This window comes from Lycium ferocissimum, chromosome 6 (genome assembly GCF_029784015.1).
Source record: "Lycium ferocissimum isolate CSIRO_LF1 chromosome 6, AGI_CSIRO_Lferr_CH_V1, whole genome shotgun sequence".
NCBI lineage: Eukaryota > Viridiplantae > Streptophyta > Magnoliopsida > Solanales > Solanaceae > Lycium > Lycium ferocissimum.
This window is the reverse complement of record NC_081347.1, coordinates 30,076,556-30,135,195: the sequence shown is the minus strand read 5'-3', so window position 1 is coordinate 30,135,195 and position 58,640 is coordinate 30,076,556. Positions and strand designations below refer to the sequence as shown.

At 38.7% G+C, this 58,640-nt stretch overlaps 1 protein-coding gene across 1 annotated transcript; it reads left to right on the top strand.

Moving 5' to 3' along the window:
• Nucleotides 1-12,437: 12,437 nt before the first annotated feature.
• Nucleotides 12,438-20,104, top strand: LOC132059608 (ethylene-responsive transcription factor RAP2-7-like). Its single transcript, XM_059452263.1, has 9 exons — nucleotides 12,438-13,313; nucleotides 14,310-14,335; nucleotides 14,437-14,467; nucleotides 14,563-14,650; nucleotides 14,746-14,891; nucleotides 15,256-15,356; nucleotides 15,458-15,567; nucleotides 15,905-16,000; nucleotides 19,508-20,104. Exons 1-9 carry the CDS (start codon nucleotides 12,835-12,837, stop codon nucleotides 19,751-19,753), a joined length of 1,323 nt encoding a protein of 440 aa, XP_059308246.1. The 5' UTR covers nucleotides 12,438-12,834; the 3' UTR covers nucleotides 19,754-20,104.
• The last annotated feature ends 38,536 nt before the right edge of the window (nucleotides 20,105-58,640 follow it).

Sequence of the window (58,640 nt, the reverse complement as noted above, 5' to 3'; positions counted from 1 at the left end):
TTTTTGTTTTTTTTTTATTTTGCAAAAAATTCCTTTTTCCCACTGGGCTTCCCATGATTTTGGTTTTTTCCCCGCTTTTAATAGGGGAAATAAACCCCCCCGGGGGTTTTTTTTTCCTTGGTTTTCGGGAAATTTTTCTTCCCCCTTTTTTATTTTTGGGGTTTTAAAATTTCTTCTTTTTTTTTTTTCCCTTTTTTTTGGATTTTGGTTTTCAACGTTTTCGAAATGTTTGTTTTTTTTTGGGTTTTTGGGGGCCCTTGTAAAAAAAGTATATATTTTTGGTTTCCCAAAAAAAATTTTTGTATATATAAAAGCAAACTTTTGAAAGTGTTTGGTCCTTTCAGCCCCTATCATTTCCGGTTAAAAGGGGCCCCCCCCTGCCTAGTAAAAAAAATTTTAAAACCCGTCCCCCAAGGAAAAGGGCAATTAACTTCCTTTCCTTAAAATGCCCGGGATCTTTTTGCAAAAAAAATCCCCAAATGGGGAAAAAAAAAGGGCCCATAATATGTCCCAAAAGATCACTAAGTTCAACCAAAACTCTCACTTAGAAAATTTAGCAATAACTCTCGAGTTTGAAGAACTCAAGAACAAGACGCAAATGATCCGCGTATGTCTCCGCCTCGGACCCGAATATACCAGATATCATCGATGAATACGATCACAAATAAATCTAGGAAGGGCCTGAACACATTGTTCATCAAATCCATAAATACTTCCGGTGCATTAGTTAGCCCAAACGACATTACCTGGAACTCAAAATAGCCGTATCTAGTTCAAGGAAATTTGTCTTGAATATCTTTCTCCCTAACTACTTTGATGATACCCGGATCTCAAATCTATCTTTGAAAACCATTTGGCGCTTTGTAATTGATCAAATAAGTCGTCAATCCTTAGGAGTGGATATTTGTTCTTGATAGTCACTTTATTCAGTGGCCGATAGTCAATGCACATTCGCAAGGAGCCATCTTTCTTTCGGGCAAACAACACGGGTGCTCCCCACGGGGAAGAACTAGGCCGAATAACGCCTTTCTCAAGCAAGTCCTTTAATTGCTCCTTCAACTCTTTCAACTCTGTGGGAGCCATTCTGTAAAGAGGAATAGATATGGGCTTTGTATTCGGTAGCACATCTATAGCGAAATCAATCTCCCGCTCTGGAGGGAGGCCTGGAAGCTCCTCCGGGAATACATTTGGGAACTCATTCACTACTGAGACAGACTGAAGAGTTGGCGATTCAGCTTTTACAGCATGGACCCGAACTACATGGTAAATACAACCATTTGTGATCATTTTCCTTACCTTGAGATATGAAATAAACCTACCTTTCAGGGACGCTGTATTTCATTTTCATTCTAAAATCGGTTCTCCCGAAAACTGGAAGCGAACAATTTTCATCCTACAATCAACATTGGCATAGCAAGAAGCCAACCAATCCATGCCCATGATAACATCAAAGTCCACCATATTTAACTCATGTAAATCAACCATAGTACAATGGTCACAAATCACAACTACACAATTTCTATATACTCGACTATTATTACCGGTTCCAAGGTGTAGATACCTCAAAAGGTTTAATTGACTCCGGTTTGACCCCAAACCGACCCGCAATATATGGAGTAACATATGACAATGTGGAGCCCGAATCTATCAAAGCATATACATCATGAGAGAATACCGATAATATACCTGTGACGACATCGGGGGAAGACTCAAGATCCTGGTGTCCAGCCAAAGCATAAATACGGTGTTAAGGACTGCTAGAACTGGGGGCTCTCCCTCTGCCTCTACCATGGCTAGCGGGTGCATGTGAACCTGGCCCCTAGGGCGTATAGAGGATGAAGACCCAGTTGCCGACCCTAAAGGCGGAGCCCTACCCCTGCTACCAACCGAGGGGCAATCACGCATGATATGGCCTGGCCGACCGCACGCATAGAAAACCTCTGAACCTAGTAGACACTGGCCCCAATGCAACTTCCCGCACTGGGAACATCGTGGCACGGGTGGCCTTGCCTGACCCGAATAACCTCTGTACTAAGAACCTGAAGCCCTGAAACTCTGACTCAGCCCGAAATAAGTAGATCTATCCAATCTCTGGCCTGTGAACCGTAGAGGGGCACTAGTCATAGAATGGCCTGAATGCCTAGGAAACTGCTGTCTTTGCCCGCCTCTAAACTCACTCGTCGGACCCGAAAATCTAGCCCTCTTGCTATACCCTTTATCATGCTCACACTCACTTCTTTGCTATTGTTGGCTTTCCTCCAAATTCTGGGCATGGGCTTGAATGCGTGAAATATCCATGTTGTCGTAATGAACGCAGTCAAGCACCTATTGTTACATCTCAATTTTTTTTTCATTGATGCACCGTGAATAGACTAACGAAGGGCACGAAGTATACGATGTTTTGATAAGTAAGAAATAGCATTTGATGATCCTAATTGAGATTTCAAAGACATTCGAGGTAAGAGAAGAAAGTTACCAAGAAAGGGCAAGGTATACATTATGTATCCGAAAGGATTTACGAGTACTGAGTTAATGATGACTTAATGATGTTTTAGAGAAGAGTTATAATGTCCCTTAGATTGGTAACGAGGTGCTAAACAAGTGTTAAGAAGGTTCCATAAGGATTGGAGATCAAACGAGTCGACGAGAAAGAGTTCGGAAAAAGCTGGGCATTATACGGCCCAACATGCGCGTATGTTAGGCCGTATATTCGCCCAAATTGGCGGCCTTCCGGACCAAAAGTACGGCCAAACATACGGTTCATATAAATTATACGGACCATATGTTGGTCCGTGAAACCAAAGCGGGACAGATTGTGAATTATTAAAAAGGGAACCAAGTTCATTTCATTTCATTTTCATCTTCACTCCCCTTCTCTCAAAAACTCTCTAGAACATTTCTCCACACCTCTCCCACAAGAATTCAAGAGATACAAATGATCAACTTCATCAAACCAAGAGAATCTAGTGTAAGAAACTCATTAAAGCTCATTTAAGACAAGAAATCCAAGTGGAAGTAGAATTAGGGTTTTACTCAAGTGAAGTGTTTCCACCCAAAGTCCATTCCTATACCATCTAAGGTAAGTTTTTTGATCTTTTCATATTGTTTAAAATATTGAGAGGTTGAAAGACTCCGATTGTAGAAGGAGATAGAAAATGGATCATGAATGTGGGAATAGTATCATTTTTGAGTAGTAGTTTGGAACGAGTCATGATTCTTGATATGTTGTGATTATAATTATGCTATAAATGGCGTTAAGAACATGGGATAGACATTGTATATGAGTGAATGTAATAGTGTGTCATGACCATGGATATGGATGATTTGAAGTGAATTGGGAAATATGGATAAAGTAGGTGAATAAAGACTCTTGCTTATGATGTTGTGAATGCTATTATAGATGTTTGGGAGTTGATATATGATATGGAGGAAGTTGTATAAACAAAGGAGATCTTTGCCCAATTTTCTCTAGCTTTAGTCAAGTATGCTAAGCTATCGATTATCTAATGTTAGTATAACTCTAATGAAGGTAGAAACGTGAGCATTGAAGGAGAACGTTCAAGTGATAGAATAGCTGAACGAAAAAGTATGTAAGGCTAACCCTTCTTTCAATAAGGCATGGTTCCTTGGCCATATATCTATTCTTTCATGAGCCTATGATGACCTCTAAATGATTCTATCTTTAAAGCAATTAAAGCACATGATTCTCGTTATGTTTATGATTCTACTAAATTCCTTATACGATGGGTGATCCTCTAAGGATAGATGTAATAAAACGACGTTAGTAATGATGTCAAAGATGCTTATGAGCTCTTATGTATATGTGTCTATGTATGACTATTATGTAACACCGAGCTTATATGGCCGGGTATGATATGTATCCCGCGCACACCTTACCGATTGGGTACGGATAACCCTGAGCCTTGGTAGGGCCAGGTATGTATAATCACCGAGCCTTGCCATAGCCGGGTATGTGAAACACCGATCCTTCATGGTCGAGTATGCTATGAATACGACTATGGATACGAATATGAATATGAATATGGATATGAAATGTAAATAAATACGGATGCGAATACGGATACGGATATAGACGTATGTACACAATCACGCATTAGAAATGGAAGGTCCCTATGAAAAGCAAGTAAGTGTTTACGACGATGGTTCTACTACCTCTCATCTTATGCTATTTCTTATGTCGTCTATTATGCTTCTCTAATGATGTTGATTATGCTTTACATACTCAGTACATTCTTCGTACTGACGTTCTTTTATTTGTAGACATTGTGTCATGCCCGCAGGTGGCCAGGGAGACAGGCTTGATCCATAGCTTTATTACTCAGGGACTACGTAGCGGGGTTCCATTTCATTCGAAGCTACAGCTTTTGGTATCTATTCTTTTGTGTATATACTTATGGGCTTGGCGGGGTCCTGTCCCGCCTATATGATATGACATACTCTTCTTAGAGGCTCGTAGACATGTGTATATGGTTAGATGTATTTGGCCTTGTCGGCTTATATTTTGGATATCATTTTGTTAGCCTCGTCGGCGTATGTACATTGATATGGGCATAGTTGTTGATGGTGATATAAATGTATTGTTGTCCAATGGGATTAGTATGAATAATGGATAAAAAGTATGATTTAGCTATGTGTCTCACCTAGATGTAAATGTGAATGTACGATAAGAGGTGCCCGAGTGGGTTAGCACCGGGTACCCGTCACGGCCCTCTAGTTGGGTCGTGACACCTATCCATCAAATGTGGCACTAGGCCTCTCACAAATCGGTGCACTCGGTCACCCATATCCGCTACCATGGACGGAGCGTACCTAGCCAAGGAATTGAAGCGGAGACTATACTCTAAGGCAGTCATACTTCTTTGCCTAAGATTCAAGAATTTATCGGCTCTAGCTCGCCGAACCTCTGGAGGCAAGTAATGTCGGAGGAAGGCATCCACAAATTCTTGCCATACCGGGGGAGGTGCATTGACTCCCCGTGAAGCCATCCAAACCGTGTACCAATGAACCGCGACATCCTGGAGTCTATAGGATGCTAACTCTACCAATTCAATGTCTGAAGCATGCATTAACCGAAGTGTCCTCAACATCCCATCAATAAAATTCTAAGGATCCTCATCCGACTTTGACTCGAAGAATTCCGGAGGATTTAAGCTAATAAAATCACGGGCCCTTGCACTAACAGCCCTATCACCTTGCCAACCACCTTGCCGGCGAGTCCGAGCGCAACTAAGCGAGTAAGCAAATGAATGGCCTCTTTCAAATCTTGGCCGAAGTCGGTGGAGGGAGTCAGGGGTGAGGGCGGGGCGAGGCTTCCTCATGCTCCCGAGATAGGCACCGAGAGGAGGGACCGAGATTGAGGCGCATTCGGAACTCACCTTTCTCTATATGCGATTTGGCGGTACTTTCGACTCGTTTTTCGCCTTTGTCTTGCCCTTTTGGTACAGCGTAGCCTTTTCTTTTTACAAGCATTTCTGAAATACATAATACACGGTTAAGGAAAGAGAAATCCTTATATTATGGCTCTATCGCACGATCTTATGAAGAAAGAAGGTCATTCATTCCTAAAATGCCCGCAACCTCCTATTTATAAGTGTGGCGCGCAATACACCCATAAACAAGACTCTACTGGACACGGCTCGTAGACACACCCAAGGACAGAACTGTTCTGATACCACTTTTGTCACGACCCGACCGGGAGGGCGGCATGACGGGCACCGGTGCTAGCCCGCCGGGCACCTCTTATCGTACATTCACATTCGTCTAGGTGAGCCACATAGCTTATTCATAATTTCTATACACCCATAATATTAATCTCGTTGGGCAGCAACACATTTATGTCATCATCGACAACAATGCCCATATCCATATACACAAGCCGACGAGGCTATCAAAATGATATATAAAATATGAGCCGACAAGGCTGCAAGGCATCTAACCATACACAACTGTCTACGAGCCTTTAAGAAGAGTATGTATCATCATATAGGCGAGACAGGACCCCGCCATGCCCATATGTATGTACATAAAAGAATAATACCCAAAGGCTGTAGCTCCGGATGAGACGGAGCTCCTCTATGCAGTCCCTGGATAAGAAATCTATGGATCAAGCCCGTCTCCCTGTCCACCAGCGGGCATGACGCAGCGTCCACAAACAAAAGGACGTCAGTATGAATAATGTACTGAGTATGTAAAGCATAATCAACATTATAATAGGAGCATAAGAAATAGCGTAAGAAGTAGCATAAGATGGGAGAATCCGGAGGTAATAGAGCCATTTGTTCCTCTATTGGCCATCATCATATTTACTTACTTGTCTTACATAGAGGCCTTCCATTTCCAATGCTTACTCATGCATATATACATACATATACATATTCGTATTCGTATTTATACCGTACCCGACCACAAAGGTTCGGTGATTCACATACCCGGCCATGACAAGGCTCGGTGATTATACATACCTGGCCCTACCAAGGCTCAGTGTTATCCGTACCCAACTGTAGAGGTGCGCGCGTGATAGGTATCATACCCTGCCCTATAAGCTCGGTGTTCCATAATAGTCATACATACTTAGACAGGTATACATAAAATTCCATAAGTATCATCAACATCATTGCCATCATCGTTTTCGTTACATCTATCCTTGGAGGATCAACTATCATATAAAGGAGGTACTAGAATCGTGAAAGTATCGAGAATCGTGAGCTTTTATAATCTTAGAGATAGAGTCATTTGGAAGACATTATGGAACTCATGAAAATATATATATATATATATATATATATATATATATATATATATATATATATATATATAACACAAAGGAACCATGCCTTAATGAAAGAAGGGTTAGCCTTACATACCTCTTTGTCTTCTTAACTACTTAACGTTCACCGTCGAAGCTTGAACAGTCTACATTAGAAGGATTCATACAATGGTTAAGCCTTAATGATACTCTTAAATTCAAACTAGAATAATTCATGATCTAATGAAAATTGGTTGGCATTTCCCCTATTTCGTCAACTTCCATCATTTTACAAAACAACTCCTAAACATCCATAATAACACCCACAATATCATAATCAAATGATCACATTCCATTAAGCCTTCAAAATTCATCCTTATTTTCAACTTATACTCATAACTTTCACACTCAACCTTAGCATATTTCCATACAATGCTTCCTCATCACTATTACTACATTCCATAACAAGATTATATCCATATTATACTAAGGATCATGACTCAAGTTAGCTTAGTACTCAAAAACATCATAAAAGTTACATTTAACCCTCATTTTCTACTTTCTTCTTCTACCCAAGTTCTTCAACAACGAAGCATCCATGATGACATGAAATAATCATGAAAACTAACCTTTTATCTCATGGGAATGAGCTTTGGAGTAGCTATCAACTTATGTGAAACCCCTAGCCGCAATACCTAAGAATTCTTTGTAGCCTACTAATCCTAGCAAGACTTCTAACACATGGGTACCTTGATTCTTGCCTCTTGATCTTTGTTTTCTCTTGGATTGGGATGGAATAGGCTTGGAGAAGGGTTTTGAGCTCTCAAGACTTGTGGAAGATGAAAAAATGAAATAAATGAACAAAGGCCATCTATTTACAAAAAACATAAAAATTCAGCCCGATGGACTTATACGGACCACTTATACGGTCCGTATAATATTATACAATCCATATAAGTGGACCGTATAACACCACCATGGGAAAGTCCCTTTCTGAAATAGGTCAAGTTATACGGACCGTATAAGTGGTCGTATAAAACCTCCAAGAAAATGACCCTTTCTGTGAAGGTCATGTTATACGGACCCTCCTTATACGGACCGTATAAAGTTATACGGACTGTATAAGTGGTCGTATAACTCCCAGTTATGCGAAACTTTCTCGCGTTGATTCGTTTGACTTCCAATCCTCGTGGAACCTTCCTGGCACTTCCATAATACTTCATTAACCATACAATAGGCCCTATAACAGCCCCTCAAGACATCACAAAATAGTTATTAGCTAAATGATAGCGAAAACCCTTTCGAACACGACTTACATTTCACTTCCTTCAATAAACTAAATTTCACATGTTCATACAACTTCAAAATCTTATGGTAAGCACTTTAAGCTATCTAATACTCTCCTTAATCTCATAAGAACTTCATGTTCACCTTAAGCTCGCATTGGTCTACTTTCAAGGCAATAAATCTGGAAATTTCCGAGGTGTAACATGATGTGCATGAAATTGTAGCAAGGCTGAGAGATTCAACAACTAACAAGAACATATACAGGGACATTGGTTCGCATTGCTGCACTCCTCTGGGTGGAACAGTATTTCCAAACTGATTACCACCATAATTAATTTGGTAATACAACATAGTAACCATGTGAAGGACTTCACCTAGTCACCATTAAATCCCAACTTAAGCATTATATTTTCTAATGAAATCCCACTCTACCTTGCACCCAATCACCATCAAATCTCAACTTGAGCATTATATTTCTAAGGAAATTCCACTCTACCCTGTCATACGTTTTGCTCATATCGGTCTAAGCCAACTTTCTCTTGAGTCTTCTGCTTTAATAATGCATAATTTCAGAATAAGAACAAGTGAGAAAAAAATAATAATGCATAATTTCAGATTCGATCATAGCATTCTCTGTGATATATCGCTTGGGAATAAAAGCACTTTGAGCTTCTAAGATTATGGCCTGCCTGCAATGCTTCATACGATTTGCTAATACCTTACTTGTTATACAATGAATAACATTACATAATGAGATAGATCGCAAATCAGAGTACAATGCATTATAAGCGAAAAATAAATGAGATACAATTGGAGTTTTAGGTGTGATCTTTGTCCCATGTAGATGACCCTGAGGCGCATGAAATTGTAGCAAGGCTGATAGATTCGGCAACTAACAAGAACAGATACGGGGACATTGGATCGCAATGCCGCACTCCTCTGGTTTGAACAATATTTCCAAACTGATTACCACCATAATTAATTTGGTAATACAACATAGTAACCATGTGAAGGACTTTTCGCACCCAATCACCATCAAATTCCAACTTAAGCATTATATTTCTAAGGAAATCCCACTCTACCCCGCACCCAGTCACCATCAAATCTCAACTTGAGCATTATATTTCTAAGGAAATTCCACTCTACCCGGTCATACGTTTTGCTCATATAAGTCTTTAAAGAGGCAAAGCCAACTTTCTCTTGAGTCTTCTGCTTTAATAATGCATAATTTCAGAATAAGAACAAGTGAGAAAAAAATAATAATGCATAATTTCAAAGTCGATCATAGCATTCTCTGTGATATATTGCTTGGGAATAAAAGCACTTTGAGCTTCTGAGATTATGGCCTGCCTGCAATGCTTTATACCATTTTCTAATACCTTACTTGTTATGCAATGAATAACATTACATAACGAGATGGATCGCAAATCAGAGTATAATGCATTATAAGCTAAAATAAATAAGATACAATTGGAGTTTTAGGTGTGATCTTTGTCCCATGTAGATGACCCTGACGTGCATGAAATTGTAGCAAGGCTAAGAGATTCAGCAACTAACAAGAACATATATGGGGACATTGGATAGCATTGCTGCACTCCTCTGGGTGGAACAATATTTCCAAACTGATTGCCACCCTAATTAATTTGGTAATACAACTCGTGAAAGACTTTTCGCACCCAGTCACCATCAAATCCCAACTTAAGCATTATATTTCTAAGGAAATCCCACTCTACCCCGCACCCAGTCACCATCAAATCTCAACTTAAGCATTATATTTCTAAGGAAATCCCACTCTACCCTGTCTTACGTTTTGCTCATATCGGTCTTTAAAGTGGCAAAGCCAACTTTCTCTTGAGTCTTCCGCTTTAATAATGCATAATTTCGGAATAAAAACAAGTGAGAAAAAAGTAATAATGCATAATTTCAAAGTTGATCATAGCATCCTCTGTGATATATCGCTTGGGAATAAAAGCACTTTGAGCTTCTGAGATTATTGCCTGCCTGCAATGCTTCATACGATTTGCTAATATCTTACTTGTTATACAATGAATAACATTACATAACGGGATAGGTCGCAAATCAGAGTACAATGCATCATCAACAAAAAATAAATGAGATACAATTGGAGTTTTAGGTGTGATCTTTGTCCCATGGAGATGACCTTGACGTGCATGAAATTGTAGCAAGGCTGAGAGATTCAGCAACTAACAAGAACAGATATGGGGACATTGGATAGCATTGCTGCACTCCTCTGGGTGGAACAATATTTCCAAATTGATTACCACCATAATTAATTTGGTAATACAACGTAGTAACCATGTGAAGGACTTTTCGCACCCAGTCACCATCAAATCCCAACTTAAGCATTATATTTCTAAGGAAATCCCACTCTACCCTGTCATACGTTTTGCTCATATCGGTCTTTAAAGCGGCTAAACCAACTTTCTCTTGAGTCTTCCGCTTTAATAATACATAATTTCGGAATAAGAACAAGTGAGAAAAAAATAATAATGCATAATATCAAAGTCGATCATAGCATTCTCTGTGATATATCACTTGGATAAAAGCACTTTGAGCTACTGAGATTATGGCCTACCCACAATGCTTCATACGATTTGCTAATACCTTACTTGTTATGTAATGAATAACATTACAGAATGAGATAGGTCGCAAATTAGAGACTAACTCAGGATTTTTCTTCTTTGGTATTAAAATAATATTTGTCAAATTACCTCGTGACGCTGGCAAATTATCATTCACACAACGGAGAACCACTTTTGAGACTTCGTTTCCAACTATATGCCAGAAATGTCGAAAGAACCCAGGATTCAAATAATCAGGGCCTGGTGCTTTAAATCAATTTTTTTTCTTAAAATGTGATATGTCATGCCAATTAGGAGAAAAGAAGGATTTTATGTATCTAGTATTTATTGAGGAATAGTGATAGTTAAGTGGTATTCTAATCCTAAAAGAAACATAAGTGATATTAGTAGGCAATTCTCAAAGCATGAGTGACCTTTTAGCGAATTTACTCCTAATCCCTACATAACAAATTTCTGTATTATTAATACCTGCATAACTCTAACGAGCAACCAAACAACTCCCAAGTGTTAACAATAATTGACAAGCTTGCAACAAATTTAATGATTAAACCTGGTAGATTTGTAGCTAAATGATGAACTTACACTTGGCATGAATATTTGGGTTTCTCCAATTTTTAGTTAAGATTTCTTCATTCTTCACTAAAAATTTCAAAGTTGAGTTATTGAAATTGGAGAAAATTTCTATTAAGAAGCATTACTATCAAACACACTCGCAAGTATACACAACTAGTAAATAAAAAAATAGTTAATAGCAATTCCGAGAACTTGTATTAACTATTAACTAAATTGACCTATTTTTAATTTATCGCGTCAAGAAAAAGAATCAAGTTGATTTGTTGTAAATTATTACTACGAAAAATTGGTGAAATAATTAAAGAAGGTTTCTTAGAACGATTTGGATAACGATGGAGATAATATTCATTGAAAGAGCTGGAATTAGTTACAAACCGCGTCGCTCATCAGTCGTTGAATTAGTCGTACCTAATAATTTTTTGGCTAATCCATAGCTAAATTTGTTTTATAAAAAAGTGAAAAGGGAAGTCTTGTTATCTTTAAAATAAAGAATATTGAATATAAATTTTTGTCCAATGCGATAATAACTAAAAAAAGTTCTCATTTAAACATCGCCGCGTAAACTAAATGGGAGGGAGTATTATTTTCCAATTCCTTTCCTTCTCTTTTGTCATCAAATGGTGAAAATAGGTAGGTTAGGTTCTTAGGGAGATAACAATAAATAATATGTTGGACTTTCCTATAATAGAAAAATACTAGGAAAATTGTGGGTTCCTTCGGATAATTTGGTCACCACTTACCTGAAAAAGTGATTGCATTTTATACCTTTGGTTTAAGTTTACTTACCGCACACCCTCCACTATACGTTTCTCTCAACTTTCTTTTGAAATTTTTTAAAAATACTTTTCGAAAATTTTCTAAAGAACGTAGCTACAATTAACTGTATCAGCAAACGAGCTGTATCAACTGAAAATTGCGCGAAAAAGTTGTATCAAAACATACTGTATTAGCGTTGATAGCTACGTTTTATAAATACAATAGCTACGGTTCGTAATTTTTTAATATTATAGCTACATTTTATAAATACAGTTTAAATATTTGCACATAGCGTAATTTTTGCTTTTTCTTTACATTTGTATTTTCCTTCGTCTTCATTCTATCCAATCCACTTGTCCTTCATTACCTAACACACAAGCTGCACAACGCCCACGCCCCCTCTCCTACCCCACCCCCTTTCTCGTCCTTTATCAACTTGTGATTCTCTCTCACTCTCTCTGTCATTGCATCTTTCCATCTTCTTCTTCCTCCAATAGAAAACCCCTTTTGACAATCATTACTTTAACCACCAACATTATTAGTAATGATCTCTTCCTTTCTCTCAGTCTCTTCAAGAAATGTAAAATCCTCATCTGGACAGTTTTAATTACACGAAACACAACTCTCTGTCTTTAAAAAATATATACATGCAGAAAGACACATCCAGTCAGCTTTCTTGCTCTAGAAATTCGTGTATTTTTTTCTACATATAAAAACTTTCTTTCTCCCTCATCATCATGCGACTGGACTTCCTTTAAGAAAAAAAATATCTATTTGTCTGTCTGTCTCTGTGTTGAGGATATTTTGATAGAGAAAAGTAAAGGGTGTGTATTTGTAAGGGAAGAAGAGATGTTGGATCTGAATGTATCAGCAGTTTCAGTGAACTCAAATTGCGATGAAAGTGACCCCCACAACAACAACAACACCCTTTTCTTGAATGATGATTCTGGTGCATCCAACACAGCTTCCTCCTCCATCGAAGACTCCAACAGCTCATCCCATCATCACCATTCTCTTTCAACACTTAATTTCTCCATACTGAAAAGCGATCGTGCTGACATGGAGATTGAAGTAGATGAGAATAGTGGTGATAACAATATGCTGACGAGGCAGCTCTTTCGGGAATCGCAGGGACCGAAGAATATTCATCAGGGTCAATGGCTGAACTTGTCTGTGCCGGAGTCCGGTGGAGGGGCAGAAATGGGAATTTACAAACCGCCGGTGAATCAGCCAGTGAAGAAAAGCAGACGTGGGCCCAGGTCACGTAGCTCACAGTATCGTGGTGTTACATTTTATCGGCGAACTGGAAGATGGGAATCCCACATCTGGTACGTCTACAATCTACATATTCACCTTGGAACTTGGAAGTATTCACTAAACATATTAATTAGTTGATAGATTAAGATAAAAGTACATAACTGATTAATTATAATTAAGTGATAAAAACCCATCTCATATAGTCGTAGCTTTGGTCAATGTAAGTGGGCGTTTGGACATAAGAATTGTATATTTGGAGAAAAGTATTCTCTCTCAATTTATGTGATATTTGTTGACTTGACACAAAGTTTTAAGGAGAAGAGGAAGATATTTTATATTTGTGGCCTCAAATAAACCTTATACATTTATGTAGATATAAATCATTTCATTGAGGTTAAAATGAGAATTTTAAAGTTTAAATTGTTTTTCTTTTTGGGACAGACTAAAAAGAAAAGTGTGGTACATAAAATGAGATAGAAGGAGTAATACTGAATTTGTTTTAAGGTTGAAAATGATATTTGGACATGAATACACATTGAAGCTATTTTTGGATTTTGGAGTAAAAAAAGTGAAAACAGTTTTTAGAGTTTTTCGAATTTCGAAAAACTTTAAATTCTAGAAAATTGTGACAATTCTATGTCCAAACAGTTTTCCGGAATAATATTCCGAGAAAAAAAATAAAAACTATCAATGGCCAAATGGGCCCTTAAGTATTTTCGGTGCTGGCACATACATATCTAACTACAGGCCTATGCATATAGTGATGCGTGCGAGTCCTTGTTTTCTGCTCATCCATGTGAGTGTGCATGTAATTTATGCACGGGATTAGTCAAAATTTGTAAAGTAGCATAAAAATAGACCATAGCTTCCAACCATCTTGATATAGTAAGGTACAAAAAGTGAAGCATAAAGTCCAACTTGATCTGATGTACCTCAGTATTTATTTGTTTTTCTAAAAATCTATTGAAATGCTTAATTTTATGCTAAGATGAAGCGTATATGTTCTTTGTGGTATTCTCGTTATCTCTTTACATAATTGTTCATTGTGTTTTACATTCTATGTGCAGGGATTGTGGGAAACAAGTGTATTTGGGTAAGCATCTATTGATGCTTAAAGTCAATTGAAGACAGTTTTGCATTTTGTTACTAGTTTGTATAAAGGATTAAACCATTCATCGTTTGTTCATTTTTCAGGAGGATTTGATACAGCTCACGTTGCAGCTATGTAAGATTTTATTCTCCGACCTGCAGCTAGCAATCAATTTTGTTATGTTTCATCTTTTTGAACTAGATCTAAATGTTTTCTTTTGAATAATTTAGGGCGTATGATCGAGCTGCAATTAAGTTTCGGGGAGTTGATGCTGACATCAATTTCAATATAACTGATTATGAAGAAGATATGAAGCAGGTAGAATAACGTGGTGGAATGCTACTAATAATTCTGGATATCATTAGAAAAAGTACTTAATTTTGAATATTGGCCTCTAATAAATTGATCTGTAGATGAAGAACTTGTCAAAAGAAGAATTTGTTCATATCCTCCGTCGACAAAGTACTGGATTCTCTAGGGGAAGTTCAAAATACAGAGGTGTAACCTTGCACAAATGTGGTCGCTGGGAGGCTCGGATGGGTCAATTCCTTGGGAAAACGTAAGGATATCCCAAAACTAGCGGTTTCATAATATCGTTGTATGTATTATGCTTTTATAATTTGTTTGTAGTGAAGCTTTATACCCGGTGGTTAAGTTGCTTTTTGTTTCAAATTTCTTGTCTAGATCACAAACTCATGGCGGTAGTTAATTATATTGGAAAGGTGATAGGTCTCTAGTTTGGATATAGGTCTCTAGTTTGGATATTGCTCCTATAAGATTACAGTGCTTGGTTGCTGGTATATATATCTTGGGTTATTCGACAGCGAAGTCGAAGCTGCAAGGTCCTTGTGATCATGAATACATACCCTTTTGAGACTGAATGTCTCCCCTTTAGTAATCTCACTTTCTCATTTGTGGTGCAGGGCTTATGACAAAGCAGCCATCAAATGTAATGGAAGGGAAGCAGTTACCAACTTTGAGCCTAGCATGTATGAACGGGAAATAAAGGAGGATAATAAAGATGGTGATATATCCATCTAACCTTATCTTTTATACATCTTTCTTGCAACTGGTGACATTGTGGAAACCTGCAGAATATAATAAGTTATCTGAACATGGATGTAGGTAGTGGTGAGAATCTTGATCTGAACCTCTGGATTTCTCCACCTTTGGAGGGGCTAAAGCGCGATGAAATTGGTAGAAATGTGCACTTCAATTTTGGAAAAAGATTCGAGGTATTTTCTAATGCAAATACTTAAACAACCTGCAGTTTCAGTGTGACCTCCAGTATCGCATATTGTGTTCTCTCTCTCTCTCTCTCGTATTTGGATTAGAGACTTTCAAGGACTTTATAGCTTATCTATTTTCTCCTTAGAACATTCTCCGTGGCTTGAGCCTTTTGGCACTCTGCAAAATACTTTTGAATATACATCAACCAGTCTACTTCACATGTTTTAATTAGTTCTATGTTCACTCTATAGCATGACTTTTACATTCTCTTTCTTTTTTGTCAAATCTTCTTCATTTTTCTTTTTAATTTTTTGATTAACTCTTCTTTTGTCAATCTTACAGATTGAAAGCTCCTCTACTGTTCCACAAGGTCCACCAACAGCGTCTAAGCTTTCCATATTGACTGGCATGTATCCTGGTTTTTCTCCCCACAGTACGGTAAGTATCGTGTTGTACTCGGACATATAGGTGAATTCTATGTTATAATGTCAAGTTTAACCATTTACATGAAATAACAGACCAGGCAATGCTGATTGTCTTTTGCCGTCTGCTAAATTAAAACTTTGAAAGAATGGAGAAGCAGTGTTGTTAACTTACCACTTGTATAATAATAGAAATGTACTCCACTAGCGGTAACAATGGCACTTGTTCTCAATTTTTACTAACAAGCGTTTGTAGCTATCTATAGCAGCAAGTGAAGTGTAAATAAAAGTCTGATTATTTCACAAGTGCCATTGTTACCGCTAATGGAGTACACTTTTAATGGCCTCTTTCCAAAACAAAGCATCTATTGACCTCATTGCTTCATCATAAGTTTTAGGGTCTCTCTCCATTAAGTAGATAGACACTAATTCATCATTTAAAATATCAATATCACAATTCTCAGTCAAGAAAGCAGTAATAAAATCAGGACCAAAACTAATCTCAATTCTACGGCTTTTACTTCTTCTAAGTTTAATTTCATGCTCATTATCAACAACATTAGAAGAAGGCACAAAATGAGAATTAACAGACATAGATGTAGAAGCATTATTTTGCACATCACTAGACACATTGTTTTTCAAAGGAAAAACATGCTCAAAAAATTCTGTATCTCTAGATTCATAACTAGAATAGTCATTCAAAGACATAAATCTATAAGCAGTACTATTTTCAGAATAACCAGTAAAAACAGTGTCAAAAGTCTTAGATCCTACATTTACCCGTTTGAAATCAGGCAGATCAACCTTAGCCAAACACCCCCACACTTTCAGAAATTTCAAGCTAGGGGAAAACCCTTTCCACAACTCATTTGGAGTCTTGTCTAACTTTTTATGAGGGGCTCTATTAAGAATATAACATGCAGACAAAATAGCTTCCCCCCACATGTTTTCAAACAAACTTGAACTTAAAAGCATAGAATTCATCATTTCCTTAAGGGTTCGGTTTTTGCGTTCAACTACATAGAATTCATCATTTCCTTAAGGGTTTGGTTTTTGCGTTCAACTACACCATTTTGTTGGGGAGTATAGGGAGCACTAACCACATGTATAATACCATTTTTCTCACAAAAAGCCTCTAGAGTATTAGTACTATATTCACCGCCCCTATCAGATCTAAGTCTCTTGATTTTCCTATCTAATTGATTTTCCTATCTAATTGATTTTCCACATCTGCTTTGAATTTCAAAAGCATGCTTTTAGCCTCATCTTTAGACTTAAGAAGATATACCCTCCAGAAAAGTCATCAACAAAAGTAATGTAATACTTCTTTCCGCCTTTACTAACAATATTCTTGAAATAAGCTAAGTCTAAATGTACTAGTTCAAGCAATTCTGTCTTTCTACTAGCAACAAATTTAAATGGTTTCTTAGCATTTTTTGCTTTTACACATACAGGGCACTTAGAAAATTCATCAACTTTTATCACAGGGATTAATTCCATTTTTCTAAGTCTTTAAATAGAAGCAATTTTAACATGACCCAAGCCACCATGTCATAAATCAATAGACTCAGCAATATAAGCAGAACTGGAAAAATTTGCATCATTGATAATCTCTTGAACAATGTTCAGTACAAATAAACCCCCACTAAGACACCCCTTCCCAACAAAGTCTCCTCCACGAGAAATAATTATTTTATAGTTTAAGGGCTGCTTTGCTGAGAAGTGCTCTAGAAACTAAGTTTCTGCGAAGGGAGGGTACTCTCAAAACATTGTTCAAGGCTTTGTTTTTCTAGATGTTAAGAGAATTTTTCCTTTACCCATAACCATGTAGACACACTCGCCGTCTAAATGTACTAGTTCAAGCAATTATGTCTTTCTACTAGCAACAGGTTTAAATGGTTTCTTAGCATTTTTTGCTTCTACACATATAGGGCACTTAGAAAATTCATCAACTTTTATCGCGTAGGATTAATTCCATTTTTCTAAGTCTTTAAATAGAAACAATTTTAACATGACCCAAGCCACCATGTCATAAATCAATAGACTCAGCAATATAAGCAGAACTGGAAACATTTCAATAGACTCACCAATATAAGCAGAACTGGAAACATTTGCATCATTGATAATCTCTTGAACAATGTTCAGTGCAAATAAACCCCCACTAAGACACCCCTTCCCAACAAAATCTCCTCCACGAGAAATAATTATTTTATAGTTTAAGGCCTGCTTTCTTTGAGAAGTGCTCTAGAAACTAAGTTTCTACGAAGGGAGGGTACTTTCAAAACATTGTTCAAGGCTTTGTTTTTCCAGATGTTAAGTAGACTTTTTCCTTTACCCATAACCATGTAGACACACTCGCCATCAGTGGACTCTTCAAAGTTATGGAGCAACTCCTTATTAGCACAGAGATGCCTTGAAGCACCTGTGTCCAGCACCCAATCAGTCTTGTTAGACACCAGATTCACCTCAACGACCACAACAACAATAACTTTTCCTTTACCCATAACCATGTAGACACACTGGCCATTAGTGGACTCTTCAAAGTTATGGAACAACTGTGTCCAGCACCCAATCAGTCTTGTTAGACACCAGATTCACCTCAACGACCACAACAACAATAACTTTTCCTTTACCCATAACCATGTAGACACACTGGCCATTAGCGGACTCTTCAAAGTTATGGAACAACTCCTTATTAGCATAGAGATGCCTTGAAGCACCTGTGTCCAGCACCCAATCAGTCTTTTTAGCCACCAGATTCACCTCAACGACCACAACAACAATAACTTCATTCCCCTTAGCAAGATTTGCTTGGTCAGCACCTTGTCCTCCCTATGCTGGATCAACCTTAGCCATCTCTTGTTCTAGCCCATTTACTAACCCAACAACACACAATTCAATATAAGGAGGAAGGAAAGACTTTCCACCACCTATGAGGGACATTTGCACTTCATATAGGAGAAAAGATAAGTAAGAAAAAGAACCCACAAAGAAACTTTGGCTTCGCATTACCAATAAAGAATTGACTAGAATAGCAATACATAACTCTCACAGCACACATTATCTTACCATCCCCCTAACCACCCAACAACATTTCCTCTTTAAATTCACCATTCCACCAGCATAAAATTTCAAAGCTGCTCTAGCCCGGACATAGCTAATAGTCATATTTATTTTATTATGGTCAGAAGCTTTGAGGGCACTGTGTAATCCTCCCTTTTTTTTTTTTTTTTTTTTTGAGGAAGTACCAACTATCACATGACTATCTCCATTAAAATCAAATCCATGACAATCATCTTCAGAACTGAATCAAGAATATTTTTTCTGTTAAGGGGTTACGCCGTATAGATGATTGAAATGGATTTGATTTTTATGGAGATAACCACGTGTTATTTCTAGTTCAGTATTGCAATTTTTCTGCTGGAGATACTTCGAATGAATATTTGTTTCATCATGCTTTCATATAACAATTGCTTTTTTTATTTGAACCAAACATGATGGATATATTTCTTATTGTTAACAGGAAGGAGCAATGACGAAGGCTGAAGCAGCAAGTTCGTCTCCAGGATTCCCAAATTGGGCTTGGAAAATACATAGCCAGGGTGTGGTCACTCCAGTGCCAGTGTTTTCTTCTACTGCAGCATCATCAGGATTCTCTACCGCTACCACTCTGTATCAAAATTCCCTCCTACCGCCAAGCAACCAACTACGTCTCCCCACAAACTCAACTTTGCAACAACACCCTCCAGTGACCCTTAACATCAGTTAAAGAGGGACTGCGACGACCACCTAAAGAAGTCGAATTACATCATCAGTCAAGTGGCAGATAGATAAAGGCTGTCACTGAACTGTGAGATTCTATTTCCGTTGTGTGCATCATACCTATAGCAGCAACAAGTGTAGATTGTATAGCACATGATGATGTATAGGATGGTATAATAAAACTTAAAAGACTTGCTACAATATAGCTACATTAAACTTGACCGTTCTCTCCTAGAGAGTGTTTCTTAACCAGACAGTATTCTGTTTGTAAAAACAAAATTCTGAAAGGACTTGTGCTGTTAGAATTTTGCCTTGATCTGATCAGATTTTAGTTTGGATATGAGACTTGAACAGTAAACCAACGACTCCATTATTTTTGTCTCCTTCTAATATAAACTGCAACTTTACCATGCAAATTGGATATTTGCTCCTACTCCTATCTGTCACACCCCTTTTTTTCCCCAAAAAATTAAATTAATTTATATTTACTTTATTGAAAAGGGTTTTTCCAATTAAAGTGACGTTTTGAAAAGAAATTATTTTATTTATTTACAGAGTCACCACTTGGAATTGAGTTTTGGTGTTCCAAGTCAAGTATTGAATCCCTAATCAAAAGAAAATGACTCTTTATTTTTTGTCTGCGAAAACAATGGTCCAGGTAAGGAATTTTGTTTACCGGGGAGAAGGTATTAGGCATTACCCAAGTCCCGTGGTTCTAGCACGGTCTCTTTTATAGACTAATATTCGGCTTAAATTAATCTTGGATAAAATCATGCTTGCCTGAACTCTTAACTGCGTTTGCCCAATTTATTCGATTGAAAATGTGACTTATATTTTCCAGCCTAGGAGCGTAACCGCTCAAAAATCCATTTTATTTATAAGAATCGACCAAGGGGCGTATCTGCACACATGGTCAACATATATCGAACACACCTAAATCTAAATAAAGCTAAAGTAAACTCAGACTTACATATTCTCGATCAAATCAGTGGAGAGGTGAAATAATATGTTCGAACAAGTCAAGAAGATTAAATTAAACTAGCTATTTGAAGTACTGTTAAATTACATGAAACTTCTTGTTAAAACCTTTATAATCCTCTAGGAAAAAAACAATCTATTAAATTCAATAACTAAACAAACTATACACTTACGTAACATACTTCATTTTATTGCATGGAAACAAATATCATGTAGGAAAATTTTAAACAGAATATGCATAATGCACAATATACATGCTTTCATTTTTTATTGATCCAAACCATAGCTCTCTTTGACAGAAAAGTATAACAACATTAGAACTTAATTAATGTTTTTCACATTAGTTCAGGCGAAATTCATTGACTGTTTGCAATTTTGAGCTCAAGTTTTGTTAGAAAAGAATAATGGGGCAAGAACAACGAATTGTGTACCTTTCGATTGCAGCGGAAATAGTTAAACTTACCACCAAAACAATTGCCCAAAGTCGATTTCGTCTCTCTTGGAAACATAGTTCTATTCACGAACTAAATGTCACACTAATCTTTTGTGTGTATTAGAGTTTACAAGGAAGAATGAGAATATTTGTGCTAATTTCTCATAGAGAAGAAAGAAAGAAATGTTAGTTTCTTATGGAGAAGTCAGAAAGTTGTGGTTTACCTGTAAACCACATTTTATTAACCGTAAAGTGAAAACTTCCCTTATCCCTTTGGTAACTTCTCTCATCTCTATCTCTTCTAAATGTGTAATGGGTCGGGTTAGTCGACATGGGTGACCTGTGACCCAAGTTCCATATCCAACATCTCCCACTTCGCACATGGTGGACTAGACTCAAACCAGTACCATGTTAATAACACACTTCATCATATAGACAAATAGTTCGTGCGACCTGCGAGCATCAAGAGCTATACCTATTAAGGTTTTACAAGATCTCCACATAGGAATCCAATCACATTTGTAAAGAATTCACTACTAACATGAGGATCTTATTACTCGCCATACCCTAGACATCATTCGCTATTTCAGTAGCTAATTATCCGATCCCTCAGTCTCGTAAGAGGTGAACTCGAATTCATGTTTAACTTTATATCCACAATTACACTTGACACCCTTACGGTAAGTGTAATGGCCGGCCTATGAACATAAGTTAAATTAATAAGTTTAATGGTCATCCCTTTCTACTCGAATCTATATGTTCCAAATCAACTGCTTTCCTAGACATGCACTGCATTGACGAATCACTCATGGCTATTAATAACATGCTAAAGTAGCAACACTGATTGAAACCTCAAGAAACAATCAAAGGTCAAAGGGTATTCCATTGAAAAGTTAATGTAACTTTTCGGGGTCTCACACAATGAAGAAGCAAGGATCTATTCTTCCATTAACCCATTGGTCACTTAGCACACGTGGTATGAAACACGTGCTACGGTGTTCTCACATTCTAGTAGTGTGTGTGCCTCATTCATTTACTCATTTGATACCGTACAGATCTAGACATCTCCAAATATTTAACCCGAGCTTCTCTCTTCAATGATCCTCAAATCCATCTTCTTAGAGAAACTCATATCTGGCTTACAAAACAAGTCATAACATGATGGTAGAACTCATCTCTTCACGTTTCTCGACGTAAGAGGCGATTGCTCATGTTAGAGAGCCAATCTTGCAACTTGTTCGACACACTGTATCAATAAAATTGCATCATCACATGCGTATAAGAGATGAACATAAGTTCAAGAGTCAAATGTTGATGAAAATATTATAACAACCAAGTCATTTTACAATACAGAAATATAATCATATCCTACACAAACCTAGGGCCATAACATGTTTCTGAAACAGGTCTCTAGATATCGCCTTTGTAAAAGGATCAACTATCATTTCTCGCATAGGTATGTATTGTAAAGTTACTTCTCCACTTGCTATTGTGTCTCTTACAAAGTTGTACTTGATGTCAATGTATTTGGTTTTGCTGTGATACTTAGGATCCTTTGTGTATGCAATAGCCGCTTGACTATCTCAATGTAAAATCATTGATCCATGAGAATTCTTGCTACGCCCAAATGCTCAAAGAATCTTTTTAACCAAATAGCTTCTTTTATTGCAGATGCACAAGCCACGAACTTAGCTTCCATAGTTGAAAGAGCCTTGCAAGTTTGCTTCTTACTTTTCCATGAAATAGCACCACTATTAAGTAAGAAAGCACAGCCAGCTGCCGATTTTCTATCGTTTTGGTCACCACCCCAATCAGCATCTGTATACCCTCTTAAGTGTAAATCATTTTCACTATAACATAGTGAATAATCAGCAGTTCATTTCAGATATCGAAAGATCCTCTTCACAGCTTTCCAATGATCTCTTCCAGGATTGGACTGATACTTGCTAACCAGACCTATGACATAACAAATGTCCGGACGAGTACATATCATAGCGGACATCAAGCTCCCGAAAGCACTAGAATATGGAACACGGGACATGTCTTCTTTTTATTTTTCAGTATCTGGACACATTTCAAGGCTTAAAGTCTCACCTCTTGCTATAGGAGTATCCATGGGTTTACAACTATTCATTCGGAAGCGTTCCAAAATTTTCTTTATATAAGTTTCTTGAGATAGACTCAAAAATTTCTTGGAACGATCTCTTTGGATCTTAACACCCAATATGTAGTCTACTTCACCCATGTCTTTCATGTCAAATGACTTTGAAAGCCATGACTAGATAGTTTTGAGATACTCCAAATTATTTCCCGCTAATAAAATATCATCCACGTAAAGGGAAATAATTACAAACATTCCATCAGAATTCTTCACATAGATGCAATGGTTTTCATCGATCACGGTGAAATCATATGATATCACCTCTTTGTGAAATCTCAAATATCACTTCCTTGAAGACTGCTTCAGGCCATGAATAGATCTTTTTAATTTGCAGGTTTTCTTTTCTTGGTCTTTAACGATGAAACCTACAGGTTGTTCTATGTAAATTTCCTCGTTGAGTTCTCTACTGAGAAAAGATGTCTTTATGTCCATTTGGTGTAACTTTAGATCCAAACGTGCAACAATAGCCAAAAGTAAGCGAATTGAGGTAAACTTCACAACTGGTGAAAAGGTTTCCTCATAATCTATTCCAGCTTGTTGGGTAAAACCTTTTGCGACCAATCGTGTCTTGTATCTTTCTATTGACCTGTCCGCTTTGTGTTTAACTTTGAGAACCCGTTTGTTCCCAATAGCTCTACACCCAGAAGGAAGGTCAACCAGATCCCAGATTTTGTTGGTTCTCATGGACTCCAGTTCTTCTTTCATTGCTTTCATCTATTCATCTTTTCCACGGCTTGCCAAAGCCTCAGTAACAGAATTAGGCTCATCTAATTCTGTGGAAGACACCAAGAAAACATAATCCTCAATCTCGTATGATTGTTTAGGTTTACATTTTCTAGTACTCTTACGCAATTGAAGTTCACATTCCTCAATAGGATTTTGGGATTCAAAACTCCCACTTGGATCAGGAACCAATCCTTGATCTATTCGACTATCAAACATGTCTGAAGACATTGTCTGATCATCTGAATTCAACATTTCGTAAAGAGACTCTCCTTCCTTTATTTCGCCCTTTTTTGGAAAATCATTTTCTAGAAATGTGACATCTCGTGATTTAATTTCAGTTAGACTTCCATCTTCTAATTCAGCAATGAACACATACCCTTTGGAGTGTTCAGATTATCTTATAAAGATACATTTTTCCCTTTAGAATCAATATTCCAAACTTACCAAAACAATCTTTTACATATGCAGCACAACCCCAAGGTCGTAGATCATTCAGGTTTTGTTTATGACCAGTTCGTAGCTCATAGGGAGTGGAAGTAACTAACTTAGAAGGCACTTTATTCAATATGTAAGCTGCAGTGAACAATGCATCTCCCCAGAAGGGGGCAGGTAAATTTGCCTACGCCATCATGGATCTTGTCATGTCCAATAATGTTCTATTCCTCCTTTCTGCTACACCATTCTGTTGAGGTGTGTAAGGAGTAGTTAACTATCTCATAATGGCTTTTTCATTACATAATTCTCCAAACTGTTTTGATAAATATTCACGGCCTTTATCGGTTCTTAAAGTCTTTATACTTTTATCTAATTGATTCTCAACTTCATTCATATATCTTCTAAAGCATTCAAGTGCTTGCATTTGTGAGAAATCAAATAGACATAACCGAAGCGCTTGAAATCATCAATAAATGTAATAACATACAAAGCACCAGACCTTGCCCTTACATTCATTGGACCACAGATATCAGAATGGATTAATTGCAATGGGGAATCTGCTCTCTTAGCCTTCCCAAATGTCACGACCCAACTGGAGGGCCATGACGGGCACCCGGTGCTAACCCACCCGGGTGCTTCTTATCGTACATTCACATTTTACATCTAGGTGAGCCACATAGCTTAGTCATAATTTCTATCCATCATTTATACTAATCTCATTGGGCGACAATACATTCATAACATCATTAACAACTATGCCCATATCAATGTACATAAGCCGACGACGCTATCAAAATGATATACAAAATATAAGCCGACAAGGCTAAGGATATCTAATCATACACAACTGTCTACGAGCCTCTAAGAAGAGTATGTCACCCGCCTTACCCATAGGTATGTACACAAAAGAATAATACCAAAAGCTGTAGCTCCGGATGAAATGGAGCTCCTCTATACAGCCCCTGAACAAGATATCTATGGATCAAGCCTGTCTCCCTGTCCACCTGCGGGCATGACGTAGCGTCCACAAACAAAAGGACATCAGTACGAATAATGTACTGAGTATGTAAAATATAATCAACATCATAATAACAGCATAAGTGACAGCATAAGAAATAGCATAGGATGGGAGAAGCGGGAGGTAGTAGAGCCATTATTATAATTACTTACTTGTCTTTCATAGGGACCTTCCATTTCTAATGCGTGTTTGTGTACATACATATATGCGTATTCCTATATCCATATCCGTATCCATATCCATATCCATATTCATATTTATACCCATAGCATACTCGACCATGAAGGTTCGGTGGTTTCACGATAGATATCATACCCGGCCATGTGAGCTCGGTGCTCTTAGTAGTCATACTTTAATATATAAATATATATATATATATATATATATATATATATATATACACATATATAGAAGCACATACACGTTCTCAACATTATCATCGTCATCATCATTTTCATTATATCCTTCCTTAGAGAATCAACTATCATAGGATGGGACCAATGGTATCATGAGATTTATCAAGAATCATGACCCTTAGCGATTTTAGGAATGTAGTCATTTGGAAGACGCTATAGAACTCATATGAAGGTATTTAGCAATGGGATCATGCCTTAATGAAAGAAGGGTTAGCCTTACATACCTCTTCGTCTTCTTAACTATCTAACGTTCACCGTTGAAGCTTGAATAATCTACATTTATCTAACGTTCACCGTTGAAACTTGAATAATCTACATTTAGAAGGATTCATACCATGGTATGCCTTAATGATACTCTTCAGTTCAAACTAGGATAATTCATGTTCTAATGAAAATTGGGCAGCATTTCCCCTATTTCGTCAACTTCCACTATATCACAAAACAACTCCCAAACATCCATAATACTATTACAATATCATAATCAAGTACTCACATTACATTAAGCCTCCAAAATTCATCCTTATGTTCAATTTATGCCAACAACTTCACACCCATTTTAGCACATTTTCATATAATGCTTCTTCATCACCATTATTACCTCCCATAACATGATTATATCCATATCATACTAAGAATCATGACTCAATTTAGTTTACTACTCATAAACATCATAAAAGCTACATTTAGAACTCATCTTCTACTTTCTCCTTCTACCCAAGTTGTTCAACAACTAAACATTCTTGATAACATGTAATAAGTATGAAAACTAACCTTTTTATCTCATAAGAATGAGCTTTGGAGCAAGCTATCAACTTATATGAAAACCTAGCTTCAATATCCAAAGAATTCTTGGAGTCTACTAACCCTAGCAAGACTTCTAACACATGGGTATCTTGATTCTTACCTCTTGATATTTAATCTCCCTTGGATTTTGGCTTAGATTAGTTTATGGAGTTGAAGAGAGGGTTTTTTTACAGAGCTTTTGGATCTGATTTGGTAAAATAAAATGTCCAAATGAAGTGGAACGAAATATATAAAGCGGAACTTAAAATCTTGTCGGGCAATTCTGCGACCATTTTGACGGGCCGTCAAAATTCCTACGGACCGTCAAAATGGTCCGTAGAACTGCCCAGTCAAATATGGTTCACTGTAACCATTTTACGCTGGGCTGGTACAATTTGACGGGTCGCAGAAATTGCTGCGGGGCGTCAAAATTTCTGCGGGCCGTCAAATGGTCCGTCAAAATTTTCTGCTCAGACAGTCTGTCTTGAAACACCCATAACGTTTTACTTCGATGTCACATTGACGAACGGTTTGTTGCGTTGGAAACTAGACTCGATGAAATTCAATTTAGATAAAAGAAACACACCAAAACTCCTCATATTCTAGGAGATATACCTCCCCCAATTGGGACCAAAATCCTGTCCGAAAATTTTGCCAAGTTTTCCCAAAGTTCCAACAAACTCCATTCCTTAGTTTACTTGCCCTCAAATCCTTCCATAACTTATTTCATGGGTTTAAACCCCCGTAACCATAATATGGGATAATATATAATCTCATATATCCTAAGGTAACTCCAGTTTTCAGGATTAGGACAACTAACACCTAACGAATCTCAACGGATGAAACCACGAGGTGTAACACCAAATGGGTTATGTATAATCTTTTTGGCAAGACAATTTTCACAAGTTGACATTTCAATTTTGGAGAAAGGACCTAAATGCACTTCCTTTGCCAATCTATTCATACGGTCTTACCCTATGTGACCTAATCTTGCATGCCATGTAATAACATCAATATCACTGTTGCTAAAATAACATGTCAGTACATAACGGTCAACATAATAGTCATAAGTTGAAGGATTACAATCTAAAACGATAAAACCATCATAACGAAGTCCAAAACCATACAAAACATTGTCTTGAGTAGTCCTAACACCATTGCGACTAAACTTTAAATTGAAACCAAGATGTAGAAGAACAGACACAGATACTAAGTTACGTCAGATCTCTGAAGTATATAGGACATCAAGCAACATCAAAGATCGGCCACCACGCAAGTCCATTTTGCAAGTGCCTATCCCTTTGACTTCAAGCTTTGGATTATTTCCTTTATATATCCACCTTGATCTAGGCGAGACTCGACGAAACTCTACAAATGCTTCTTGATCATGACTTACATGGTCGGTGGCCCCTGAGTCTACAATCCACACAGGATAAGATTCAGTTAGTAAAATAGTGCTGGAAACATATGTAGCACTTAGAGATGTGTTTTGAAATGCTAGCTTTTTCGGCTCGGGACACTCATGAGCAAAATGCCTTAGAACATGGCAGTTGTAGCATTTCATCTTACTTTTGTCTTTCTTCTTAAAAACCGTCTTCCCTTCTTGGGTTTGGCTTGTTCCTTTTCTTGGAAGGTCCTTCTCCGGTCTCGTTACCCTTCCCGTCATTTTTCCAATTCTTCTTGCATTAGATACAGTTTTAGCAGCACCAAGCCGCTCGTCTTCAAGCTCGACATGACGGGCAATATCAGAAAAAGTTTCGATGCTATCATTATGAGTTAAGTTAACCTTCAATTGTTCCTAACTATTGGGAAGAGACCGGATTACTGCCTGAACCTGCTGCTCATCAGAGAGAACATGACCATCATTTTTGAGTTGAGCAATCATGTTAGACATCACCCGAAGGTGTTGTTTGATATTGTGATCATAAAGCTTCTTGCAAGTGTCAAATCTGATAGTCAGCTGTCTAAGGCGGGTTACAGTAGTACCCCCATAAGTCTCTTGTAAGTGTGCCCACGTCACATGAGCAGTAGATTATTCCTCACATTCGTGAATGAGATCATCAACAATAGAACTCACAATAATTCCATGAGCAGTGGAATCTTTCTTTTTTCACGCATTGTAAGCTTCGAGATCTCTTCAGTGTTGAGCAGTGTTACCCTCTTCTGGGTGAACCAAAACATGGTTAATACCTCTTACATAGCATCTTGCTCTTCCAGTACATACCATATCTTACAACTCGAGATGTCGTAATTCTAACCGTTAAGTTTCTCACCCTTGTTTAGATCAGCACTGATGCTCTTAGATGCCATATCTGTTAAATGAGACATTTAAGTAGGTTTTTTACTCATCAATATTTACTTTAACAAATTTATGCATGTGATATTCACACTCAAGCAAATTAATTCCCATAAATAACTTCACATTCAGTGTAAAATCGAAAGGTCACAAAGTTTCTGATCATTATCTACATTCTAAACGTTAATAAAAATGGAAAAAAAAAATCTTTGTGTGAATATTATTGTAATGACTTTCAATTAAGTCTCAATCCGTTTAAAATAAATAAATAAACGGGATCAATAGAAAGTTAAACAACATAATTTCATATATTGAAAAAAAAAAATTCACAATGCAAATTACAAGTTCATAGGGACATGTCTGTCCCACGTGGCTTCAAGTATTCGAACATACAATTCAAAATGTTGAATTGGCCAAACCTCGTGATAAATATTTATTAAAGTACTACCCTAAGGTTCTCGAAAAGAATCTACTAAAATTGGAACAGCATCCCAATCCGTGATTACAATAAAATTAGCAAGTTCATCTCGTTTCAACCGAAAAAGTTCAATATGTTCAGGCACTGAAGCATTAGGAGACATCTTAAAAACCTTAAACTCTTTGAATTTCTTCTCTCCTTCCCTTCATATAGCCCTTTGATCCCTTAGTAGATTTTGCGTCGCCCTCGGGACCTTATTCCTTATGACTTCACATCCTCGGGAATATGTCCTACGACGACATACTCTTCTACATTGTTCCCCTGTTCAATTTCGGGAACTCCTGCTTGGAGTACTTCGAGCTTGTCCCTGTCCAGCCATGTCTGAAATAGGAACAATAAAACAATAAGAATGGACATATCATTCAATATGACAACATATGCCACATTACTCGTAGAAGACAAAATTATGTTTAAGGATCATATACCAATGTAATGGTGCGGCTAGTAGCAGTTTTTTTATTTATTTTTTATTTTATACTTAACAGAACTTCAACACTTCATAACTCACACGTTTTTAATCCGTTTAACATCCATAATATATCAACGGAAAGCTTGTAACGAATAGATTCTGAAAATATATATGACACATTGTAATTCTTAATGAGTAATTTCCAGAAATCAAATTACAGAATGCAGTTTTTCAAAATATTGTCACAATTTTCGGCTTATCTTCAAAAAATCATAACTCACTCGTTTTAAATCCGTTTTTAATGGGTAATATATCAACGGAAATCTTGTAACAAGTAGACTCTGAAAATATAAGATTCATGCCAAAATTTCATATATGTGATACACTGAAATAAATTTTCAGTCCGTAAAAATAAAAAAAATGGTTGAGATACAACAAACCTATTATCAGGTCACGACTCAATTGAACTAAGTCGTGCGGCACCTACCCTTCCCACCTCGATAGACGAACCCTTATCCCAACATTCACAATTCATAATAAGAGCGGAAGAAATATGTTATATCCCGTGTTTTCGCCTATTCGAAAATTTTGAAATAATTGTGACTTGTATGTCATAAATCAATATTTTGATCCTAGTTAACATGTTTATGTTGTTTTATGGAAAACTATTGGCGCAAACGTCGGAGAAGGCCAAGGGCAAAATTGGAATTTCAGAAAATTTGTTTCGGAAATTACAAAATGAGATTTCTAATGAATTGGGCTCAATTAATACAAAAAAAAAAAAATTAGGCCCAAACAAAGGGAGTGGCCGGCCAACATATTTGGCCCAAGCCCAAGTCACATGATAAGCATGTGACAATTAATTATATAAGAGACCTTGTTCTTCATTTGGGAGAAGTTTCAAGAAAAATTTAGAAGAGAGAGACCCATACTTGAGGCCTTCGGCCGAAACCCTTGCAAAGAAAAAAAAAATTCTAGTTCTTTAATCTTCATCCTAAGAATCTCTTTCTTGTTGAATTCTTGTCAAGTTTAGGATGCTCTCCGACGTGATATAATTGGCTTAGCGAGAAAGCGACGTTTGCGGCAAGATTGAAGTTTTAGAAAAGGTAAGATTTCTATGTTTTTATGTTATGGGACAAGTTTGTATGTTACAATAATTAGAATTGAATGAGAAGTATGAAATTGTGGTGTGTGTGTGCATGGCGTGTGTGTGTGTGGTGGTGGTGCATGGCTGTGTGCCATGGTGATGGTGGTAAGAAGTGAATTTAAGTTCATTTAGTTTGTTAGTTGTGTCGTTGTGACCTTTGTGACACAAATAAAGGTTTAATGACTTGAATTGGCATTGACATTGCTTGTATGTAATTATGAGAAATTATGTGAATATTATATGATTTTCATATAAGAGTGAAAGTAAGATTCTAAATGTGAATTATGGTTGTTGTTAATGAGTTTGGAAGGAAAACAATGTGATTTGGAAGTTTCGTTGCATTTGAAGAAGCTTTGGATAGAATATGGAATTGACGGAAATACTTGAATTCGTGAATATTGTTTGGAATGCTATTGGAATGTATTTGAATAATCTTGAGCTAGTTAATGGATATGAAGAATGTTGATATTAGTTTGATAATGTGAAGTTTGGATGGAAATTATTGAATTCCGTAGAGAGGAGACTATTTATGCCATAATGTAGTTTGTGATGATTGTTGATGTTGTTGGGTTGTTGTTGTTGATATTTTAAGCCGAGATGATTCTCGGGGATGTTATATGTATAGGGGAGGTGCTGCCGAAATTTCGGTAGACAAACATGACCTTAAGTTGAATACTTAGAATCTATAACTCACACTTGGTAAATGTGGCCATTTGTAGATTTTGAGCGAAACGGGAATTGATTTTGAGCGAGCGTAAGACGCACGTAAGGTATGTAAAGCTAACCCCTTCCTTCTTTTGGCATGTCTTAGGTGTACTAGGTTTAAATTTGAGCCTCGGGGACAATCTTGTCTATAGAAATCCGAGTTTGATTTTGAGTACTATTCATTCAGCATAATTGAACTATATTTCTTATGTCTTGTTGGAAAATGTTCAAACTTTCGTAACTTTCCCAAACGAACTCGGATTGCTCTAAATCTTTCATGGATGCTTCCATAGGGTCTAATGTTTGTAAAATTTTGTATGCCACCTCGACTTGACCGAGGTGGGCCCACTAGCCCCGAGATCCCCTCTGATTGTCCTAGTCGCTTATTTGGTATGATGTTAAAAAGAAACTTTTGCGTATGATTATGGTTATCAAAGAATGATGTTCCAATGACTTGGATACGTTCTAATAAGTATTTGAATTACAAGTCCGACTGTAGAAATACTTTTGTGAAACAGATTCCATATTGCCCAATCATTTAAACTAGTTTGCTTAAATTGTCGTCACATGATTGTGCTATGCTTATACAAATATTTTTACATGTAAATTGCATTAGTCTCGCACTACTCCGCTCGTGCATGTGATTATGATACCGTTCGCCGGATCCCGGGCCGGCTTTGTGATCGTGCGCCTTATGATAAATTCGGCAGTATGCTGTGTTGCGGTTTCCGAGACCTCGCCATAGGGCCGGGTTCCGCTTGTATACGACGTTATGATGTGATATGGCATATGATTTGTTCTGATGATGTGATATGTTATGATGATATGATATGTTCGGGGATTGTACGGAGATTTGAAACCTTACGGGTATCGCTGTGTTGTGGCACCAGCGTCGGAGTGGTGGCCACGTTCCTGAGCGTTATGCATGATTTTGATTTGCATTATATATATATGATTTCAGTACAGATTTTGATACTTGATTTGATATTTTCTCTCTGTACTCTATGCTTTATATACTCAGTACCTCTTTCGTACTGACCCCCTTTCTTCGGGGGCTGCGTTTCATGCCCGCAGGTACAGATATACGTTCGGGTGATCCTCCCGTGTAGGCTACGCACTCTGCTGTCTTGGATTGCTCCTTTTGATCCAGGAGCCCATCTTTTGGTATATATGTTTTTGCCATGTATATGCTTCTGTATATTTGGACGATTTGGGTACGGCGGGGCCCTGTCCCGTCATATGTTTCTGTTCTGAGTCTGTAGAGGCCTGTAGTCATATATGTGGGTCGAGGGTCCTATGTGTGTCTGTTTTGTATGTGACTTGTATCTTAATGCGGTCCCGTTTGGTTTGGAGGCCGTAGTGGCCCATATGTCTGCATATGTGTATATATGTTCGGCGATGTACATTCCGCCGCTCTTACGACTTTGATATGGCATTTTTTTTACGCGACCGCTTAAGTTGGTATTTATTTTTACTTACTGTTTAAAATGAGGAACATGATATCCGAGCTAGGATAAATTATGATGATTTGATATGAATGTCCGTTTGGGTGTCCAAATAGGGCGCCAGTCGCGGCCACGGGGGGCGGGTCGTGACAAAAGTGGTATCAGAGCGGTTTGTCCTCGGAATGTCTACAGGCCGTGTCTCGTAGAGTCTTGTTTATCGGTGTGTTGTGCACCACATCTATAAACGGAGGCTACGGGACATCTAGGGTGTTACTTTTCTTTGAATCTTAGATCGTGCGATAGAACCGTGCTATTAGGATGACTCTTTTCGACCGATTGCTATATTTTTCGGTGATGCCTCCGAAGAAGGCAACGCCGCCCGAAGGGCAAGGCGGTGGCGGGGAGAGACTAGTCGGGCGCCGAGAGTTACACGGGCTCGTGCTCGGACTACGCCGTGTGTACTTCGGTCGGAGGGTTCGGCCACTCCACCACCGGAGGAGGCCGAGTAGGTCCCTCGGCGGCTCCGGCGGTTCCGGCGCCGCGCCTCCGGCTCCCCGGCCGGGCGGAGGATAGGACGTTGAGGAGGCGGTGCGATTGCGACGACTTTGGTAGCGGGACGAGGCTCGTGGACGCGGGCCGAGGGGTGATGATGATGACGGACGTGACGAGCCTCCGAGGGTCCGCGATTTCCCGACATGTAGTCCCCCGAGTTTTCGGGTCCCAAGCCCGAGGAGGACCCCGGGACTTTATCCGGCGGATGCGGCGCTCGTTGAGGCCTCGGCCGAGGGCTTCGGCGACCGAGTGCGTCGAGCTAGCTTCACACAGATTACGGGATGTCGCTCTTAATTGGTATGAGTCCTGGGAGCTATCTAGGGGTGAGGGTGCTCCCCCAGCTACGTGGGACGAGTTTACGGCTGCTTTTATCAGTCACTTTTTGCCCCCGGAGTTGCGCAGGGCGAGAGTTGATAGATTGTTGCAGATACGACAGAGGGTCGGAGTGTTCTTGAGTATAATTTGGAGTTTGATTCTCTGGCTCGATATGCACCTACTATAGTGGCGGATATGGCCGATCGGATGCATCGATATGTGATAGGGTTGGACCGCTACTTGATTGATAGCTGCATGGCGATGGCGTCGCAGACTGATATGGACATCGCCCGGTTACAGGCTTACGCCCAGGGGATGGAGGACCGGCATCGAGCAGATCAGTCCATCAGAGATCGTGACGAGAGGCCGCCCCGAGAGGGCCGGTCTCGCGGGGTATTCTAGAGATTTTAGAGCGCGGGCAGCCCCGGTCACGGCGGTCGGACGGATATCCTCCTCCGTCGGGCGGGGCACACGATCCACCGGTAGGCGATTTGATGGTGCGGGACCATACGGAGCCGCCGAGTTCCGAGTGCGGGGTTCGCAGATGACCGGAGGTTCCACCCAGTCCAGACCACCCATGCCCCGTTGTTCTTATTGTGGGAGATCACACCCAGGGGAGTGCTACCGAGCCACCGGAGCCTATTTTTCTTGTGGCCGTCAGGGCCATGTTATGCGTGATTGTCCGATGGCGAGTGGTTACGGTAGTACGGTTCGGACCCGACGAGATCGCCCGCCGGTTCATCCTCTACTCCTTCGGCTACACGCCTCCCGGCGGACGAGGTGCGCCGCCACCGGCGGGTCGCGGTCGAGGCCGTGGCGGGGCTTCGATTCTAGCGGTCCTTCGAACCGCGTATGTGCATTGGCTACCCGCCGGGACCGGGAGAGGCTTTCGCCGAATGTTGTCACAGGTACATTATTGGTTTTCTCTCGATCTGTGTATGCTTTAATTGATCCTGGTTCTACTTTATCATATATCTCCCCGCTCGTCGCTAATAAAATTGGAATAATTCCCGAACCTATCGAGCCATTTGAAGTAGCTACACCGGTTGGGGATTTTATTATAGCGAGGCAGGTATATAAAGATTGTTCTGTGATTATATGTGATCGTTGCACCAAAGCTGATCTGGTAGAATTAGATATGACCGAATTTGATGTTATTATGGGTATGGACTGGTTAGCTTCTGTTATGCTAATGTTGGTCGCGGAAAAAAGGTAGTTCGTTTCCAGTTTCCAGGGGAACCAGTCATAGAGTGGGCAGGCAATACAGCGTCGCCGAAGGGTAAGTTTATTTCGTACCTTAAGGCCAGGAAGATGATTCAGAAAGGCTATATCTATCATTTGGTCCGTGTGCATGATATTAAAGCAGAGACGCCCACTCTCCAGTCAGTCCCGGTTGTTAATGAATTCCCCGATGTATTCCCAGATGAACTCCCAGGTCTTCCCCCTGAACGGGAAATAGAATTCACAATAGATTTGTTGCCAGACACGCAGCCCATATCTATTCCTCCGTATAGAATGGCACCAGCAGAATTGAAAGAATTGAAGGAGCAGCTAAAAGATCTATTGGACAAAGGCTTTATCAGACCCAGCACGTCGCCCTGGGGAGCGCCGGTATTATTTGTAAGGAAGAAAGATGGTTCGTTGAGAATGTGTATCGACTACAGGCAGTTGAATAAGGTGACTATTAAGAATAAATATCCCCTCCCCCGGATTGATGATTTATTTGATCAGTTGCAGGGTGCTAAACATTTTTCGAAGATAGATCTACGCTCTGGTTATCATTAGGTACGGGTGCGAGAGTCTGATATTCAAGGCGCTTTCGGGACCGTACGGCATTATGAATTGAGTGATGTCTTTTGGGCTGACAAATGCTCTTGCAGTATTTATGGATTTAATGAATCGGGTATTTCGGCCATTCCTTGATATGTTCGTGATTGTGTTTATTGACGATATTTTGGTTTATTCACGATCAGCAGAGGAGCATTCAGATCACTTAAGAACAGTCCTAGGCACACTTCGGCAGCAGAAATTATATGCTAAATTCTCTAAATGTGAATTCTGGTTGACCTCAGTGGCATTCTTGGGGCATATTGTCGGAGCAGATGGTATTCGGGTCGATACACAGAAGATTGAAGCTGTACAGAATTGGCCCAGGCCTACCACACCGACGAGGAGGTGCGGTTTCTGGGGTTAGCCGGATATTATAGAAGATTTGTGGAGAATTTTGCTTCTATTGCGGCACCACTAACGAAGCTAACTCAGAAAGCAGCAAAATTCCAGTGGACTGATGCCTGTGAGCGCAGCTTTCAGACGCTGAAGGAGAAATTAATCACAGCTCCAGTCTTAGCTCTTCCGGAAGGATCAGACGGGTATGTTGTTTACTGTGATGCTTCTGGTATTGGGATAGGTTGTGTGTTGATGCAGCACGGTCGAGTTATAGCCTATGCTTCCCGGCAACTTAGACCGCACGAGAGAAATTATCCCACTCACGACCTGGAATTAGCCGCGGTAATTCATGCTTTGAAAATATGGCGGCATTATTTATATGGGGTTCATGTTGACATTTACACTGATCATAAAAGCCTCCAATATATTTTTAAGCAAAAGGAGCTGAATCTACGACAACGGAGATGGCTCGAGTTGCTGAAAGACTATGATGTTGATATTCTGTATCATCCGGGAAAAGCCAACGTCGTAGCTGATGCACTTAGCCGTAAGTCCATGGGCAGTTTGACTGATGTGCAGCCTGACAAGAAAGAATTAGTTCGTGAGATTCATCAGTTAGCCAACCTTGGAGTCCGTTTGGCAGATTCTGGAAATGCGGGGGTTTCTGTTCGAGAAATTGCTGAATCATCCATTATGGAAGAAGTGAAACAGCGCCAGTTCGAAGATTCCATTCTGGTTCGGTATAGAGATGTGGCTCTTAATAAAGAAAAGACTCAGTTCGAAATTTCTCCGGATGGGGTACTATTATATGAAGGCAGAGTATGTGTACCCGACGTTGCTGGACTGCGGCGGCAAATTATGGGTGAAGCGCATAATGCTCGGTATTCTATTCATCCTGGCTCCACTAAGATGTATCATGATCTTAAATGTTTATATTGGTGGGACGGAATGAAAAGAGACATTGCAGAATTTGTCGGCCAGTGTCCAAATTGTCAGCAAGTTAAGATTGAGCATCAAAAGCCCGGCGGGTTGTTACAGGAGATGCAAATTCCAGCCTGGAAGTGGGAGATGATCAATATGGATTTCGTTATAGGGTTACCGCGTACTCCACGCAGGTATGATTCTATTTGGGTTATTGTTGACAGGTTGACGAAATCAGCTCATTTTCTTCCGGTTAGAACTACGTATTCGGCTGAGGACTATGCTAGATTGTATATCAAAGAGATAGTAAGACTTCATGGAGTTCCTGTATCTATTATAACCGACTGAGGTTCCCAATTTACGACTAACTTCTGGAGGTCGTTCCAGGAAGGATTGGGGACTCAAGTGAGTCTTAGTACAGCATTTCATCCTCAGACCGACGTACAGGACGAGCGCCACTATTCGTATTTGGAAGATATGTTGCGGGCCTGTGTTATTGATTTCAAAGGTAGCTGGGATGACCATTTACCGCTTATTGAATTTGCTTATAATAACAGTTATCATTCCAGCATCCAGATGGCACCATATGAAGCTCTATACGGTAGAAAGTGCAGATCTCCGATTGGTTGGTTCGACGTAGGCGAAACTAAACTAATTGGGCCGGATGTAGTCCAGCAAGCCGTTGATAAAGTGAAACTCATCCGGGAGCGATTATTGGCCGCCCAGAGTCGACAGAAATCTTATGCTGATAAACGGCGTCGACCGTTAGAATTCGGAATTGGCGACTGGGTATTTCTGAAGGTGTCGCCTATGAAGGGTGTAATGAGATTCGGTAAAAAGGGTAAGCTTAGCCCGCGGTATATCGGGCCGTACCAGATTACACAAAAGATAGGCGAGGTCGCCTATGAGCTAGATTTATCCGGTACACCGGTATTTCGTCCATGCTCAGTAAATGTGTTGGTGATCCACAAAAGATAGGCGAGATGATATTCTAACGGAGGACTTGTCTTATGAAGAAGATTGCTATTACCATCCGATCGGAGGATAAGGAGACTGCCCTAAGGATTTCATGTGTCCATGCGGAAGAAATCTGGGAGGCGGAGAATGAAATGTAAATATCCTCACTTATTCCCGGACGTAATATAAATTCTTAAATTTGTTATTTTGATTGAAATGATTTATATGTGCTAACCATAAAAAGACGTTGTCTTACCTGAAGTTTAACATTCGAGGACGAATGTTTTGGGGGGGAGGATGTTATATCCCGTGTTTTCGCCTATTCGAAAAATTTTGAAATAATTGTGACTTGTATGTCATAAGTCAATATTTTGATCTTAATTAATATGTTTATTTGTTTCATGGAAAAATATTGGTGCGACGTCGGGGAAGGACAAGGGCAAAATTAGAATTTCGGGAAAAGAAATTACAAAATGAGATTTCTAATGGATTGGGCTCAAAAACAAAAAAAAAATAGGCCCAAAAAAGAAATAGTCCTCATACTTATTCACATGATAACATGTGACAATTAATAATAAGAGACCTTGTATTATATTTTGGAAGAAAAATTTAGAAGAGAGAGACCCATACTTGAGGCCTTCGGCCGAAACCCTTGCAAAGAAAAAAAAAATTCTAGTTCTTTAATCTTCATCCTAAGAATCTCTTTCTTGTTGAATTCTTGTCAAGTTTAGGACGCTCTCCGACGTGATATAATTGGCTTAGCGAGAAAGCGACGTTTGCGGCAAGATTGAAGTTTGAAGAAAATGTAAGATTTCTATGTTTTTATGTTATGGGACAAGTTTGTATGTTACAATGATTAGAATTGAATGAGAAGTATGAAATTGTGGTGTGTGTGTGCATGGCGTGTGTGTGTGTGGGGGTGGTGCATGGCCGTGTGCCATGGTGATGGTGGTAAGAAGTGAATTTAAGTTCATTTAGTTTGTTAATTGTGTCGTTGTGACCTTTGTGACGCAAATGAAGGTTTAATGACTTGAATTGGCATTGAAATTGCTTGTATGTAATTATGAGAAATTATGTGAATATTATATGATTTTCATATAAGAGTGAAAGTAAGATTCCAAATGTGAATTATGGTTGTTGTTAATGAGTTTGGAAGGAAAACAATGTGATTTGGAAGTTTCGTTGCATTTGAAGAAGCTTTGGATAGAATATGGAATTGGCGGAAATACTTGAATTCGTGAATATTGTTTGGAATGCTATTGGAATGTATTTGAATAATCTTGAGCTAGTTAATGGATATGAAGAATGTTGATATTAGTTTGATAATGTGAAGTTTGGATGGAAATTATTGAATTATGTAGAGAGGAGACTACTTATGCCATAATGTAGTTTGTGATGATTGTTGATGTTGTTGGGTTGTTGTTGTTGATATTTTAAGCCGAGATGATTCTCGGGGATGTTATATGTATAGGGGAGGTGCTGCCGAAATTTCGATAGACAAACATGACCTTAAGTTGAATACTTAGAATCTATAACTCACACTTGGTAAATGTGGCCATTTGTAGATTTTGAGCGAAACGGGAATTGAATTTGAGCGAGCGTAAGACGCACGTAAGGTATGTAAAGCTAACCCCTTCCTTCTTTTGGCATGTCTTAGGTGTACTAGGTTTAAATTTGAGCCTCGGGGACAATCCTGTCTATAGAAATCCGAGTTTGATTTTGAGTACTATTCATTCAGCATAATTGAACTATATTTCTTATGTCTTGTTGGAAAATGTTCAAACTTTCGTAACTTTCCCAAACGAACTCGGATTGCTCTAAATCTTTCATGGATGCTTCCATAGGGTCTAATGTTTGTAAAATTTTGTATGCCACCTCGACTTGACCGAGGTGGGCCCACTAGCCCCGAGATCCCCTCTGATTGTCCTAGTCTGGCTTATTTGGTATGATGTTAAAAAGAAACTTTTGCGTATGATTATGGTTATCAAAGAATGAGGTTCCAATGACTTGGATACGTTCTAATAAGTATTTGAATTACAAGTCCATTTGTAGAAATACTTTTGTGAAACAGATTCCATATTGCCCAATCATTTAAACTAGTTTGCTTAAATTGTCGTCACATGATTGTGCTATGCTTATACAAATATTTTTACATGTAAATTGCATTAGTCTCGCACTACTCCGCTCGTGCATGTGATTATGATACCGTTCGCCGGATCCCGGGCCGGCTTTGTGATCGTGCGCCTTATGATAAATTCGGTAGTATCTTTGTGTTGCGATTTCCGAGACCTCGCCATAGGGCCGGGTTTCGCTTGTATATGACGTTATGATGTGATATGGCATATGATTTGTTCTGATGATGTGATATGTTATGATGATATGATATGTTCGGGGATTGTACGGAGATTTGAAACCTTCTGGAGTATGCTGTGTTGTGGCACCAGCGTCGGAGTGGTGGCCACGTTCCTGAGCGTTATGCATGATTTTGATTTGCATTATATATATATGATTTCAGTACAGATTTTGATACTTGATTTGATATTTTCTCTCTGTACTCTATGCTTTATATATTCAATACCTCTTTCGTACTGACCCCCTTTCTTCGGGGTGCGTTTCATGCCCGTGGTACGGATATACGTTCGGGTGATCCTCCCGTGTAGGCTACGCACTCTCTTTGTCTTGGATTGCTCCTTTTGATCCAAGAGCCCATCTTTTGGTATATATGTTTTTGCCATGTATATGTTTCGTATATTTGGACGATTTGGGTACGGCGGGGCCACCGTCCCGTCATATGTTTACGTTCGAGTTTGTAGGGCACGTAGTCATATATGTGGGTCGAGGGTCCTATGTGTGTCTGTTTTGTATGTGACTTGTATCTTAATGCGGTCCCGTTTGGTTTGGAGGCCGTAGTGGCCCATATGTCTGCATATGTGTATATATGTTCGGCGATGTACATTCCGCCGCTCTTCTGACTTTGATATGGCATTTTTTTTATCTGCGACCGCTTAAGTTGGTATTTATTTTTACTCCTGTTTAAAATGAGGAACATGATATCCGAGCTAGGATAAATTATGATGATTTGATATGAATGTCCGTTTGGGTGTCCAAATAGGGCGCCAGTCGCGGCCCACGGGGCTGGGTCGTGACAAAATAGAAAAGCGTAAGTCTCACGATAATAATATAAATAAGTGTAGAAGTAAATGAGAATCCAACCCCAACATCTGGTCTGGTCATACAAAAGCTCTACTAAATACTACAAGTCTGAATAATACAATAAGAAGTCTTAAATGATGTCTCAAATTGGAAATAACACATAAACAGTAAGAAGAATTTTCAGGTAGCGATCGTCATCATGCTCACCCTAAATAGACTCAACAACAACTCGAAAATCAACCACGAGGAGGTGAGGCGAAACCTGACAAGTACTCTGCATCCATAAAAGAATGCAATAAGTGTAGGTCAGTATAAACAACACATACTGATAGGTATCATAGGCCGAATAAGATTCGCTAATATATACCAAGACAATAAAGTAAGATAAGAAGGTAAATCAACAAGGTACAAATCAACGCGAGCTAATAACCAAGTATAAGTCATCACCTATATTATAGCATCTAAACCCAACTCTGCCAAGTCTCAGTATATCCAATCCGAACCCATCAACCGCAATACATATCATGCATATAACGTCCAATTGGGCTAAGTCTCAGAATATCATTGCCGAATCTGTATATCACAATACCTACCACAGGCCTAAGCCCAAATGTACTAGGTCTCAGTATATTAACAATGAATCCGTGTATCACAATGGTATCATAATAAATCACAGGAAGCCAAATGATACAATGCAATGCAATAATGTATGAAGTGTGAATGCAATGCATATGCACCGTACACATGTACTCCGATGATGGAACATCACATCTCGGCAAGAAACCCATGAGGGACCCGTAAAGTCTATGTACCCTCACTATTCCGGCAAAGACATCGACAATCGCTACCTGCACTCATACCTCGATTCCGAGATAAACATCGGACATCGGTCCTCACGTCACTCTCATCCAACTGAGCCCAGCTCATAAGAGTGTTTCCTTGTATATCATCAATGTATCAACAACATATCATGGAGGATGAGAATGCATGCAAGAAATGAGTGCAATATTAATAATAAAATCAATCTCAAACAGTACCACACACGGGTACACCAACAAAATCAATAAAAGGCTACACAATAAGCCATAATAGAATCACAATTCTCGTCTCAACATAGACAAGTAAGGTTCTACAATATCATCATCAAGATATATCACTAGTCACCTATATCTAATATCTCACGTGGCAATGAGCCAACAATAAATAGAACAAGATAAGTCACAACACAACGGGGTGGCTAGCCCCCAAATCACACAACAAGGCCCAAGCTAAGGCAATATCCAACCCAACTTCATACCCGAAAGTTTACATGCAGCCTCCAATAATATCATCTAAATATATGCTTCGCTAATTGAAGTCTCACCATAAGGTAAACCGTAACCTACCTGGAAAGCCGAACCGCTCAAGCTCCATGAATCACACCTTAGTCTTTCCTTTCCCCCGAGCCTCATGATAAAGGAAGTCTAACCATATTCAAATGGTGGAACTAGAGTAAAGAATAAACAACATCAACTCATACACTAATCAAGTCCCAAACCCGAATCCCATGGGATGGATTCATAAACTAGAAAGGTGGTATTAGGTTTCTACAAGTCCCAACATGAAATTAACACTCTAGATGATCAATTCCCATCAATAACAAGCTATAAGGATTAATTAATCACTTAATTATGGATTCTAGGCAAAACCCCCAAATTTGGGTATAACCCTAACTCCCAATTCAACAATTAGACCTTAATAAAAAAGTAGACATGTTACTATAGCTTATATTCATCAATTCCATGTTAAATAAAGCTAACCCAACCACTAATTTCATATTTTATAGCGAAGAAATCATTGAGGAAGAGGCCTATTAATACCCACTATTAATATTCAACTTATTGATGAACTTAGCATGAACTATAAATTTCTATGGTGTTTTAATGATCAAGGAATGAATTATAAGGTTGGGGAAACTCACCACAAAGCTTAGCCTCTTCAAGAACTCCAAAACCCTCTCCAATAGCCTTTGGACGAAATGGGGAAATGTTTAGAGACTTTGGGGGTTTTTTATCACTTAAACCATTCAGTTACTGCCCGATATGTGCTTCGGCGCTTAGCTTGACCGCTTCAGCTGTCACGCTTCGACTCTCAGGGTACCGCTTCATCGGTCCCTTGCAAATAGTCTATACCGCTTCAGCGGTTCGTCCACCGCTTCTGCGGTGCCGCAAAAGCGGACACCAGGAAACCAGAAAATAGTCCAAGTTTAGTGAACTTCACCCGAAATCCTGACTAACACCCGATACCATCTGCTCACAAATCAAATATGCAACTATACATAAAAACGCGCTACGAACGCACTCGTGGCCTCGGAATTCACATCAGAGGTCTCGTTGATCGAGTCAACCCCCGATACCTCTAAACTAACTTTTCAACCCAAGTCCTAAAATGCACCCAAGTGCATTGAGAAACGAACTGAATATGCGCACGAATTCTAAACGACCATCCAAACATCTCAAAATTGACGGATTTCTGATAAAGGTTTGTTTACCCAAAAGGCAACTTTGAGTCAACCCTTTTTCACTTTAAGCCCAAACTTTCTTAAGACTTACCCAAATCAATTTCGATAACCTCGAGAAGCATACCAAAGGTCCCCGCGGGCCAAATATGAGCTACCAAAGCTCATGAAGGGTCAAAAGTAAGAAATAATGACCAAACAGGCATTAAACATTAATGGACTTTAAAACATTAATGGACAAACACTGTATTAAATTATCAATAGTAAAGAAATTCATTGTAAATAAATTAAAGAAAATTAAAGGGGCCAAGAATATAGGGCACTATAGTTTATTTCAGATACGTACATGTACTACTTGTACTATAAAAATATGCTTGAGCGCAAAAATATGTGTTATTTCAGATATAATCGTGATATTAATTAATACAATGGAGATTGAGTGTTACCTTTTGCGAAGATTAATTCACAACAAGAAAATGGCTACGATCTACTGATTTTCAAAGTTAACAATAGCTAACTTTCAGGTCCACGAACTCGCAACCGCGAACGAAACCTTGATGTAACATCCCGTAAATCCGAGTTAGGTGTGAACGTGTAAAAAAGAAAAAAAAAGAAAAAAAAAGAAAAGAAGCTAGTGTTAACATGATATTATATCTATATGAATCCATTCTTGATCAATTCGGGTGGAAGATGGTCATTTTGAAGTCAAATCAACAATTGAAGTTCTTAAGGGCTCTTAAATTCGCCAAAGTTTTGGTAGGTCTGTCTTCTAGGCGATTTGCATGAAAATGTGTTTCCAATTTGGAAAAACTTCCTTGACGAAAGTTGTAGATAGTTGAAATAGATTTCCAATGGTAGGTCACCCAGCCCAAACAAAGTTTTGTTCAAAATGTTATGACCGTTTCTTGAGCAAAGGTCAATTTTCGAAAAAGAAAAAAATGTGCTGGGCCCTCGTCGCAGACCCAGCACGGAAGAACTCAGCTGCAGACCAAAATAAAGACATGATTAGGTGCTGAAACCACGATGCGGACTCAGCAAGGATCGGGAATTATTTTCTGATTCCGAATTTCTTTAAGTCCTACTTCGTTGTCTTATTTCCCACTTCGTTTCAAATCAATATTTTTGAGGAAAAGAACCCTAGAAAAGTCTCTCTAACCCTAAGGTGAGTTATCACTCAATATTGATCATTCCCACACCATATCCATCCCCTCTTTATAGCAAATCATCTCTCTAAAACCCTAAGTTCTTGTATATTCAAGAAGAGGAAGAAGAGAGGCCTGTGGGATTCCATCAAAAGGTAAGACTCTTGATTTTATGAGATTATTATTGTTGTTTGAACTAGTATAGAATAAACAAAGAGGTTAGGATCCACCAATGATTTCCATAAGCTTCAAGAACAAGATTTAAGGCTTGCGAAAACCCTAGTTTTCGAAATTCCAAGAAAACTTCAAGAAACTATTCAAGTTCTAATCTTTATCATCTAAAACCATTGTAGTGCAATTATTGAGTCTTGGAAAGTGCGTTTGAGCAGGATTTGAGGTATGTTTCATTTAAAATCATTTTTGACTATAAAGGTGATTTGTATGTCTCTTTTTACAAACTCTCTTGAAAGATTGATTCTTTATAAAAGCATGTTTTGAACGATATGATGAATTGGATTTACATTCTTGAAATCTATTACATGTTTTGATCAATGGTTAATATGCGTGAGGGAACGAGCCCACATTAAACCTAGATTGTAACAAACCCTCTATATGTATACGATATTATGAATGTTTTCCTCTATGAGAGATGCTTAGTGATGATGGTTAATTGTTGGTATTGATGATTTTATAAAGGAACTATGATAGAGTAATCTTGTTTAAAGAAGTGAAAGCGTCTTCATGATTATCTATGAAATTATGGAATTTCGTAATGGCATAATCAGCTTTAATGCTATTTGATGGTGTGACTACCTTGAGACAAATTGTGAATCGGCTTCTATGCTATGAACTTTGTTGTTGTGTTTGGCCTAGCTACTCGAGACGAAGGGTAGCCACTATGAATCCTAGTGTGTTAATGCCTAGCCATTCGGGAGGAAGAGTGGCCACCGCTGGGTTCGCTACCCGGGGTGTGATTTATGCCTAGCCATTCGGGAGGAAGAGTGGCCACCGCTGGGTTCGCTACCCGGGGTGTGATTTATGCCTAGCTATTCGGGAGGAAGGATAGCCACCGCGTACTACATAGTCCGGTGTGATTTATGCCTAGATATTTGGGAGAAAGGATAGCCACCGAGAATTATATGTTCCGGTGTGGTGCGCTATGCGTGGTATGCTTGATTCTTGGGCTTGTATTGGCATGTGTGACATTCTTATTCTCTTATGGAATTGTTGATGACTATCTTAATTGATTTAAAAGGCATATTTGAAGTTGTAACTCGACAAGAGGCTTTATAATTGGTTTTGATACTTATTATTGAGATACATAAACTGAATAACTGTTCTTACATTGGGTTCACATGATTTTCAGGACTAATTTCTTTATGTATTATGTACTCTATTTTCTTATTACTTATTGTCCCCGAGGCACTCATTGAGTACGAAGTACTCAGGCATACCATTGTTGTTTTTGATGGTATGTTAGGTAACGGAGAAGAGCAGGTTCTTGATACTCCAGACGTTTAGGAAGGACTTGTTGTGCTGCTGATTTGGTGAGCCCACACATTCATTCATGGGACACTCTATTTATTTAATTCCCTTTATTTATTCTAATTTTTGGGCTGCGTGCCGATGGGTTAGACATTTATTCCTTGTTCTTAGAAGCTCCTTAGTATACATTCGAATGTGGGTAGAATAAGAGTTTTCGTTTAACTCTTTCGGGAACGCGATCATGTTTTGGGTGAATATTTAAATTATAAAGACTTCTGTTTATTTAATTCATATATTCATGATTTGTTACATTTATTTTATAAACTGTTGGAGGCGAATGTTGAACCTGGCGGGTTCAAGTATTATTATCGTGTTGTTTAGGTTCTTCCGATGTTGTTCATGATGTCGGATGCCGGTCACGTCTAGGGTGGGTTTTGGGGCGTGACAAGCTTGGTATCAGAGCTTAGGTTCAAGTACATCCTAGGATTGTTGTCGGTGTCAGTGGAGCTGTGTCTAGTGGAGTTTTTCTTGTGCAGCTGATCACCTGCATGACCGAGAAACTCCCAGGACATTTATAGGTGTTTCTCATTCTTCTTTGTTCTAGATTATGCTATAGAGCTTGAACTACCGTTAGGATCATTCTGACATGTCCGATAATTCGTGCCCCGCAGAAATGGCTTTAACTCGTGCGAGGACTGCTAATCAGGAAAACAATGGTGCTTCTAACTCATCGTCTGGCGGACGAGCCACTAGGGTCACTAACCGTACCAATCTTTGGGGTCGAGAACGGTAATTCCTTGGTTGGGTTTGCCGAGTAATAAGAGAATGGGAAGGGAGAAGAAAGGCTAGACAGGGAACAAAGTAAGAAGGCCCAATCTATAGGTGGTTTCAGTAGTTTACAAAATGAAGGGCAAAGTAAAGGGTATTCTGCACCTCAACAGTTTGTTTCTCAGTCTAATGTGGGCGTTCCATCTAGTGGACAAGGTCAGAGGAACAATGATCAGAACAGATATTCGCAAGGTAGTAACTGACAAGCATTTAGATGGGAGGATCGTGTTTGTCACCATTGTGGGGTTAGAGGCCACATCAAGAGGGAATGCAAAAAGTGGCTACGTGAGATGGCTGCTATGAATAACCAAAAGAATGATTCGCCTGCTTCTGCATCTGCTAAAAATTAACCTGCTGGTAATGTTAACAATTATAATCAGAATGCTCGTAACAACGACAAGGGAAAGAAAGTTGCTCATACTTCTGGTGGAGGGACAACTCGAGTCTGTGGGCTGACTTGTAGAGAGGCAGTTGAGGCTTCTAATCTTTGTGGTTACAGGTATCTTTACCATCTGTTCTCATGATGCTTACTCATTGATTGATCCAGGTTCAAATTTATCTTATGTTGCTCTTGATTTGGGAATGAAACCCGAACCTTTGTGTGAACCTTTTTTTGTTGATACGCCTTCTGGTGTTCCTGTTACTGCTTTTAGAGTGTATAGAAATTGTGTTGTTGTGATCAAGGGACGTGAGACCATGGCTAATTTGTATGAACTTAAGATGGTGGATTTTGATGTAATTATGGAGATGGACTAGTTGTCTGCATGTTATGCTAATGTGGATTGTCGCCATAAGTTAGTTCGCTTCGTCTTTCCCGAGGAGCCTGTTATTGTGTGGGAGGGTGAAATTGCTAAGCCAAGGGGTAGATTTATTTCCTATCTTAAGGCTCATAAGATGATTACGAAGGGGTGCATTTACCATTTGGTTGCTGTTAATGATACAAAAGCCGTAGTACCTGAATTTGCATTTGTTCCCATAGTTAGTGATTATCCCAAAGTGTTTCTCGAAGATCTCCCTGGTATTCCTCCTGATAGGGTTATTGATTTTGGGAATGATGTTATTCCTGACACCCAACCTATTTCTATCCCACCTTATAGTGTGGCTCCAGCGGATCTAAGGGAGTTAACGGATCAGTTGAAGGACTTGTTGGATAAAGGTTTCATCCGACCAAGTTCCTCACCTTGGGGTGCTCGGTCTTGTTTGTTAGAAAGAAAGATGGTTCCCTTAGGATGTGTGTTGATTACCGTCAACTTAATAAAGTGACCATTAAGAATAAATATCCTTTGCCTAGGATAGATGATCTATTTGACCAACTTTAGGGTGCTAGGTTCTTTTCAAAGATTGACCTGAGGCCTAGGTATCACCAATTGAAGATAAAGGAAAAGGATATCCTGAAGACTGCCTTCCGTACACGTTATAGGCACTTTGAGTTTCTAGTCATGTCTTTTGGGTTGACTAATGTGCCTGCTGCATTCATGGATTTGATGAATCGTGTGTGTAATCCTTATCTAGACCTCTTCATTATTGTGTTTATTGATGATATTTTGGTGTAGTCTAAAAGTTGTGAGCATTATGCAAATCACTTGAGGATAACTTTGACAACATTTGAGGAGAATGGGCTTTATGCAACATTCTCTAAGTGTGAATTCTGGCTTGAGACTGTGGCTTTCTTGGGTCATGTAGTGACTGGTGATGGCATTAAAGTTGGCCCAGAAAATCTCAGCGGTTAAGGATTAGCCTAGACCAACTAGTGCAACAGAAATTCGTAGTTTCTTGGGTTTGGCAAATTATTACAGAAAGCTTGTGGAAGGGTTTTCATCCATAGCCTCGCCATTGACTAAATTGACACAGAAGACTGCTAAGTTTCAGTGGTTCGAAGCTTGTGAAAAGAGTTTCCAAGAGCTTAAGACAAGGTTAACTTCGGCTCCTATTTTGGCTTTACCTTCTGGCTCTAGTGGATATGTGGTGTATTGGGATGCTTGTAGAATTGGTTTGGGTTGTGTTTTAATGCAAAACGATAAGGTGATTGCTTATGCTTCACGACAGTTGAAGAAGCATGAGAAGAATTATCTGACTCATGACGTAGAGTTGGCTGCCGTTGTATTTGCCTTGAAGATTTGGCGTCAATATTTGTATGGTGAGCATTGTGATGTTTTTACTGACTATAAACGCTTGCAATACATCTTCAAACAGCGAGAGTTGAATCTCAGACAAAGGAGGTGGTTGGAGTTGTTAAAAGATTACGACTTGAGTATCTTGTATCATCTTGGTAAGGCTAATGTGGTTGCTGATGCTTTGAGTAGAAAATCCATGGGCACGTTGGCTTATTTGCGTGCTCATGACATGCCCATGGGGAAAGAGATTCAAAGGCTTGCTAGTCTTGGGGTTAGGCTTGATAAAACTGAAGATGGAGAATTTTGGAGGAAGTTGGGATGAACACCTACCTTTGGTGGAATTCGCTTACAACAATAGCTATCAAGCGAGTATTCAGATGGCTCCTTATGAAGCTCTTTATGGGAGGCGTTGTCGGTCTCTAATTGGTTGGTTCGAACCAACGGAAGTAGAGTTGTTGGGCCCTGATTCAGTTCATGAGGTGATCGAGAAGGTAAATCTTATTGTGCAGCGACTGAAGACCGCACAGAGTAGACAAAAGTCTTATACGGACACGAGGCGTGGGGAATTAGAATTTTCTAATGGTGATAAGGTTTTCTTGAAAGTGTCACCTATGAACAAGGTAATGCGTTTTGGCAGAAAGGGCAAGCTTAGTCCTCGCTATATTGGTCCTTACGAGATTACGAAAAAGGTTAGGAAAGTAGCTTACGAGTTGAGATTACCGGCTAAGATGTCTGTGGTTCATCCAGTGTTCCACATTTCGATGTTGAGATTGTACAAACCTGATCCTTCCCATGTGTTGAATCATTAACGGATATAAATTAATGAGGCATTGTCTTATGAAGAAGAGCCAGTTCAGATTCTAGATCGTCAAGTTAGAAGGTTGAGAACAAAGGATGTAGCGTCGGTTAAAGTGTTATGGCGAAACCATAACACTGAGGAAGCTACTTGGGAAGCGGAGGAGGACATGAATGTTATATCCCGCAATTTGTGCAATCGGATAATTCACGACAACCGCGGGAGGCCAACAAGCAAGGCCATATTTTATTTTCCATGGCACATGAGTTGTGTATGAAATATTTAAAAGTGGAAATAAGGAGGAAGGCCAAGGGCATAAAGGGAAATTCGCAATAAGCCTCGTGGAATTATGGAGGAAGACAAAGGGTAAATTTGGAATATCGGGAATTGGTTTCGGAAATTACAAAACATGATCGGTAGCTAATTGGGCTCAACAAAAATAAAAAAAAATAAGGCCCAAGTGCTCAAGGGTGGCCGGCCATGCAAAATTGGCCCAAGCCCATGTTAATTAATTCATGTGGTGGACTTAATATAAGATGACTAAGTCATCTTTATTATCCAAAATTTTCTAGAAAACTCAAGAAAAGAAGAACAAGAGAAAGAAGGAGAAATTTCCAAGCACAATTCGGCCAAGAGGGGAGAAAAAGAAGACCAAAAGTCTTGCCTCAAAAATTTGTTTTTCATAGTAATCCTACTAATTCAAGGGTCCCCGTTAACGTGGTATAATTGTTAGAGCAAGAAAACCACTAGTTGTTATAAAGTCACAACTCAAGCCAAGTGAAGGATTGAAGGAGAAAGGTAAGAATTCAACTTCTTTTGTATGTTATGGATGTTGTGCATGTTGTAGTGTGTAAAAAGGAGTGAAATTCATGAAGAACAAAGGTAGGGATATGTGGCCGTGCATGCTATGTACATGTAAGAATCATGTTTTAATTATTCTAGCTAGTGCTTGGTTGTTATTGTTGCGGATGTTATGTGGAAAATGGAAGTTTAATGTTTTTGGTGAAAGATGGTAATATGGGAGGTGGCCGAATATGCATATGTGTGTGGTGTAAAATATGAACCAATTTCTATGTGGTAAGTTAGTAGTTATTAATATGTATTCTATGATGCAAATGAAAGTGTGATGAATTTGGTAAAATGGAAAGAGTTGGAGACTTGTCGTAAAAGTTATGTAAAAAAAAAAAAAAAACGGTGCTCTTGCATGCATGAAAGGTAATGAGACTAGTATGATATCGTTAGTAGGGAGTTGATTGGCATACGAATTATAATGTTTCTATTAAGGTTGGAAAGTCTTGAAGGAAGTAGTATGTTCATTGAAGTGTTAGAATGTATCTTGGATTGAATATGGAAATTGTTGTTAGAATGGTTGTGACATTATGATTGATAATTTGGCCGGGTTGAATTCCCGGATTGTTGTTGATGAGAAATTGGTCAAGATGATTTTTGGGAATGATGTATTTATAGAGGAAGTGCTGCCGAAAGTGTCGTTTTAAGAATACAATTCTAAGGCACTAATCATGTTTGGTAAACATGACCAATTTGTAGATTTTGGCGGATTTGCGACTTGAATTTGGAGTGGCATAAGGAGCGAAAAGAGGTATGTAAGGCTTCACCTTTCTTTCTATGGCATGTCTTAGACGTACTAAGTCGAATACGAGCCTCGGGGACCAATCCTTTTCTCGGAATCCAAGATTGAAATTCGCTACTATTCATTCGGCAGAATTGAACTAGAAATTGCGCAAATTGTTGGAAAAGTTCCTAGACATCTAGAACTTACACAAATAGGACCCGATTACACTAAGATCCTCATAAGTGACGCCATGAATTATAGAATACGTAAATTTGATACGCCGCCTCAATTGGGCCGAGGTGGGCCCCTTTGTTCCCGGATTTTCTTTATTGTTTTATTTGACTTATTGTGACGAGAATCTAAAGGAAACTTTTGGGTTATTATCTCGACTATTAAGAGATAGTCATTTTAACTAGTTCATCGATTCCAAGTCTTGTTTTCCTTTCTAAAAAATTTATAAATGTTTTCTAAAATATTTATTTTCTCCAAATTAAAGTTGTACACTTTTTGGAAGTCTTTACAACTAAAACGACGACTATGATTCTAGGGTGGAAATGATGATGCCGAAGATGAGGAAATGTCTATGACACTGTATAACATGACATGATATAATATAATATGATATATGTATATGAAATATGAATATGTACATGGGGATATGGGGGAAGGGACACTTGGGAATTGGAAAGGAATCTATGTTTCATCGCCACGATCGTTTGGCTTATCATCCGGACGCGGGATGCCGGGTTGGATATATGGGCGAGCCGATATATTCGGTGCTATGTGGGCGAGCCGACGCTGTTCGGCGCTATGCTATGCCATGATATGCTATGATACGCTATGCTACGCCATGATATGCTATGATACGCTATGCTACGCCATGATATACTGTGATACGCTATGCTATGCCATGATATGCTATGACACGCCATGCTATGATATGATATGATCTCCTATGATATTGTACGACATGATATTATAGGACAAGGTATGTCATATTATGCTCTCTATTTTTCTATGTCTATGATAAGAGATATCTTCCTAAGATAAGCATGCATAGTATCCGGCCTGAAAAGGGCCTTCCTATGTACAAGTTATTTTCTTACTTCATTATATATCCCCTGAACCTATGACATGGTGATCCCTACTTATATTTATACTTGCCGTTTACTCTACGCCTTACATACTTGGTACACTATTTGTACTAACGTCCCTTCTTGTGGACGCTGCGTTCATGCCGCACAGGTCAGCAGGTAGACGGACCTGGTTCCTAGGAGTTTTACCAGCAGCAAATAGCAGCGCTCCAGTTGCTCCGGAGCCACAGTCTTTTGGTACTACTCTTGTATGTGTATTCGGGCACGACAAAGACTCGGCCCTTCCTATGTATATGTATACTATGTTAGAGGCTCGTAGACAGCTATGCACGGTAGATGTTTTGCGTTCTGATTGTCCTTGTCGCTGTATAATGTATTGTCAAAGTTGGCTAGTCTATGTATATTATTATGTTACCAATGTATATGTCGAAGGAAAAAAAAAAGTGCAGTTCATATGGCCCACTTAGTAATAAAAGTAATATGGCAGACAAGGGGTGCTCGGTACAAGTATCGGGTTCCCGTCGCGGCCCCTAGTTGGGTCGTGACAGAAGAAGAAAAGATATCCTCACTTGTTCCCTACTACAGGTATGTGTTGAACCTTTCGGATTTATTTTCTTGTGAAAATTTAGAGTGAAGTATAAATCTCACAATTGAGTTTAGGCTTAAATGATGCGCTTGCTATATGTTTAGTCGTATGTTATCTCTGAGGATGTTTCCCCTTGCTAGAAGAACTCTTGAAATTCTGAAATTTGAGGTTTAATAAAGAATCCTAGGCCATGACTTTCATTCGGGGACGAATGATCTTAAGGGGGGGATAATGTAACATCCCGTAAATCCGAGTTAGGTGTGAATGTGTAAAAAAAAAATAAAAAAATCTAGTGTTAACATGATGTTATATCTATATGAATTTCTTGATGAATTCGGGTGGAAGATGATCGTTTTGAAGTCAAATCAACAATTGAAGTTCTTAAGGGCTCTTAAATTCGCCTAAGTTTTGGTAGGTCTGTCTTCTGGGCAATTTTAATGGAAATGTGTTGCGAATTTGGAAAAACTTCCTTAAGAAAGTTGTAGATCTTTGAAATATCTTTCCAATGGTAGGTCACCCAGCCCAAACAAAGTTTTGTACAAAAAGTTATGATCGTTTTACTGAGCGAAGGTCAATTGTCGAAAAAGAAAAAAATGTGCTGAGCCGCGGACCAAAATAAAGACATGATCAGGTGCTGAACCCGTGATGCGGACTCAACACGGATCGGGAATTATTTTCTGATTCCGAATTTCTTTAAGTCCTACTTCGTTGTCTTATTTCCCACTTCGTTTCAAATCAATATTTCTGAGGATAAGAACCCTAGAAAAGTCTCACTAATCCTAAGGTGAGTTCTCTCTCAATATTGATCATTCCCACACCATATCTATCCCCTCTTGATAGCAAATCATCTCTCTAAAACCCTAAGTTCTTGTATATTCAAGAAGAAGAAGAAGAGAGGCGTGTGGGATTCCATCAAAAGGTAAGACTCTTGATTTTATGAGATTATTATTGTTGTTTGAACTAGTATAAAATAAACAAAGAGGTTAGGATCCACCAATGATTTCCATAAGGTTCAAGAACAAGATTTAAGGCTTGCGAAAAACCCTAGTTTTCGAAATTCCAAGAAAACTTCAAGAAACTATTCAAGTTCTAATATTTATCATCTAAAACCATTGTAGTGCGATTATTGAGTCTTGGAAAGTGCATTTGAGTGGGATTTGAGGTATGTCTCTTTTAAGTTCATTTTTGACTATAAAGGTGATTTGTATGTCTCTTTTTACAAACTCTCTTGAAAGATTGATTCTTTATAAAAGTATGTTTTGAATAGTATGATGAATTGGATTTACACTCTTGAAATCTATTAAATGTTTTGATTAATGGTTAATGTGCGTGAAGGGACGAGCCCACATTAAACCTAGATTGTAACAAACCTTATATATGTATAAGATATTATGAATATTTTCCTCTATGAGAGATGCTTAGTGATGATGGTTAATTGTTGGTATTGATGATTTTACAAAGGAACTATGACAAAGTAATCTTGTTTAAAGAAGTGGAAACGTTTTCATGATTATCTATGAAATTATGGATTTTCGTAATGGTATAATGAGCTTTAATGCTATTTGATTGTGAGGCTACCATGAGACAAATCGTGAATCGGCTTCTATGCTATGAACTTTGTTGTTGTATTTGGCCTAGCTACTCGGGAGGAAGGGTAGCCACTATGAATCCTAGTGTGTTAATGCCTAGCCATTCAGGAGGAAGAGTGGCCACCGCTGGGTTTTGCTACCCGGGGTGTGATTTATGCCTAGCCATTCGGGAGGAAGAGTGGCCACTGCTGGGTTCGCTACTCGGGGTGTGATTTATGCCTAGATATTCGGGAGAAAGGATATCCACCGCATACTACATAGTCCTGTGTGATTTATGCCTAGCTATTCGGGAGGAAGGATAGCCACCGAGAATTATATGTTCCGGTGTGGTGCGCTATGCGCAGTATGCTTGATTCTTGGGCTTGTATTGGCATGTGTGACATTATTATTCTCTTATGGAATTGTTGATTACTATCTTAATTGATTTAAAAGGCATATTTGAAGTTGTAACTCGACAAGAGGCTTTATAATTGGTTTTGATACTTATTATTGAGATACATAAACTAAATAACTGTTCTTACATTGGGTTCACATGATTTTCAGGACTAATTTCTTTATGTATTATGTACTCTATTTTCTTATTACTTATTGTCCCTGAGGCACTCATTGAGTACGAAGTACTCGGTGCATACCATTGTTGTTTTTGATGGTATGTTAGGTAACGAAGAAGAAAGTGTGTTCTTGATACTCTAGACGTTTAGGAAGGACTTGTTGTGCTGCTGATTTGGTGAGCCCACACATTCATTCATGGGACACTCTATTTATTTAATTCCTTTTATTTATTCTAATTTCCGAGCTGCGTCCCGATGGGTTAGACATTTATTCCTTATTCTTAGAAGCTCCTTAGTATACATTCGAATGTGGGTGGAAGAAGAGTTGTCGTTTAACTCTTTGGGGCACATTATCATGTTTTGGGTGAATTATTTAAATTATAAAGACTTCCGCTGATTTAATTCATATATTCATGATTTGTTACATTTATTTTATAAACTGTTGGAGGCGAATGTTGAACCTGGCGGGTTCAAGTATTATTATCGTGTTGTTTAGGTTCTTCCGATGTTGTTCATGATGTCGGATGCCGGTCACGTCTAGGGTGGGTTTTGGGGCATGACACTTGAACTCCAATAAAACTATTTTGAAACTCCTAGATTGCTTTAGGTATTTTTTCCACTCTATATTTTTTTGCTCGCTGTTTTGCTCTATTTGTTTTTACTGTTTCTTTGTTTCTTCTGTACTGTGTGTTAGAAAAATGTGTGTTTGCGGTAAGAAATATGGATATGTTTCAAGCCGTGTACCTTTCTTGGATCACTTTCCGAAGAGAATTATTTGTCCCTCACAAATACTCTCGGGATAGAATGAAGCAAAGCCAAGAAATAATGAAAACAAGTGTCTAAACACACAAGAATTAATGCTGCAGTCACAAACTTATGTAGTTTTTCTTAAGGAAGAATGTTGGTACTTGGAATATTTCTCCTGGTGTTAATATTCTTAGGATGTTCCTCTATCTATAGAAGATGTCTTTAACCCTTGAACCTGAAAGGACGCAACCTTTCGGGAAGAAATGCATTGTTTCAGGAAGAGATGTACTCATTCAGAAAGAAAAGTACTTTTTTCTTTTTGCAGAAAGAAAAATATTTTTTCTTTTTGCCTATTCCTTTTTATTTTCTCTTGAAAATTCCAACAATCCCCCACCATTTTCAAGTGAATATAACAACCTAACACTTCCTTTAGAAATTAAGAGACAAGAGAATCCATGCATAAATGAAGTATCTAGCGATTGAACTTTACATTAGCGGAATACAATTTCTATTAAACTGAATAGTCAGGTAAGACAAGTGTTTTGAACCGACCACCATATTGTAAACTAGGATGTGTCTCGCACATGTATTCTATTACGTTATTCCTTTATAACCAACTCCATAAGGCCTTGTGTTCCAATCCTCTTGCGAATGCATAGAAACCAAATCCGAGCTTCTTGAAGCGGCCCACTTCGCATCCACATAGGTAGACCCTTATTAATGTGCTCCTGCAAAAGCACCCACCAATAGGTCTATTTAGAGTTTATAAACTCAACCTTCTTTTAACAAATTGCAGCACAAAACACTTACTTTGGGACGGTAACACCAAGTGCAATCAACCAATAAAGAGTGTTATCACTCATTGAACTTGAGACTGGACGTTGTATCAAGTGTCAAGTTCAGGCTTCACCCTTAATGATCTTTCTTTATGCGTTTTAACTCCATCCCCCTTGATGTTCTCAACACCAAGTTCCTCATACCAAGTTCCTCGCTAATCCCTTTGTTAATGGGTTGGCAAGATTATTAAAAGAACGTACATAGTCAACCGCGATCACTCCATCTTTAATTAATTTATTTATACAATAACATTTAAGGATAATATTCCTAGACTTTTCGTTATTTATATGGTTGTACGCTCGGGCTAAGGTTGCTCACTATCACAATGGATAGAAATCGGTGGCATGGTGTTATATCCCGTATTTTTGTACATCGGGATATTTTTAGCTAATCGCGACAAGTTAAGGACAAGACTATTTTGGGATCCGAGGTAGAGACTTTTAACCTCCGATTTTGTTTTAATGCACAAGTTGCTTATAAATTTTATTTGGTATAGAAATATTAATGGAGATTAGGGATTAATTAACCATGATTAGATTATTAAAGTGGGATTAAGACTTAATCATTTCACTAATCAAGTCAAAATTGGCCGTGTGGGTCCACCATGGCTTGGCCACATTTGATTGGCTCAAGCCATGAGTGGGGACATGTGTCCAACACACAGGCACCATATAAATGGAAATTTGATGACCAAGCAACCATTTTCATCTTCACCAAACTTAGAAACCTAAGAGATAGAGAGAGAACCTCTCGGCCATGGCTGGCCGAGAATGATCTTGCAAACCTTGATCAAAAAAATATTTTCTCCAAGCAATTCAACTCCTTAGAAGATGTGTAATAACGTGGAGTTGATTTTAGGGCAACAAGAACAAGTATAAATTCAAGGCACAAGTTGGAACCAAGTTGAGAAGCCAAGTGCAAAAGGTAAGGTTCAATCTTCTTTTGCATGTATTAAGGGTGATTTGAGCATGTTGTAATGTGTAGATATGTATAAAAATTGTGTATGTTGATGTTGGAAAGCTGTCCAAGCCGTGTAGGGGCTGTTTTAGGAGAAAATGGTGAATTGATTTGCTTGATATTTTGGTTGTTGTTGTCATGGATTTTATGGTGAGAATGAAGGTTTAATGGTTCAAGTCAAGTTGTAATTGTTTGTGGGCTGTTGTAGAAGTTAATATGATGTTAATATAGTTTATTGTAATTATGTAAATGATGTTGTTAACGTGTGGTTGTTGGTATAGTTCATGAAATTGAAAGAAAAGAATGTGTCGTTGTTGTTCTTGTTGAGTTTGGAAGATTGCGGGTTGTATAGTATGTTGGTTGGGCAGTTTGGAATATCGTGCGGGTTGTCCGGAGCGTTCTTGAGTCTTGTTTGGATGGTTTCGGGTTAACACTTGAACGTATGATCATTGGTGTTGGCTTGATTGTATGTGGTTGATTTGAATGTAAAGGAAATGTCGTCAAATTATTTAGAAAGGAGTTACTAACGTTAGAATGCATTTTGAATTCCCTCGTAGCCTCAATCGTAGTTCTTGACATCTTAATATAGGTTAGAGTACTATTG

Coding starts and splice junctions, on each gene's coding strand:
- LOC132059608 (XM_059452263.1), top strand. CDS start 12,835: ATGTTGGATCTGAATGTATCAGCAGTTTCAGTGAACTCAAATTGCGAT. Junction 15,357..15,457: donor AAAGGAGGATAATAAAGATG/GTGATATATCCA, acceptor ACATGGATGTAG/GTAGTGGTGAGAATCTTGAT. Junction 16,001..19,507: donor GTTTTTCTCCCCACAGTACG/GTAAGTATCGTG, acceptor TATTGTTAACAG/GAAGGAGCAATGACGAAGGC.